The sequence below is a fragment of the Girardinichthys multiradiatus genome, chromosome X (genome assembly GCF_021462225.1).
Source record: "Girardinichthys multiradiatus isolate DD_20200921_A chromosome X, DD_fGirMul_XY1, whole genome shotgun sequence".
Taxonomy (NCBI): Eukaryota; Metazoa; Chordata; class Actinopteri; order Cyprinodontiformes; family Goodeidae; genus Girardinichthys; species Girardinichthys multiradiatus.
The window spans coordinates 33902203-33963150 of NC_061817.1; the positions used below are offsets into that span (position 1 = coordinate 33902203).

Genomic DNA, 60948 nt, shown 5'->3' on the forward strand with positions numbered 1-60948 from the left:
ATCTCACAAAATTAGCATATTTCATCCGACCAATAAAAGAAAAGTGTTTTTAATACAAAAAACGTCAACCTTCAAATAATCATGTACAGTTATGCACTCAATACTTGGTCGGGAATCCTTTTGCAGAAATGACTGCTTCAATGCGGCGTGGCATGGAGGCAATCAGCCTGTGGCACTGCTGAGGTCTTATGGAGGCCCAGGATGCTTCGATAGCGGCCTTTAGCTCATCCAGAGTGTTGGGTCTTGAGTCTCTCAACGTTCTCTTCACAATATCCCACAGATTCTCTATGGGGTTCAGGTCAGGAGAGTTGGCAGGCCAATTGAGCACAGTGATACCATGGTCAGTAAACCATTTACCAGTGGTTTTGGCACTGTGAGCAGGTGCCAGGTCGTGCTGAAAAATGAAATCTTCATCTCCATAAAGCTTTTCAGCAGATGGAAGCATGAAGTGCTCCAAAATCTCCTGATAGCTAGCTGCATTGACCCTGCCCTTGATAAAACACAGTGGACCAACACCAGCAGCTGACACGGCACCCCAGACCATCACTGACTGTGGGTACTTGACACTGGACTTCAGGCATTTTGGCATTTCCTTCTCCCCAGTCTTCCTCCAGACTCTGGCACCTTGATTTCCGAATGACATGCAGAATTTGCTTTCATCCGAAAAAAGTACTTTGGACCACTGAGCAACAGTCCAGTGCTGCTTCTCTGTAGCCCAGGTCTGGGGAATGCGGCACCTGTAGCCCATTTCCTGCACACGCCTGTGCACGGTGGCTCTGGATGTTTCTACTCCAGACTCAGTCCACTGCTTCTGCAGGTCCCCCAAGGTCTGGAATCGGCCCTTCTCCACAATCTTCCTCAGGGTCCGGTCACCTCTTCTCGTTGTGCAGCGTTTTCTGCCACACTTTTTCCTTCCCACAGACTTCCCACTGAGGTGCCTTGATACAGCACTCTGGGAACAGCCTATTCGTTCAGACATTTCTTTCTGTGTCTTATCCTCTTGCTTGAGGGTGTCAATAGTGGCCTTCTGGACAGCAGTCAGGTTGGCAGTCTTACCCATGATTGGGGTTTTGAGTGATGAACCAGGCTGGGAGTTTTAAAGGCCTCAGGAATCTTTTGCAGGTGTTTAGAGTTAACTCGTTGATTCAGATGATTAGGTTCATAGCTCGTTTAGAGACCCTTTTAATGATATGCTAATTTTGTGAGATAGGAATTTTGGGTTTTCATGAGCTGTATGCCACAATCATCCGTATTAAGACAATAAAAGACCTGAAATATTTCAGTTAGTGTGCAATGAATCTAAAATATATGAATGTTAAATTTTCATCATGACATTATGGAAAATAATGAACTTTATCACAATATGCTAATATTTTGAGAAGGACCTGTACAACCGTACCGGTATTGGCCCGTTGTGCTAAAAGACACCGGCCCAGATCCATTGTTCTGATCCGGTCGAGAACTTAAGCTGGATGTACCGGCAAGAATTTGAAACTACTTTCACCCCTGGGTACAAGTGTGGCAGTTTGGCTCACAAGTAGACAATCAACTTTTACTAGCCAGAAAAAAAGGTTAACAATCAGTGTTTTGCTACTGTGAGCATAAAATGAAGAAATGACAGCTGATATCAGTGATATTGAATAAATGCATAAAAAGCTTGCTACATTTTTCGTCCTCTGAGGGTTTCTGCTTGTTAAAAAGTCGCTCCACCCCCCGTGACTCAAGTTTAGGAAACTTCTGTCTGAACTTTTACTTCATCAGGTGCATATTTAAGTAGATTTAATTTGTAAAATAATTTACTTTTGACCAGTTTTTAACATTCCTGTTTTCCTTTCAGAATTCAGAATGTAAATGCATTTCATGTGCAGAAGCTGATAAGCTCCTGCAATCTTAAACAGTTCTTCAGTTTCGCCTCCATAGAAGAATGAGAAGCCCCTTCTCATCCTGAAAACATTTTGCTGAAAACTGAATCTTTGAATTTTATCTTCAACTAGTTGGCAAAAGGCAGGAAAAACGAGGTAATGGGGTTAGAAACATAAATCAGAGCTCCAGAAACTCAATTATTGGTAAAGTAATAAAGATCGACATTAATTGTAAGCTTCAGCTGTTTGCTTAATTGCAGATCTACGGGCAACATGGGCTCTCATTTACATATGTAAATCCGGAACAGGCCAACAAAGCTCTTCTTGGCAATGCTTCCGTTTGACTGCAGGCGAAAAAGAGGCTGTGGGGTGGGGAGAAATGTGAAATAAACAAACACATGTACACTGATGCTGGAAAAAAATGGCAAGGATCATTTCAAAAGATTGTCAAAAGCCTGACTTAAATAACTAGCATGGCAGGCAGGTAAATATAAGAACATGTTGCTCTCTCCTGTAGGTTAAACCTCTGAGCGCTCCGACAGATTGTCTGACAGTTGCAAGTGTCCTCAGGGCAACTTCCCTGCTAAGTTCAAGGACTCTCAGACTCATGCTGATGTGCTCAGATGTGCACAGATGCTACGGTGCCTGAGATTGTGATCTATGAGCATTACTGCTACTCTGTGTTACTAATTCATATAGACAGCTGGGGACAGTCGGAGCAGGTCCACAGTGCTTTAACAGCTTCCAGACAACATGCCACCAGCTCATGTAACACAGGAAAGACAGTGTGTGGATGAAAAAGAACACAGGGCCAGGCAATAAATCAGGAGAAGAAGAAAGTGCTTGTCCCTGTCTGTAAATGAAAGATGAGGAAATTCATTCATACTGTCAACTTTTTCATTTTATGTCACAACTGCAAGCTTCAATGTATTTTATTTGGTTTTATGTGCCAGACCATCACATAGAAGTGTCATAATCAGCACCCGTTTGTGTTTTGTTAATTTCACCCACCTGTTTTCCATGTGGTTCTTTTCCCCTCAGTTGTATTTCAGTTCATGTTTTCTGTCCCTTCATTATCTGTTGCTGTCTCCCTGTTTCCTGCATTTCCTTCGTGTCTGTAAGTTCAGCATTCCTTTCATTAAAATATACCCATCTACCATGCGTGTGCCGATGTCCTGTTGCCGCTTTCGTCCTTCAACTCCATAAAGAGAGAGCATTAGTGAACCAAAAGCATCATGAAGACCACGAAACACAGCAGACAGGAATGAAACAGTGATTGGTTTAAAGCTGAGTTACGTTATAAAACAATATGCCAAGCCTTGAACATCTCACAGGGCTCTGTTTAATCCATCATCTAAAATTGGAAAGACTATGGAGCAACTACAGTGAACTGGTTGTTGGAGACCACTGTGTTGAACCTTTCAGCATGACAACCTTAAAGCTACAGACAGAGGTATGATAAAATGTTTCACGTTGAAGCATATTCACTTGTTAGAATGGCCTAGTCAAAGTCCAGACTTTAATCAGGAATTCGTGCAGGACTTAAAAATTCATGTTTAAAGGTGCTTCCCATCCATTTTCTCTGAGCTTAAGCTATTTAGCAAAGAAAAATGGGTAAAACATTTTGCCCTCTATTTGAGCAAAGCTAATTGCAATGAAAGGTGTTATATATACACTGCTCAAAAAAATAAAGGGAACACTCAAATAACACATCCTAGATCTGAATTAATGAAATATTCTCATTGAATACTTTGTTCTGTACAAAGTTGAATGTGCTGACAACAAAATCACACAAAAATCATCAATGGAAATCAAATTTATTAACCAATGGAGGCCTGGATTTGGAGTCACACACAAAATTAAAGTGGAAAAACACACTACAAGCTGATCCAACTTTGATGTAATGTCCTTAAAACAAGTCAAAATGAGGCTCAGTATTGTGTGTGACCTCCATGTGCCTGTATGACCTCCCTACAACGCCTGGACATGCTCCTGATGAGATGGAGGATGGTCTCCTGAGGGATCTCCTCCCAGACCTGGACTAAAGCATCCACCAACTCCTGGACAGTCTATGGTGCAATGTGACGTTGGTGGATGGAGCGAGACATGATGTCCCAGATGTGCTCAATCAGATTCAGGTCTGGGGAACCGGCGGGCCAGTCCATAGCTTCAATGTCTTCATCTTGCAGGAACTGCTGACACACTGCAGCCACATGAGGTCTAGCATTGTCCTGCATTAGGAGGAACCCAGGGTCAACCGCACCAGCATATGGTCTCATAAGGGGTCTGAGGATCTCATCTCGGTACCTAATGGCAGTCAGCCTACCTCTGGCGAGCACATGGAGGGCCATGCGGCCCTCAGAAGAAATGCCCGCCACTCCATTACTGACCCACTGCCAAACCAGTCATGCTGAAGGATGTTGCAGGCAGTAGATCGCTCTCCACGGTGTCTCCTCCACGTCTCCTGGTGTACTGGCCTGTCTCCTGGTAGCGCCTCCAGGCTCTGGACACTACGCTGACAGACACAGCAAACCTTCTTGCCACAGCTTGCATTGATGTGCCATCTTAGATGAGCTGCACTACCTGAGCCACTTGTGTGGGTTGTAGAGTCCGTCTCATGTTACCACGAGTGTGAAAGCACCACCAACATTCAAAAGTGACCAAAGCATCATCCAGAAAGCAGAGGTACTGAGAAGTGGTCTGTGGTCCCCATCTGCAGAACCACTCCTTTATTGAGTGAGTCTTGCTAATCACCAAAGATTTCCCGCTGTTGTCTATTCTATTTGGACAACAACATGTGAAATTGATTGTCAATCAGCGTTGCTTCTTAAGTGGACAGTTTGATTTCACAGACGTTTGATTTACTGGGAGTTATATTGTGTTGTTTAAGTGTTCCCTTTATTTTTTGAGCAGTGTACTTTTGAAAAGTACTATAGACAGACTTTTCAAACAGTGGGAGCAGACCAACACTGAAACATCCAGAAAAAAGAACAATCAACGTTCAAACTCGCCCATTTGACAGATTTATAAAAGCTGTGCTTAAATAAAAAATTTGGCACGACTTTGTGACAGAAATAAAGCCTCATATTTCTAGTCTCCATCACCGGTTATGAATAGCAATTTCTGCCTGATTAAATCAATCAGCGACAGAAATGATATCACATAAGGGCGATTCAACCAATTCCCAGTTCATGAATATACATTAACACTTGCAATCATCGAGAGTCTGCTTAGGGAAAAAACATTTGCGTACAGGAATTATTTGAAATCTACTGTACAGACTGACTGAAATATAATTAAAGATGATCTTCTATTGTGCCCACAGCATCTGACTAATGAGCGAGCTTAAAGATAGTTCACGAAGGTGGGCAGCATAACATGTTCTTGTATTTTAATTGCAGTTACGTGCGTTTAAATAAACCCAGTTAGAGCTGGTAAACATGTTGGTCTGAACCCATATTTAGACCAAACACTGACACCACTGAGTGCCTTCCTCTTTGTGGTCTGTGAAATAAACATCACTTGAAGTCTCAGACTGGAGGAATGAAAGGCAGTTACTGATACACAATTAATGTGACTTGGCAGCAAAGGAGGCTGGTGTCTCTGGTCAATCTCTCCAATTCTCACTCTTTGCCTCTTTTACCAGCATAAACACACACTTATGTGCAGCCACACAGACACACACAAAAGGCAGGAGAAATATCAATAAAATGCATTGCCTTGTTGCCACTTATTCCCTTCTGCTCTCCTTCTGTTGACAGATTCCTTCTCTCTTCTCCTGCTGATCTTCAGGCTGTCCTAATTCATAGATCCTCCTAAGAAACCATCAAAGTGCTACCTTTAATATCATACATCTTTTTGCAGCTTTACCTGTTCATTGTATCACCCACACTGATTAAATTTCGGTGTGAGGAGGTTTTATTTTAGAGGAGAGTGTTGTTTAAGTTATTTTCCAGAAATATCCCCCAAAAAAGGCTCAGAGTTCATGTTTGTTTTGCCTACACTTTTAAAGCTGTTTTGATCAACATTTCTTTAAGCTTATGTAGCTTTTTTCTCATGTTCTGTTGTATTATGTTTGTCAAGCCATCTAACCCTGACCTGTGAATCATTCAGGCACAAATAGACTCCTAAACTCAAAGGATGAGCCAGAGTCACAACAGAAAACTGAGCATGCCATTTCTAAATTGGATCTTTAGTTACTTTGTTACCAGCAGCCTGTCACAAAGAATAGAAACAATTTGTTTCTATTCTGTACAGCACCAACGAGGGGGGATTCTAGCCATTAGCTAAAGAAAAGAACATGGTACACAATCACCTAAAGGATGATGCATCTCTGAGGTCCTCAGAGAGACGTGAGTCTTAGATACTGTTAATCTGCTGTAGATACAGTCCTGTGAAAAATGTGATTTCCGCTCTCAAACAAATGTTTATATCGGACAAAGATTAACACGGCAGATATAAAGATCTAGTTTTTAAACAATGATTTCATTTTTTAAGGAAAGAAAGGTGTCCAGATCAATTCGGCCCACACCCCCACAATGTTAAGTCATTAGGCAAAGTTAAGTGTGCCTAATCTAATTTTGTGGAATGCTGCGTTTGGTTTTGCTAGCCACCCCAGGGCTGATTGTTGTCTGACCGTTAAATTCAAGAAATACCTTAAATAGAAACTGTCTGACCTCATGAAGTAGACTTAAGGATTCAAAAAAGGCAACAAATCATAACTCGATCTTCTAAAACAAAAGAGAAACAAACTTGATATCTATCAGTCTGAAAGGGGTTAAAAGGCCATTTGTAAGGCTTTAGAAGCCCAATGAATCATTAAACTCAAATGGAGAAAACATGCAACACTTGTGAACCTTCCCAAGAGTGGCTGATCTGCCGAAATTACTCGTCCAAGTGGTCACAAAATAACTGAAAAAAATCTAGGCGGGTGAAGGCTTCACTTGCCTCAATTAAGGTCATTGTGTTTATTGTTCAACAATAAGAAAGAGACCGTGTCCTCCCTGAATGTCATCCAGGGGCACTGCTGACCAAAAAGAACACAATGGCCCATATCACAACATCCAAAACACATCCAGATTATAAAGGCTTTGGGAAAAAGATGTTCTGTGGACTGTTACATCTATATGAATCATAAGAACAGTCAAACACGGTGGCGATACTGTGATGCTATAGGGCTGTTTTGGTGCTTCAGTACTTGCCAAGCATAATAGAACCAGGCTCTCTAGCAGAAAATCCTGAACGAGAATCTCCGACCATCTGTTTGAGACCTTCAGAGTCTCATCTAAATCCAATTGAGCTGCAGAGGTATAAGCTTAAACAGGACATATTTACCCAAGTTATCTTTGCCTGATGATTTGTAACATTTAAGTGTGGCAAAAAGCAAAAACGTATGAGGGGGTGAATACGTTTTAATAGAACTGTAGTTTTTTTTCACCATGGCTTTTTAACTTTTGTCCCCTACTTGTCCAGTTAACACATTTTCTAAACCCAAACTGCAGTCAAGTATGCAGTCTTTGGTGAGGTGTGAGGTCTGTAGGTTAAATTCATTAAACAATCAGCCAAAAACAATCTTTGAAAATCCCTCCAAAAGCATGGAGAACGTTTAACCGAGGCAAATTTAAAAGGTAACATGAAAGTTTGGCTCTTTGAAATAAAAGTATAAATTGGGAGTAATTTCAAACATTTCCACATTTTTAATATTCAGCAGATCTGCAACTACTGAGATTTTGACCTCTTGTCTTGAAGTCAGACCAAATGCAAAAATTAAAGAACCAATGTTTTCCCCAAATCATTTAGGAAGCAGTTATTCAGCTTCTGTTTATATACACAGATCTGTGAAAATGCAGCTAAAAAAAAACAAAAACTTTTTGTCAGGAATAAAACAGACAATAAAACAGCATCATTCTAAACATTTCAGTTGGTAAATCAGTACTTTAGTCTTTCATGTGTTAAAATAAAGTGCATTTCCACTTTGTTGCTGCAGTGAGAAAATTGTAAAATAGATCTAATTCAGCACCACAGACAGCACCAATTTGTAACATACCACTGAAGCATTTGAATAGAAGCGCAACCAGTTTCAGTTTTCCCACTTTTAAGCTCAAAGTTAGGGCTTCAGCGTACATGTTCAGCCCATATAGACAAGTGTGGAAACCTTGATAGGCCACAAAAACACATTCCCTCTCTAAATCAATAATCCAATATGTTCAGTCAGAGATAACAGATGATCAGAAGATAGCTACCACACAGTGCCAGGAGGCGTCTCCATCACGCCTGGCTCACACATTTCAAGCAAAAGGAGAGGGTGCGCCAAAAACAAAAAAAAAAGGTTTTCTCCAGGGACTGCCAATCTCCTCCAGTAATGGTAATACAGGAGACAAATGAAGGCAATAACTAGCAATGGGATTAGATCTCTTATAAAAATGTGAAAGGGGGGAGAATCGGGACATCTGTCTCCTCTACTACGGTGAAAATGAGGCAGAGCAGAGCAGAGAACTGCACTGACAGCACATGTGAGACTAATTTTTATAGCTCAAATTCTTTCCCGTTTTATTTAAGTTTTAGCATATAGTTTTGTTAAATGTGTATTAAGAAAGTCTAAAAAGTAGGAGCCTGAATTTTTTTTATTTGTAGCCAGAGATTTAGGTAATTTTTATTACATTTTTTATTTTAATTGAAAGCATTTCAATGTTCAAAGGGCTGCACGGTGGCACTGTTGGTAGCACTGTTGCCTTGCAGCAAGAAGGTCCTGGGTTTGCCTCTCGGCTGGGGGTCTTTCTGCATGTAGTTTGCAAATTCTCCCTGGGCATGTATTGGTTCTATCTGGGTACTGCGGCTTCCTCCAACACTCCAAAAACATGACTGCTAGGTTAGTTGGTGTCTCTAAATTAGCCTTAGGTGTGAATGGGTATGCGCATGGTTGTATGTCTCTGTGTGGACCTGTGATGGACTGGTGACCTGTCCAGGGTGTACCCCAACTCTTGCCCCAGACCGCTGGAGATAGGCACCAGTCCCCCGTGACCCTGTATGGAAGAAGTAGGTATACAAAATGGATGCACGAGTCAATGTTAACACAATGCCAAAACGGAACGACATCAGCAATACCCTTAGAGACACAATTGTTGCTACCAGTTTGCTGCTCAAACTGGTAGAGCTTACATGGTCTTTTCCAAACAATTTGAGATCCATTATTCTACAGACAGAATATTAATTTATATGTGGAAAAAATATAAGCCTTATGCAAAACTTCCAGGCTGTGGTTGTCCTAATTCACCCTGAAGTGAGACAAAAACAATTGCAAAAAACCTGAGAGCTGCATCTCAGCCTCGACTACTTAGCTACTACTTAGCAAAGTTGCAAGTAGAGATGTTTAGCCAAAATACGCAGGGAAATGTTTGGAGAAAACTAAATAGCATATCAACCAAGCCTGTCAAACTGTCAAGCATGGTGGTGGAGGGGTGATGATTTGGGCTTGTTTCAGGGCTTGGGTTGACTATGAACTCCTCTGTATACCAAAGTATTCTAAAGTCAAAATTGATGGCAGTGTGTCCCCAGTGATTCTTACCACAGCTGCAGATCTACAACAAAAAGGCTGAAAAAGAAAATAATCAAGGTACTGAAATGGCCTAGTCAAAGTCCAGACCTCAACCTGTTTGAGATAAAGAAGTGCAATCTGAATATAGCTAGCTTAAGAGAACTTTCTTTACAATGACTGATAAAACTACTACTGAGAGTTACTGCAGGTGGTAGTTTGAGCTGTTCAATCCTGGGGTGTACTTAGTTTTTGCAAACACAACTGCGCCATGGTTTTAACTTTGTTTACTAAAAACAACTTATTACAATATGTTGCATGGTGTTTTTTGCACTTAAGGGTAGAATTAAATCATTTTAGAACCTGGTAAAGACCAGATCATGTTTACGGTACCATAAAAGATAAGATCCTAAAATAAAAAAAACAATTTATTTTCCCAATGTCTGTTTATATTTGTGACTTGCATAATTTGACTTTCCATGTTTTTTAAGATTTAAACCAAAGTCAATGGCAAGTTGATATGGGTTTCAGAGATTTGCATATTTAGAACATGCTGAAACATCAGAATATGTCTCCAGAAGATCCTACTCCATGAGTGTTATTTCTGAAATACTCTTGGGTTTTGAAGCTTTCGTCTCTAATACTCAGACCATTTTCACCTAATGCAATTTGTTCTCCTTGTATGGAGAAATCCAATGCTCTAGAACATCTGTGATGGAAAAATGTGCTCACAGATGTGTGTTTTCACACCTTGAAATACATATTTCCACCTCATTTAACTTCCTCAGACTTCAGAATGTTGAAGCCAGTCACTGTTATTTATTGCTGTGGGGATCATTATCCAAGATATTTTTTAAAACATGGAATGAGATGTATTGGAGGCGGTACATATCCTATTTGTTGCATAGTTTTGCTCATAACACACACCCAATTGTCCTTTCGCTGTTTCTGAAAAATATAAATTTACATCAAATATATGCACTCTAACCTGCAATGAGAAGCCAAACGTAGACTCTATCTCTGAGGACCGAATATTGATATGGACTTTCTGGTCTTTGTGAGTGGGCTTGCAGTCATCAGGTAAGAAAAGAAAACATTAATCCAGACAAATGTGTTTCATAAAAAAAAGACATTAAGGCTTTGTCAAAAACAATTGAGGTCTTCAAGCAGGATCCAACTGCACATCTATTAAGGCTAATCATTCTGAATAGATGGACACCAGAGTCCCCAAAGAGTTGAGATTAACCCCAGCAGGAAGCAGACACAAACAATTTGCAGCAATGGAGCTAATATCAAGGCACAAACAAATCATAGGGAATATCATTACTGTGTGGGCAGTGGGGTTTTTGAATAATGAATTCTGTCCTTTATAGACAAGCATGTTAAACTCAGACTCGGGATAAACCATATTGCAAGGTAGAAGATATTTTGCTTTATAAACGAATAAAAACTTGTTGCATATCGATTAGGTTAATTGCACTGATAACTGTTGCTGCTGTGTTACAAAAGCATTAAGCATAGTTGCTCTTCTGCACATAGATCCTTACTGGCAGTTTATTTGTGCCAATCTATCTGCAAGTAAATGGTTTATATCTATTGTGAGGCATAAAGCCCGGCCAGTTGTTATGACTGTGACTGAACTGTAGATCCATATGCTGCAGGATGCCTTTATTGCATGTCTGCACTTTAAAAGAAAGTTGAATCTCCCACAAATCAGATTAAATGGAACAGCAGGGGCATAATCATGTTATGGGATGCACAAAAAAGCTCCTCAGTAGGCTAATGTGCTTGTCATTGCTGTTCACTAGACTTCAGCTGGGAGCCAGTAGGCCTAATTGGCTGCACAGTGCCTAATCAGACTTGTTGGATTCTCTTGTTCAACATTTTATCCCCGATGTTGTATCAGTTTTCAACTAAATTGCCTGGTTCATCAGAAATGCTGAATAATTAGGGAGTCAGCTTTACCATTGTGCCGCTTTATTTCACCATTGTAGAGTTCACAAGATTGGGTCTTGTTTCTTTTAGAGGCATAAAGAATAAAAAACAGTATGGTTTGAACATTTATATTATATTGTAGATATGTTTATACTGTTTAATTTGTATTGTATTGCACTGACTACGCCAAAACAAATTCCTTGTATGTCCAAAAACGTACTTGGCAATAAAGCTTTTCTGATTCTGATTCTGATTTAAGGTTAGACATCAGTGGGAAAATCAGGACGGTCATTTTTACAATGATCATTGTGAAATTTAGGACACAAATGGATGCAGATTCATCTCCCTTGAACCTTTTCATATTTTTTCACGTTACAACCACAAACTCCACAGTACAGAATTTTATTGGGATTTTATGAGATAGACCAGCCAACATGGAGGTGAGACTAAAATTAAATTATTTGAACTTTTTTATGCAACAAACTTACATTTGGCAGAAACATACTGCAGTCATCCTGAAACATATCCTGTATATAGTATTGTGCTGTGGGTACACGTTTTTTCAGGAGGTAAAGGGGAAACTGGTCAGATGGACAAAGATTTTAATCTCTAAATGTGTCCAAAACAACTTGTGGCTTGTAATTACAGTGTGCAATAATACATATAATTTTCCTTCCACTGGATAAGTACCACTTGCACCACTTTATGTTGTTCTATTACATAAAAACCCATTAAAAAAGGTTGTGGAAGTAATGCGAAAAAGTTCTAGAGATGTAAATGACACAAAACGCAGACTTTGTCCTTAGAGCTAGAAAGATATAGAATATTTGCATGCAATAATTAAAGTAATCCCCACACAAGTTTCAAAAAACTACAATTATATATTTTTTAAATAAGGACTTTACACATGATTAAATAAAATGCAGATGAAATCAACCCCAAAAGCATTTAAAAAAATTATAAAATAATGTATTTTTGAGGTTTTACATTAATGAGAAAAAAACAGTCTTCTCCTTCTATTTTCAAACCATACACTTTTCTTTTATAACCACCTGCTTTGTTAATGCTGTTATTGATTTGGTATTGATCTGTGCAGCTGTATAGGAGCAGAGCAGAACTCAGTGTAAAATCTTTCATCAGTGCTAAAGTGCAGAAACGTTTAAAAACTTTTTTCTATTGAACTGCTCCATTAGATCATAAAGTTGAGAAGCGGCTGACGGAAGGACTTTGAGGAGAGAAATGGGAAGCTTTGAGTTGGCCGAGCCCACCAGGATGATGAGGAGACAGGGAAGTTGCCTCGGCTGCCGACAGATGCTGGTTGCAGCACCAGCTGGTGGGGGTTGGGCCCACCTGTCTCAGACTCTCCCCACGGCCACCCCCACCCCCACCCGTCTCCCTCGCCTCTGCTGCGGTGAAAGCGACAGATGGAGTCCAAAGGCTTGGCTCTGGTTACTCCAGGTTTCTTCTTCAGGATGCCCGTCTCTCTCCCACCGCGGTCTGAAGGCACCATGCCAGGGGAGCATATAGACCAGGCCTGGCCCCAGCCCTGTTATCACTGTTGGGGTCAACTGCTTACAGACAGGGGGTCGCCTTGCTGTCTCACCATCCCACTAACACTGCTGCCTCCATGTGGATCAAAACCGCAACTACATGCTTGCTTTGCATCTGAAGGCGTTTCTGTCCTCAAACGGAAACTTCTCAAGGTTACCAGCTTTGAAATGATCAAGACGGCAGGCTTCATGTAAGCAACTAATTTTTCACAGAGACTTACAGGAGGAGGCTGAGGGAGCACTGCCAAATATATGTTGTACACACTCACACAATGCTGCGTGTTCTCCAAGGAGTGCTTTAGCTGATGCTCGCGTGACAGAATGAGCAGGAGAGGATCGTAATTGAAGGTGCACGGGTCAAAAGGTCATGTCAAAACAACAGAGTGCCAAACTCCATCATGTAGTCAACTAGTGACCTTTTATGTCACTAGTTTAGTAATAAATCAGTGCGTGAAGTTCAAAAAGAACGCACATGGAGAGCTCATTAGGGATTCTTTGAAGGAGCAAGCATCCAAACGACTTGTTCCACTTTGGACTTCTCATTAACCTCCTGCATGTTTGATTGTTAGACACACACATACACACAGTTTGAGTTCAGAGGAAGTCGTCCAGATGGAATAAGAAAATTCAACCCGTATGGTATTTTTCTTCACTTTAATAAATTCTTCTCTCCCTTGACTTTAAAGAAAACCAGCGTTGATATTTTCGGGGGGATGTTAACATCAGAGAAAACTTATAACTAATGCCCTTGCTTCAAAATCTGCATAACTGAGACTTTTTTCCTCTGAGCTTCTGAGTTTCTTTTAGTCCCAACTAAACAGTTGGACCACATCTATAGTTTATCTACTGTTAAGGTGATGGAAATTGATTCCTTTCTGCTCTAAATTACAGAATTTGAGATTTTAACTCAGCTTTATGTCATCTGCAAATCTAAAACAGTTACAGATGATCAAAAATGAATAAACATCAGAAGAGAGGTGAATAAGGGTTACAGGAAGTTAAAGACTCAGGCATGTCCTCCACTGGCTTTCAGGTTTCTGTTAAGTCTTGTATTATGCCAATACTTTGATTTAATTGTTAATATCAGGAGATTTTTCCACCAAGTGGAAAGTGAAATTAGTTTTTTTACTGGCCCACAGTGAAAATGTCATGGCTGTAGGATGTGTTAAAACTGTCAGATAAAAGGTTTGGTAATAGCAACAAAAGAAGCTTCTCAATTATTGCAGAATATGAAATGAATCCAAAGAGACCAATTTTTTGCCAAATATGTGAGCCATTATCATTCATGACTCAAGCGCTGTGGGAATCACCAGATCTCTACTTGAAGGGGAAAAAAGGGACAGGCACGTAGGGATACAAACGGATAACAGCCAAGCTCAAACCGGAATGTTTCCCTGTTGGGATTATCGTTCCAGTGCATCAGTAAAGTCTGCCAAGATAAAGACTCTCTGCCACAAACCTGAGTGGAAACGAATGCAAATTAAATCTCATTTCATCATTATATTCAAAGGAAAACAAAAAGCAAACTATTGCCAACAGCCTTTTCCGACAGTATGTGTAAATAAAACTTGATCCAGATCCAGATAGGGTGACATGATCATACAGTAAACAAAGAAGAAGAATTGGATCCACAAGAAATGATTGTGCATAATCCACACATAGTCAAAATTATATATATAAACTCAAATATATACTGTACATGCACCCACTGATATTTGGCTATATTTAGCAACGTAGCAAGTTAAAAAGAAGCTATGTGCTTTTTGTTGCCAACAACAAGCTTCTGGCAATATTCTGGCTCGACGGGACAAAGATTCAGCTGCTTGCTCACAATGGCAAAGAGTTTGAGAGAGTCAAGGTGAGTCTTTCATACATAAGAAAACTGTACCAACTGTAAAGCAAGGTGGTGGCAGAATCACTCTAAGGGTCTGTTTCTCTGCCAATGGTAGTAATGCACAAAGTGGGTGGAATAATTCAGAAAAAGAATAACCTCCAAATTAGTTTCACCTCAAATGAACAACTAGACTGTTGAAACATGACTGGGTGTTCAAACATGAAAATATTTTCAAGCACACATTGCGATTGGTTTAGTAATGGATGAAGCAGCCTAATATCATACTGTAGAAAATTTGTGGACCAAACCGATTTTATTTAAAAGCCAATGTTTTTGAAGAAAAAGAAGAGAAGAAAACATAAAGAGGTGGTAAAGTACAGTCCAAAGATACTTCATTCAAATTTATATCAGACTGTTTCCCAAAATATCAATATCCCATTTTGTAAACTATATTTTTCAATTTCTTTCTGAAAGGCTTATGAGATGTATTGATTAAATTGTAGAGTCTTTTCTATCTTTCAAGTCCAGGGCTTTATCCAAAATCCATTTAGATTTGATATGCCAGGAAACTATAAAGAAAATATACAGAAACAGACATCTTTTCCCTCCTCATTTTCTTGGCTGTTTTTCAGTGATTTGGCAATAGACCAGAGTCGGTTTCACTACTGGCAGCATAAGGCAATTCCTGGACCCTACAAAAGGTTGCACAGGCAGTCCAACTCCACCAGGATGGCTCATCAACACGTGCCATTGCCCGAATGTTTGTTGTCTCTCCCAGCATAGTCTCAAGAGCGTGGAGGATGTTCCAGGAGACAGGCAGGTACTCTAGAAGAGCTGGAGAGGGCTACCAGAGGTCCTCACCCCATCAGCAGGACCAGTATCTGCTCATTTGTGCAAGGAGGAACAGGATGAGTACTGCTAGAGCCCTACAAAGTGACCTCTAGCTGGCCACTGACCTGAATGTCTCTGACCAAACCATTAGAAACCAACTTCATGAGTGTCGCCCTGAGGGCCCAACATCCTCTAGTAGGCCCTGTGCTTACTGCCCGGCACCGTGTAGTTCGGCTGACATTTGACGGAGAACACCAGAATTAGCGGGTTCAACACCGACGGCCTGTTTTTCTTACAAATGAGACCATGTTCACTGTGAGCACATGTGACATACGTGAAAAGGTCTGAAGAAGCTTCTGTTATGCTGTACAGTATGATTGGTTTGGTGGTGGGTCAGTGTTGGTCTGGGAGGCTTATCCATGGAGGGATGAACAGACCTGTACAGGATAAACAACTGCACCCTGACAGCCATTAGATATCGGAATGACATGCTTAGACCCATTTTTAGATCCTTCACTGGTGCAGTCCTGGGTTGCTCCTGGTGCATGATAATGCCCGGCCTCTTGTGGCAAGTGTATGCAGTCAGTTCCTGAAGGATGAAGGAGTTGAGACTGTCCTCCATGCTCCCCTGACCTGAATCCAATTAAACATCTCTGGGACCTCATGCTTAGGTCCATCCAACTCCACCAGGTTACAGCTCACATTGTCCAGGAGTTCAGTGATGCCCTGGTCAGGATCTGGGAGGAGATACCACAAGACAACATCTGTCATCTCATAATGCCCCAACATTGTCAGGCATGCATATAAGCACGTGGGGGCCAAACAAACTACTGTATAGCATTTTGATTTGCTGCAATGACATTTCAGTCAATAGGACCAGCCTGCTGCATCAGTTTTTCAGTTTAAATTTCTCGGTGACTTCACGTTTAGCCCTCTGTGGGCTGGTAATTTTCATTTTCATCAAATGATGAGGCATCCTTTTGTTCCCAACACATTCCCCATTCCTTATCAGTATAGATTGTGGTTAACTTTGTTTTTTTCTTCTTCAGTGGGTGTCGGACCCAAAAGCAGGCAGAATCATTGAGAGATTGACTTAATAAAAATAAAACGATGAATATAAGAGCTAAAACTGAGAATAGCACAGAAAGAAACCAAAAACCACCAGGGAAAAAAAACATAGGTGAGGCACATAAAGAGTATAGGCCCAGAAATAAACAGACCTGGCAACAGGTAAAAGCCCAGGTGAGGAATCCAGAAGCATTCCAGGAGAATCTGACAAAGACCTGAGGACACCAAAAGGTGTATGTGTTGGAGGAATACTGAAATTAGGAGCAGGAGAAGCTGATTACCTGATGCCCCAAAGCTGTTGAGGAACACAAATATAAGGTCAACTTAGGAAAATGTAGGAAAATTACTAAACACAGGCCGATACAGACAAAGATTGGAGTAAAACGGAAACAAATAATAAATAGAGCATGACCAAACAAAAGAGTGACGATAAATACAAGATCAAACTAAAAAAGTAACTCACAAGCTAAGCTGGTGTTAAAGCGGACCAGGTAAACACTGCAGAAGAATAAATATTATAAAAATAAAACAGGAACTACAACTAAACACAAGAAAAACACTACAGAAACAGACTAAACCACACATGGGTATGACTTTAAATCTTATAATTATGTCATAAAACCTGATAATACTTTTCTTTTTATCAATAGGCTTCCAAGTATAGTTATAGTTATAAGTGCTGTCTGCTGTAGGTAGGACACTTACTACTGGTAACAACTCCACAGAGCCCCACTTCGAGAAACCCAAACTACTTCTTGTAATTTCTCTCTACAGTTGCTCAGTATGAACCTAAAAAGTAAATGGTTATGGTTTTGGTCCTGATCAGCCTCCCTGCTCAGTCACCAGACATGTTTCTATGATTTTCAGCCTTCTGTGGCTGTTTGGGCAGTTTGGGTGGTGTATCTCTGCAGAAGCTGCTGGATGGGTTTAGTTGGTGGTGTGTAAATGCTATTAGAATGTGGTTTCTGGTGTCAGCGTGGCTGTAATCAGCTGTTGGCAGATGAATGCGCCGGCGGTCTCCCCCCGTGGAGGCACCCTGGGTCGAAAGCCGGTTTGAAGTTTAATGATGCCAGCTGCCAGCTCCACCAGGCTTTGAGCGCTAATGAGCTGGCACTAGCGGTGGACGGGGGCCACGGCGGCAGCACCTGGAAATGTAGCACACGTTTCAGAAGGGCGGGGCTCCGCCGGGGATGTTGAGGGGCCTGCCGGAGACCCAGGACGGCACTGAGAGGCCCGCATCTCTTTGAAGAGCGCCCCAATTTCCATATTTCATTACACACTGCTGACTGACAAGGCCTTGCCAGATGTTCTATTTTCAGCTATTTAAATTTTGACCTGCTTTCCTACCATGGATGCAGAAAGAAAAAACAGCAGTTTTCATCAAGATGCCAGGGATGATGGGAAGTTGATGTGATGTGTCTGCTATTTTTTCTGTCTCTTTGAAAAACGCTGGTAGAACAGTCACATTAATCACACTTTAACTTGCACGTCTTTACTTTCTACAGACATTTGCTGACAGTCTGTCCTCTGGGGTTCTCTATCTTATTCAAGGGCGAGCCGCATTGTCTGTTTCAGGGATCAAACCTAAAATCCTTGTATTTATGAGACAATGAGTCTCCAACCATCCAGCCAGTCCAGTGCCGAATTGGCCCCAAAGTGAATGATGCATGCTCTGGAAAGCCATATAAACCACGTTCACGCCGCCTCTCCGTCCCTGAGACATCAGAGATGATTAATTCCTGTGGTATTCCTGCTGAAATGGCTCTTAAATTGCAGCATCCATGCTCAATCCCTCATGCAAAAATACATCGACAACCCTGACCTTTTTGTGCATCTGTTGCCGATCCACTTTGTCATCCTCTGCAAGCAGGCTCGAGGATCAATAAGATCCGGTTGGTACAAAACTTCTACATCAAACTCCTTATTCATTGTCTGTGCATGAAGGTGGGCTTGGAAAACTCTTGATTCAGGAGAAAAAAAATAGGAAGAAGCCAAAGCTAGAGTTTATTTTCCTTCCACTTTGTAACAGGGCCCATTTCATCAAATTGCTTAATTTTATATTTTTTATTAAAAATGTTTTTTGAGGGATGTCACTTAAATCAACCACAAAAATAAAGTGAATTAAATCAAATCAAAAGGGTATATGTGTTGTTATGATTGGAGGCAACATATCCATCTGTTGTAAGACTTTTATTGGCTAATTTATTGTCTGAGGTCTGCAGACAAGCTAAAACTAACTGTATGGGTGTGTTTTTTTTTAGACTGGAACAACAGCTGTAGCACCTCCTGTATTTACAACAGGTCCTGCCCAGCACCTGTGTGATACCATTTGCAAATCTCAAGAACGCCTCCACCAGATGTTGTCTAGTATTGATGAACCAGACACTAAACTGAGAATGACAAGCTTTCCTGAAACTGTCACATCAAGAAAAATTACTCTGTTTTTCTTTAAGTTTGTATAACGACTTTAACTAGGTTGAGTACAGTGCAGCAATCTGTTATTATTTGCAATTTATTTTCCCGCGCTTTGTGTGGAATATTTATTCGTTAGCAATTGATGGCCAACTTCAAACATAAAAACAGCATTCTCATATTCTTGCTCTCAACAAACTAACTGCATACAAAGAAAAGTGTGCAACTAACAGCCATGGGACTGTATTAAACCAAATGCACAGAGATTCTGAAAACATCACATTTCTTGACAGAGATTTGAAGGTGTTATTAGATGTTGTCATGACTGGTGCAATGCAGGACCTTTTTCCTAGAGGGCACAGAGAAGCAGAAGAAGTTCTAAACCAAGGAAACTTTTTAAAATATTAAAACTGGTCTCCAATAAGATTCCGATATTAAAAGCAGGCGCTACTAGCTTCCTCTTGATGTCACACTGATGAGCTCCAACATTCAGTGAACTGATGACATGTGCATCATTATTACTGGGAAATCAAGAAGGAATTACAACATTTTATTGTAGCAGATGAGTACAAAAGCCAATCCAAAGCTGAGACTAAAGCTGTATGTCTCAGTGTCATTCATGGTGGGCTGATAAGTGACAGAGATGTCTACTGAAGAAATTTCAAGGAAGATGTCTTGGAAGTCTTGGAGCCACAAGAGCTTAAATCCATCCGTTTGCGTAAGGGCTAGTTTCAATACCGCCTCTGTAACGTCAGGAAACAGGTGTAGCATGCATGAACCTCTGAAGCAAACTACAAGCTTCATTCCTACTAGCTGTTATAATGCACTGTAATGCTTATAGGCTGAACCTGATTTTGTGAACTGCTGCTCAAGTGTCGGATAAACACTTGAGCAGCCTTTTTATGTCACCTTTTTTGAAACTGTGCGTTAGCTCCTTAACTTCACGTCTGGAGCCTGCAGACTGTAAGCCGATGGAGCTGGAGAGAGCCACTGATGCACGGTGGAGTTCCAAACCAGGGTCTATAAGTAAAATGCTACAAATAAATGGTAAAATGGCAAGTGGCCTGAACTTGTATAGCACTTGAGCAAGTCCCCAGAGACCTCAAAGAGGTTTACACTAAAATCAGTCATTCACCCATACACACACACAGTGGTAAGCTACATTGTACCCTGGGTAGACAGAAGTGAGGCTGCCATACACAGACGCAACCAGACCCTCTGAGCACCATCTTCATTGTGACTTGGGTGAAATGTCTTGGTCAAGGATACAACGACTGAGACAGACAGAGTGGGGTTAAACTGGCAACCCACCGGTTACAGGACAAACTCCTACCACCTGAGCCACAGCCGCCCCAAATACGTGACGAAATTCTTAAAGGTCTGTCAGAATTTAGTGAGGAAAGTGGGCAGAGCTGCAAAATCAGACAAAAAAGTTGTTTTTTTCTTGTGACATTTGGCAAATGATTTAAACACGTGTAACTTTGCGACTAAAAAGCCTCAAAGTACTTTCTTATGTGTGCCAGACTGCATGAAGAGAATATCTGGCCAAGCAATTTACTCACTGTCATACATTTTATGTGTTAATGTTACAAAATCATAATACTTAGTGTTATTTAATAATTTCTGAAAGGATTCCAGATCAAGTATTGGATGAAAGTCCAGAATCTCAACACTTTGTGTTTTTTTTGTTGTCTCTATCCACCAATTATCACCATCTGGCACACTTCACTTTATTTTCAGTTCTTATTTTACAGAGGGGTACCAAAGAGCTTGATTCAACATTTGGGTCAGGGGTCTGCGGGAGCAGGTTAGAGATGCAAGCTGATTTGACTCCACAGTTGCAACCAGATAGATCCCTCGGAGATTTCACTGCAATGAAGCTTTTTGAACTCTTAACCCCTCAGCTGCCGGTCAAAAATTGATGATTTGGAAAACTCCTCTGACAGTAATGATTGGTCTGAGTACATGGCTGTGGAGCTAATAAAGCAATTATTACTTCTGTGGAAAGAAAAAACATCTACGCAAGCCAACTAGAAGACAGTAACTTGATCTCACAAAGATCATTTTAAAAAATCCAAGCTGTAATTTGAGGTAATTAATTTTGTGGGTGGAATATGAAAAGTTAAGAAATAATTACTTTTAACTAAATCACCAGTTCCAAGTTTATCATCATCCCTAACAATTCCAATAAAATAAATGTACCAAAGCATGTTTTATTCTACTGTGTCTGGGAACTTTATTATTACTAATCGATGTCTTCTTGTTTCCTTAGGGTATAAATACAACATAACACATAGGCACCTTTCTGTAACCACTGACCACTAGGCTTGACAAGGACCCAAGTTTAAATTTCATACCACACAGGGAGCAGCATTGTAATCACCAAAGCTCACTGTCAGGAAACTGCAAAAAAACAAAGACATCTTGGAGTTACAGTCTTCATAAAAAACTATTTATCTACATGCCATGATGTTTTGGGAGTGGTGCGAGGGGAAATTCTTCTCTGTTCCACCATCACAAACATTAGCATGTGGAGTTGGCTAAACATTACTGTAAAATTAACGGGAAGCGTGCTTAGTCTGATGAAATAGGGTTGAGCTTCTTGGCAAGAAACACTTTACAAGTAGGTTTGCAGAAGCAAAGTTTAAAAAGATGACTGAGTGAAAAAGCACGTAATACCTACTGTTAGGTACAGTGAAGGTTTTCTCAACATGAGAACATGCTGCTTTAATGAAAAATGTAATTTATCTACACAAAACATGCATTTAAGTGTAGAGGGAACTGTACTTGCAAAACCCGTGCTTTAATATGTATTTGTCTATTTGTTTGTAAAAAAAACACTTAGCACAAGTGAACTGTAAATAGTTTCATAAATATTCCAGTCATCTAAACAGTTACCTGGTTTCAGGGCTAAAAATAAAAGTCAACACATTGATGAATGAAAGGTAGGAAATTAAAATATGCTACATATGTACACAAGCAAGCACTGTTAAAAGCATGATCAGAAACCTTCAGTGTTATGGATTTATTCATTATTAAAAAGAAATGCATTTACAAAATTGGTGCAAAAATGTGTAAACATTTAAACTGCTAATTACTTTTCTGTCGGTGGACAGTTATTTCTATTCGTACTTAAAACTCGTCTCAATTTTAGGTTACTTGCATTTACAGTCCACAGAACATGGAGTTTTTCTTCATTGTGTTGCCTTATGAGATAAATCAAGATGTTTTAACCAGTACAACAATGGCAACTTTCTTCCCTGCTCACCAAACTGAGCTTATTGTAATATCTGGCATGCAGGCAGTGAATTCTCAGTCAAAAATGTTTCAAAATTAAATTAAAATATTCTGTGTCAGAATTTCTTCTCACAAAATAAAAAAAAAAGAATACTAAAATATCAGGTGTGTGTAACGCTCCAGGTAGTGAGAGGGCAGTTAAGATTCAGACGTGGGCCTCTATTCAAATATGAAGTTCTCCTTGACATTTTCTGCACAGCACTGGCTGCTCATCCTTGTCGCATCTCTCTAAGCAGTAACTGGAAATGCACGACCCAGTGACATTTACAAACTTATCTGCCTCAAGGCGAGAATGTTCTATAATCAAAACACCTCCGAAAGTCCCACCAAAAAGTCGGAGGTCTCTGGCAGCGGGCATCGTGTACACACGCAGATTTGCAGGTAGAACCGTCAAGTTTTTACCTTAAAATGCATATTAGCTGAATTTTTCTGAACACTTAACAGCAGGGGAGGGAGCAGAACAAGTCCTACATTGAACAGCTTTTTATTGTTTTAAAATCAGTATGTAGAGCAATAGCTGCCACCAGAGGGAGCCATCTGTTTAAACAAGGTTAGACATACCCAGGGGTCCTGGAAAGCAGCCAGAAATGCTGCGACATTTAGTAGAACAGTAACTGGGTTGGGTCAAGGCAAAGGTGAGCTTCGGTGAAGCAAAATGAATAAAGCAAATGTAAACAAAACGTAGGGTGGTGGAAAGGTGATATAGCAATGCAAATGCATATATGAAATAGTTAAACAATGTGCTCAAAAAATAAAAAACAAAAACCAGATGAAATGCTCTGTATGAAGGAGAAAATACTCCTTTACTTTATTGAAAAAGAGAAATCAGTTTGAAGAAGCCAGGGATGCAATGAACTGAAACATGAGTTGTGCGGATAAGGCTTCTGCATTTTGCAGATCCCTGGATGCAGGAAATTCAAGAAAAGACCAACTGTGCGGCTTCGCTGATGGTTGTGCTTTTATTCAAACAGGTGTGAACTTTAGAAGTCTGGACGATCCTTCTTCAGTTTGCTGTAATCCGTGTTTACTGCAAAGAACTGAGAACAAACACTAATTTTAGCTCAATCACCTTTTTCACAAAAAAGCAATCACGCAGTACTTGTTTATGCTTAGTTTAAATACAACTTCTAGTTTTAGAGAAATACTATTTTTGATCAGGCTTTAGTTTAAGTTTATAGGATTTGGTCAGCATTAACTAGATTATGTACTTTAATTAATCCTGCTGAAAGAGTTATCCTTAGATTTGCAGCACCTCTGGCACATATCCATTGTCTAAACCTTGAATAAAACCATTGACACGCTGTTATTTTAAAGTGTCAGCAGTGTTATGTTGTGGAAAACCCTTATATTTAGTGTGCTTTTATTTACATGACAGACACAGACCTTGTACTGGTAGTTTGGACTCAGTTTGTTCCAAGGCTCTGGGTTGTTCTTGCGATCCCAACTGAGGAACACAACAGGAATTAGTTTACAGAGAAGGCTACAGTAGGTCACAGACATGCATTTTTTTTTTTTTTTTTTTTTTACTGTGTCACATCAACAGTGCTTACGAAACATCAGGGTTTCTCAGACCCAGACGGGCCAGGTACAGCAGGGACATGGTTGCCCCTCCACCAATGAAGAAGAAAAGGGGGATCAGCTGTTAGAGAAACAGAAATCTTAGCCGGCTGAAAAGATTAAATATGAAAGAACAGAAACCATATCTCTAATTCCAGTGACACCATGTGATACCACAACAGTAACCTACACAAACAGGAAGGCCATCACTGCTTTGACAACACAGGCCGGAACCTCTGGAATCAAACTTGTTTGGCCTGATTACTCTTAGAATGTATTATAATGTCTTTTGTTAAGGCTGCTTTCCATAAGCCAAAAAATGTACTAAATTACAGTTCCCCATAAACAACAGCACTTAGTTTAAGAGGGTTAAACAACTATAAAACAAACATAAAACAGGACCCACATTAAATAATAGGTGATGAACAGGCCTCAGCAGAACTTGACAAATTGAGGTAGGTAAATTATTTCTAGCGTGCAAGCGCAAGAACATATTAGACGTTACAGGAGTGGAATTGGGAACGACTAATTTACAACATTTTCAAATTTTCAACCAATGGCTCTTCAAGAATCACCTAAAGATATAAGCTACTATTTATCTCTGTCGAACTGTTATTTTGGTAATTACTATAAATTATTCTAAAGACACTATAAAGTGTACCTAAAGACTTAGTTTGATTCATAGTTCAGAACTGAGTGGCCTAAATATAACAAATCAAAAATCTTCCTCTGGAAATGTACTGATAGTTGACTTAAAAAGAATACACAATGAAATAAAAAAAATAAAGCAACCACACCAACTGGGATGTTTTCAGACAGCCTTCAGTAATTTTGTTCGACATTAAAAACACAATACAGCATGGCCTCTTGGACAAAAAGGATGACTAACTAGGAAGGGCTCAAGCTAACTAGGTAGCTGTCAGGAAGGAGCGACTGTTTCAGTACATTGTTGCAGTTTTCATTTTGGCTAACCATTAACTACTCTTTAACATGGTGTCGTCTCGTCTCTTAAAGATCAAAAACTGAAATTCTTGATATTAATGTTTTCTTAACATTTACATGAGCAACTTTAAGAATTTCGAACTACATGGTTTTGGAGTCACAAAACAAGCTTTTACCCGTCATCAAGCACGCTAAGCTAAGTTGGCCACAAAAATTCAAAAAAACATCCCGTTTTATTACAAATCCCCAAAACAATCCAATAGTATCGATAAGATTTCAGTACGTACAGCAGGATGGCTTCTGAGTTGCTTGCGAATTGTGAGAAGCATCTTGACGTCTGAAAAGTCCGCTTTATCTCGGAAAAGCAACGGCTTATGTGAAGAAATGCTAAAACTGTCCTTGCTTTAATCGTTCGTCAGGGCGGAAGAAGGGCAATGAGACATCAGAAGGATGCTTTGAATATTTCCTGACAAATCCTAACCTTAAAAATAACAATATATTTTATGTATATTGCCTTCAGTGTTTATCTAACTTTATAGAATAAATTCCAAATAAGTTCACATTATTTTATTAACACGATTCAGAGCTTTTGTTGAAGCGGATTTTTATACAGGCAAAATTGTGGCCAACCGCCTGTTTTCAACCCAAAACGAAGACACCCTTTATTGATGATGCTTTTCTGCTTACACCGAATAAAAACACTACATTTAAGATTAGAACATTACATCAGACGTATGAAAACATTGTTAATACAGAATGTGGGCTTAATGAAAAGTATGTTTAAAATCTGCCTAAAAGTTATTTTTAAAAGGAACTTCATCAGAACACATATTCCAATTTATTGAATATGACTGTACATAATATTATAACATTATGTACATACATAACTATAAACGAATTATTTATTATGAAACAGCTAGTTTAAATAAAACACATAGTTTTGGTTAATTTAGTCCACTTTCTGTGTTTTATTACTAAATCAAGGTGCAGCTGTAATTCAGAAGAAAGATCATAACTGATTAAAAACCCACATAATTTAGCAGGTTCAATCAAATTTAGACTTTAAATAAGTCTTATTCATAATTTCTTCTCAACATAAGAATGTTGACAATTCTATACCACTGCCACTATTTATAATGAATTTGATTAACCTGAAATAAAGCTCAACTGTCGTTTTTCAACCTTTTTTTCACCTTTCCATCGTTTGGGTTGAGTGAGGCACTTTGTTGTAGCATTGGTTGTTTTAAAGTGCGTTATAAATAAAGTAGTAGTAGAAGTAGTGGGTTACAAAGGATCACAGGAGTCTTGTTTTATAAAGTATCAGTCTGGAGAAGAGTACAAAAAGTTCCACAACTATATTTATATACCATGGCACAATGTAGACAGTCATCAATTATTGAAGTAAATGTGGGCCAATAGTGACAATATTTAAACTGTATGTTTCTGGAAAATCATTTAAAATACACAAACTGGTTATGGAGGCTGCTTAAAGGCCAGGAGTGAGTAAATTGTGTTCTACATGAGATTTAAAAAAAATCATGTTTTCTACATATGTCTAGGCTAAGGAATAAGGTTGTGAAGCAGAAGCATTTTCTTCCTAAGAAAACTTCTGGGCCAGGTCTCCCAAAACGCTGTAGGAGAATGTGTTATGGGTAGGTTTTAGGCCACAATTACAAAAAGGTACAAAAGCAACACTGAGCATCAACAAAAAATAACCATTCCCAGAGTGAAACGTGGTGGCAGTGCTATATTCAAGAGTTAGCTCTTTTTCTTCAGATGGAACTGAGGTTTTATGAGGGTGGTTGCAATTAAAAAACTAAATTCAACAGAGAATCTGAGAGCTCATCTAAAGAGGGTTGTGAACAACAAATATCCTCACATCTGATAGAGTTGGAGTATTTTTGCAAAGTAGAGTTGCCAAATATTACCAAGTCATAATGTGAGATTCTGACAGAGTTATTGCTTAAATTAAATGAACAGTTGCTTTACCAAAGTTTTAGTTTAAGGTCTGCACATTTACCTAATCAGACTATCGCTCCTTAGTTTATTTGGTTTTTAGTAAGTTGGATTGTGCAGGGTATATGTTGCATTAAATGTGGAAATAAGGTTTTGAAAGGATTTATCATTGTCTAATTTTTTATGTCACAATAACCTGTCATTTTAAGAGAGATGTACAGACTTTTGAGAGCCACTTTTATCCATTTTGGATTAAAAAAAAAAAGCCATACATTTTCCATCTCAAAATAAAACATTTAAATGTACAATAAATGTTTGTATATTGATTTTGCATCATCTTCTGTATACTCCAAACATAATGAAACCACAGGTAAACAAATTACCTGTAATTTAAGGCTAAATGATGAGTTTTACTCCTTCTACAAACTGAACCAGGAATATCTGTTGCTTTCTACTTATGTTGTGTTTATCTGGGAAGTTGGATCTCAGAATTGCTAATTGATGCACTTAGTGCCCAACTACTTTAGCAATAATGCAATGCATATTCTTCATGTTTCTCTGCATGTTGAACTTCATTAAAAATTAAAAGGCTGTATAGTATTATGTGAAAGAATGAATAGGCTAAACCTGCAAAGATAGCTAGTTAGACTGCAGCCGTCTTGAAGTTCTGGACTGTATACAAAGCAGCCATCTTGGCATATAAAGTTGGGCAGGGACGTGCACAGATAGACGCGAGGTGGTGCTAGAGCACCTGCCCTTCTATCCTATGGACAAAAAAGTGCCCTCCTGAAATCTTTTTTTTTTATATATATAGTGTATAGTGTGGAGCCCAAGGTAAAATTTCTGAATTTAAAGGCCTATACCAGTGTCCCACGTTTTTGAAATTTTGAGCAACAACTAACCCCCCCCTCACCAACACACATACGTGTCCCACCTCGTGTGTCTCTCAACGGGGACGGTAGCAGACAGGTGGACACGCACTCTTAGATTAAATTAGAAGAAATAAATAAATTCAAATCTATATAGATGTAGGTATTGCATTTGCAATAATGGTCCCTGATGACTTCTGTTTTACTCATGTTTTTTTTTTATTGCAAATACGGCCAAATGAGCTGGTTAACATTACAATTCATACACTACTAAAAATACCTTTAATAAAGTTCAGTAAATGTGGGGCATGTAGGCTGTTATATTTTCTACTTCTGTGTGTGTAAGAATGATGATGTGATCAGAGTATTTTAATTTCTAAATAGCAGACATCTTATCAGTTCTCAGGACTTGTAATCTCATTAATTTTTATTCTCTAGGAATCATTTCTGTCATATCACAGTGGCTACATGCAAAAGTATAGTTGATTATTCTTATGATCATATTCTCTGATGTTGGTTTCATTTTGACTATAAAGATTTTACAACTGATTTACACTGTAGAATGGTCACTGGTTACTCACATTTCTGAAGATAACTCATTTAGTGTGACCTACCTGGTAAATTTGGCAGTGTAACCTGCTTTGCTACAACATAAGGTTATTTGGTGCAGAAGACATTTTGTGATAAAAGTACAGAATGATATAGTCAAGACAAACACGTTGTGCTCAGTGTGTAAAAAGAAAAAAAAATGAAGGATAACATAAGTTTCAAATTTGACTCAGGAAGTTCAGGTTGTGAATCAGTAATCTAACTTTAAATCAGTCTATGATCATTTTGTTGCCTTATTAAATCTTAAGAAATTTGTAAAATGCATTCTTGTTCTGAGTTTGTTTTTTTTTTTCCCTGGGTGGTCATTTCCCTAGATCCCACAGGACAGCTTGTTTTGTGGCTGCTTAGTAATACATATAAATTATGTTCATGCGGTGCCTGTAATAAATCTCACACTATAAGGGCAGCTGACAGCTCCATGTGCCGCACAAGGTGCCCTTTTTTTCCACTTGAGCACCTGCCCCCCAAAATGTCTGTGCACGCCACTGAAGTTTGGAATGGGTATAAAGAAAAAATAAAAACCTCCAACATTTTCTTGGAAATCTGAGTTAAAAGGATCCATTTAATAGTTCAAGATTGAAACTCCATTTTTGAGCAGAAAGTTAATACAAACTCAAACTGCATCCATGAATCAGGCAATGCCAATGGATAAGAATGGTTTCTTTTGTTTTTGTTAATGCCATAACAGAACAATTTAAATCTTGTTGCATTAGTTTTAAAATGTCAGTAGGTGATGTCATACTAGGACAAAATCGCCATTTATTGTGATACCTGTTATAAAATGTTTGAGAACATCTGCTGTAAAGCATGGCTTGTAATGGACAAGTTGAGCATAAAACAAGGCCTGGCGAATGCTTGAGACTACAGTAAATTCACACAGCTGACATCTTCACAATGCTGTCATTTCGTTCAGTACTTCTTCCAAAGAAACTTTGGCCCACCCTTCTTTCCAATATGGCTTCAGTTCATTTAGTTCTGTATTCCTCTCTTCAGCCCCACCCGTCAGGGAAATTAATACATTGGTTTTGAGAAGATTAATGATTAACCCAATGACAAATAGGTGCAGTTCTTGAGGCTGAAAAACTAGTCCAAATCATCTGCCCTCTACTATCATTTTTTAAGTTGGCATAAGTCATTTGTGCTAATATGAAGTTTTGACAAAAATTCAATCCGGAAGACTCCTTCCTACCTCAGCCGGTCCAATGGCTCCTCCATGCGTCTCCACCCATCTAATCAGCATCAAGTCCACACCTTCTCTTCAGCCAATCATCTCCAAGGCTTCGCTTTAAAGATCCTCATCGGCAAGATTATCTCGCTCTTCCGCTGAGCTTTGACCCCCCCCCCCCATCTCCTTCTTCTGGACTCACAACTCACAGGCCTCCACCACCAGTCGAATCCCGGGGGGAAGAAATCTCTAATTTAATCCTAAAAATTCTAATATAAGCCCTCATCATTCGCAGCGTTCAGGTCTTCCCCCGGGGTCTGAGCGCCAAATAAATATATATAAAAATAAACTCCTAATAGCCTTTCTTTGTGTTTTCCCTTTGTGAGTCTTACAGGATTGAAATGTTTGGTTTTCTGCATTACATTTACATATCTCATTGGTCCAAAGGACATGATTCCAGAAAGTACTGACCGTGGTTGACTGTGGGTATGAGGTATATATAGTGATATGATGAAGTCCTTTTTCACACTGATAATGCATCTTTCAATTGCGTAATGTTAAAACTTTTTAGATCAATGTCCTGACATGACCAACAAACAACTGGGATCTCAATGTTAAGGTTTATGTCACACTAAGATTCTCTCGATAGAGAAAGAAAAACACAGTTCATTAAAACAATTTCCCTTTTATGGTGAGTTATTTTCATCTTGTATAAAACAAAAACTTTAACAGTTATATTTTACACAACATCAAGCTACATACGAGGTTTTTTTTTTTTTGAATATTTGGATGTTTTCCAAGAAGTAAACTTCTTTTGATATATACACATATTCAAGCGTTAATCTGTAAAGCAAAATGTTGCCAATGTATGGTTCAATGCTGGAAATGTATTTCTGAGGCCTAATTGAGTTCAGCATGTATTTAACAAGAGTTAGCTGGTTTCATTTTCTTTGTCCATCTGAGCACATATTTTTTAGACGTTGCAGCTTATCATAATTGATTCTGGGCTGCATCCATCACAGGACATGTCTCTTGAATTTATGAAGAGCTGCAAACTATGACGACTCATTTAAATATCCGACCATATTTAAAACAGCACATACAGTTACTTCTGTATAAGATATCTGAAAATATTACACTGGTTACAGTCCGTTTTCATTTCCTTTTATGCTTTCCTTGCTGCTCTTTTATGCTTCAGGTACTTTAGTGCTTCTTGGGAGATTTGCCAAATTTAGCATCCAATCCAAGACCTAAAAGCAAGACAGGCAAAGATTGTACTGATGAGCAAAGACAACACAGTACTTAAGCACTTGATTAAAACTAAAATGTACTTTTAGTGTATGTGACAAGTCTTCCTACAATGGATCAAATGAAATAACTAAAGCAATTGACTCTTACCGAGGAACACTAGGATGGTGCCACTCCACTGCATATAAGTCATGACGTTTCCAAATAAAATAACGGAACCAAGGATGGTGAAGAACTTCCTTGTGGTGGTGACGATGGAGCAGGTCAGAGGCCCAAAGTACACCACAGTCATGAAGATAAAAGTCTGCAGCAAGCGACATGGAGGGATATTTTTAAGCATTAGACTGTTTTATTCTTTAAAACATCTTGAATAAAATATTCCCAGCAGTCCTCCCTCCCCACAGTCAACCCACCTGGCCTAAAGCACTCGTCAGTCCAAACAGAAGAATATTGTAGAATATGCTGGGGTGACGTTCTGCAAAACTCAGGAAACTCCACACTTCTCCTGTCCACAAGACGACTGAGGGTAGAGGCGAACACGACATCAATGCCATTTAAGAACCAATTGTCATTGAATACATGGTCACAGTTTCATCTAAAAATATTCTCAGGAAAATCATTCTGGCTGCCCTAAGGTAACAGCACCCCCAAGTGGCTTGATACCATAAAGACGGGGAGATGCGTGCTTGTGAGCGGGTGTGATGAGTCTGTGCATTTTGGGGGCTGTATAATTATTTATTGCACACTAACCAGCATTGACAAAGCATATTTTATAATAAAAGAGTGCATCACACTCATTTTGTGCCTTTGTTTTTATATATGAGAGAGATCCTTCAGTTAATCATATCTAGTAAGCCAAGCTAACAGCTCTTTGGGAAACAGCTTCTTACTGTTTAAAAGTAATTTCTCAGTTAAACTGATTCATCTTCAGGATTTTTGAAAACCTGAGCCAGAAATGGACTCAATAAATGTCTTTGGGACAGGCTGCTAATAAGCAAAGTTGCACTAAACTTCCAGACTTCTCAGTCGATTTTAACCCAATGCTTAAAGTATAAATACAAAAGTTCAATAGGAATGTAATGTGAATATTTCCACAGTTGTCAAGCTTCAGACCTGGAATCTGCAGAAACTGGACGGACGGACACGGTTGGATAGAAATTAAAGTCTGGAAAAAATCTATTTTTATTCATTCCCTATTTAATCCTTAGTTAGTTACATGTGAAAACAACACTAGTTTATTCCTTCAGTTTTTCATGCCTCAAATAGTCAATCATTAAGAGTCTTAACAAACATACTCCTCTGAAAACGATCCAGTACTGGTCTAAAATAAATGAAAGAGAAGCCAAACGTCAAAGGAAAACCTAAAACATTTGGAGAAACATTGCTTTAGACGATCTGATTTGCAAGAAAGAACGTCTCCTTTAAAAGCAAATGCTTTTTTTTTTTAAATTAGGAATATGTATCACTTTATAAATTGCAGCTGCAAGGATTTAAAAGAATGTCACCGTTTTAACCCTTTCATGAAGAATGTCTGCATGCTATAAGGGGGTGATTACTGAGGTAAAAAGTTTAACATTTACAGAATCCAAGTCACTCTTATAATCACTGCTGTTTAGATACTTTTTACTCATTTATTCTCCTAAAAGAAAAAGCTGACTGTTCTGTTCTAACAGCACGTGTTTCCGCAACTTTTGTTCTGGTGACGTTTAAGCCGGTCCTGTAACTGTCTGAGCGTAGTGCAAGTAGCGCTCACCAAACAGAAAGTGCAGCAGGATAAACGCAGGGATGAACTTCCTCTATTGATTATTCTGCTAACAGCTTGAATGCAGGCAGATTTCATCAGCAGCAATATCTACTGCTTTAATTGACAGTGAGAGTCGTGCATTTTTAGCAAAGGTTTTAACATTAAAGGAACATTCTCGAGACATCTGCCATGCGACGGTTTAACCGAGACATACATTTCTCAAATTGGCTTTGACCTTTTGATTCTTATCTTCCAGCTCGTTAGTGCCAGACCTAAAAAAGCCCATCATTACTTAAAGTTTGTTTTATGAGTCTTCTCTCGGAAAATATATTACAGTAATTTCCCTACAGAACCGAGGGCTTTGATGTTCAGGATTTCTTATCTGTAAAGATAACACTCGACCCTATGACTGGACTGAGTTAATTAGTTCTGGCTCCTGAGAAAATTCAGTTCACATTTTATGCTGTAAATGAAGCTAGTTTGGGTTCGGTTTTTGTTTATATAAATTGCCATTTTCTGCAGCATCAAAGCAGAAGCTCATTGAGTAGTTTATGCAGGAATACATATTGATATCTATCAAGAAAACAGCACGATAGAAAAATTAATTGCAAAGATTAGCTGTTCACAGCAAAATGTTATAAAGTGATAGACAGAGTCCGATGGTATGAAACCCAGAATGTTAATAAAAAAATAAAGGTTGACTTTATTTGGATCCTTAAACTTTTATCAGTGGCAAGAACTTATAAATAGGCTCATTAAAAAGTGTTAATAACTTGAAGCTTTTAGAATCAAACTTTCTATATATACACACACATTAAATGAACCAGTGTCAGCGTTTTGTCTGCAGTATGTTGGCAGTGCTGAACAACAAGGTGATTCTGCTCATTAATGTCTGCTCCCTGACAGCAGGAAGGATAATAAAAATCTGTGAAAATGCTCCTGGCACTCAGTGGCGAATATTCAACTTCATGTGCGTTTGGCAGACAGCGCCACTTACTCACCCAGTCCCAGTATCAGGGTGGACCACATGTTGATGTTCAGCATCATGTGGTTGGCACTAGCCTGGAAGCGCCCCCTCATGTGGTCCTGGGCAACACCTGTGAGTCCATCCAATGTCAAAGACACCAACTATGACCGTGCAAGACAAGCATGATGAGTAACATGTAAATGAGTGACAACCACAGACTCAGATAGACGTTGCAATCAGTATGTTTACTCACAAGAAGAATCTCTCCGAAGCCAAAAATGTGGTCATCTGCAACAGCAGAGGCCTTGTTGGGTTTGTAGAGAAACAAAGCTACACCACCAACAATCAGCAGCACACAAAGGTACTTCGCCAGTGAATATCTCTTCCTTAGTATTGTTACACCGAGGATCATCACTTCAAAAAAAAAAGAAGACACAAGAAAGATTGTCACTTTGACCCTAGACACAACCCTCGGCCTTGGACCCTGACAGTAAAACATTTGGCCCAGTGTGAAGTGTGTTTAAATAAAACTGTATGTTGCATTGTGCAGTATATTGTTTTTAAGCAAAGGTTTACAAATGCTCCTAACTCCATGAATCCCAGAAATTTCAGTCTTGATTAATTTCAACCGATCTTTCTCCAGGGTGTAATAAATATACAACGTTGGACTGAAATGGTGTTTAAAAACAAAACGTTTTAATTTATTGTTGGTTTTCACTGATCCGCACTGATTCAAAACTCTACATAATCACATAATTGTGTTAAGCTCCATAAATATCTGGTTAAATGCTCTTTAGCAACTCCTGGCCGACTTTCACCCATCTTCTTTGGAACTGGTAGGGCTCATTTAAATTGGTTAGTTTCTTGGCACAGACCGGGCTTTTAGCCATAGTCAAATTTTCCCTAGGGGTTGAATATGGGGTTAAGTCTGGACATACTAATTTCCTGGGTCCCGACTAGGACAGTTCATCTGCAGGTGCCTGGGAATTCCTAAAAAAAGATTGTCTCAACCTGTGTAAAACTAAAAGTCTCCTTCTCAGATCTTCACTGTGCTGTTTGGATTCCCACATTATTCTAGAGTTTTGGTCAATCCAATAAGTCCTAGTAAACAAATCTTTTTTATGCTTACAAAGACAAACTACTAGTGGCAATTATGATCACAAAGCAGAAGATAATTGTCCTCAGCTTTGTCAAGCTTAAAGTCATTTAGGAACATTCATTGCCAATTATTAGAATCTTGGTTAAATGTATCAACATATTTGACCCTGTGTTGGATTAGAAAAGACACAATAAACTAAATCAATACAGCTGTATGTTAGACAATTAGTCTCTGGAAAAAGAACAGAACAAATACATCTTTAAAACCTACAAATTTTGAAGCTCAAACACAAAGAATACTGCAGGAGTAAGCTTCTGATTGCAACTGTACGTAGCACTATAGAGTCCATCAAAAATGTATTGATTGAGAATTTAAACTTAAAAAGATGTAAATCCTTCTACTTTGATGATGATTAGGTTCCTTTAAGTTTTTAAAACACCATATTATTACATTTAGAGGTTTACACCCTAGGTAATACTTAAAAACCATCCCAAAGTATTTAAAACTTGAGTTTTACAGAACCACTAATTAGCTGCTGATACACCTACTCTGCAGAACACCTACGTGTTTTGCAACCAGTTTTTTCCTGCATATATATGGTACCATCTACGATATAACCACACATATTCAAGCATCCATTACTGCATACAGAAATCACTTACTTTAATAAAACATACATGCAACTGCATACTAATCTTCAAGCTTTAAGTTGCACAGCACACCTTGTCTGTTATGCATTTTATATGTAACAAATTCCAAAATACCTGGGATGGGCTTGCAGGATTTCCCCAACACCTATAACAACAAAAAAACTGCTTTAGGATATCTGAGAACACAGCTAATATACAAATCCAGACCAGTTAAAGTAAGTTCCTAACTCAAGTACATTTTAATGGAGAAAACTCACCTGTGTGGGATAGTTGACATACTGAAGGGCAGAGTTACTGGAAACCATTGCTCCAAGATAGGAGAGGGAACACAGGCCATAGAGCCAGCTCTTGGTGTGATCCACTTTGGAGCTTTCAAAACACTGGATCACTGTTTAAAAACAGATACAAAACATTTTAGAAACAAACTTATTTACATTGTACAAAAACTGAAAAAAAAATAGGCTTGTGATCAAACTTTTAAGATTAAATTATTGACTTTTGTTTTTCACTGAAATGTTTTTGGCGTAAAATCTGCAACTTGACAGAATACTTACACAGCTTTGCAAAAATACCATTGATGATGCACTGGATAAAGACCAAAGTCTGTGCAAAAGTAAACTTCTCCCCACTGTAGTTACCTCGGGTGCTGCAAGAGTCAGACAAACAGGACTGAAGAACAGACTGCCGAATAACAATTAGAAAACTGCAACTGCAGTCGTTGACATGCACGAGCATGAGCTAAGGGAGTATTTTCATTATGAAGCCATTTTTCATTAAAAATACATTTTACCAGCCATCAGGCAGGTTTTAGATTGTAATCATGGCAAAGAATGACATTGTTAGGAAATAGTGATGTTAGCAGTGTCTAAAAACATTGACTACAAACACTGGTAATTATCTGAAACCAGGTATGATCTGCAGTCCTTTCATGGGTAGCATGCCACCTGTGAAAGGCCTTGCTGTGTATAGAACCTGAGGTCCTACTGTTTTCCATATTCTCCCTAGAAAACTACTCCAAGATTTTACAACTTGATGCTTTAATTAACTGTAAGAAAAATATTGAAAAGTTTTCCCTCCAAATCTGTTTAACTACAGAAATACGCTGCCAACAAGCAATCTGTGGTATAAAATCTGGATGGATTAGCAATAATTTCTGCCTGTAAAGTGGTTTGATTGGGTCAATTTTAATTTAATAAGCAATTAATTCCACCTGAACAAAGATTTGTTGAAAAGACAGAAAAGGTGATTATGCTCATGTAAAATGTGGTGGATTCATTTCCACACAAAGACAACTACTGGTGTCTAAATAAAAATATGCTAACACTTTGGACAATACACACGACCAGTTACAGGCACAAAAAGACATTCAATGCAAAAGTATTCATACCTAAGAAATGTTTTCATAAGTTTGAATTAACCGTCCCATGAAAGTATGTCATTCCCTGGGACAGAAACCAGGGAATAAATAAAAATAAAGACTAATTTTCAAAGGTGACCAATACCACAAAAAATGATGAAATGACAGATTTCTGGATTCAGTTTAAATAACATGTAAGAAACTTTAAGAGACACATTAATTACACAACCTGACCACATTTTATGCTATTTGAATCAAGGCAGTAAAAGTTATCCAAAAATAAAATTAAAAATGACCCCAAGGAAGAGTTATTGGGTCCATAGAAGAGAGAGCTTTTTTTTTTTTTTTTTTTTTTTGTCTAATGTATCGAGTATTAAACGTTAGAAACATTTCAAGAGGATAGGGGTTTTCCGAGATTTGAACCTTTTTAAAGTCCAAGGCTTAAACCCCAGAAGGCTAATTAATAACAGTTTCAATCATTAGCAAAATGTAATACACCAGGTACAAATGAGTCATCGAAATACACTCTGTACAAGACAAAACAACAGTGTTAGTTCACCAAACAGACAGCTAACTGTTAGCTACTTACATTGTTTCCTGCAGTATTCCGTAATAAAAATAACACACGAAGACTCCAAGAAAGCAAACGATGAAGCGTATCCGCATATTGTCCCACAACGAGACCGGCTTCCCCGCTCCCTTTCCCGCAGCCATGCTGCTCTCCACTAGCCCGGGCAGGTTCACCGACACCGCTCCACTCTCAACTCCCCTTATACCGGCGTCCCGCTCCACTATAACCGCTGGGAAGACCCGGAAATGCTGCTGTTAGATTTCTATTTAATCCCGCGGATAAAAGTTTTACTGGTATTTCTGCAACCGCACCGTGGCTGTTAGTTACCAAAGCTTTAACAGTCAGTTTTTATAATCAGACTGTCAGCGGCTAACTATCACGACATTTTTGTTGTTTATACCTTGATTAATCTTAGTAATATTCAGTTTATGAAATTAAATAATGTGCAACAGAAAAAGACAGAATACGCAAACCATCAATGCAGTAGCAATTCGTATTTTCATCGAGTAATAATTTATATTTAGATGTAAAACAAATCCAGCTGGGTGAAAAAAATCAAGGACCCCAGAGTGTCATCATGTTAGCCTGAGTGCTTATAGCTTCATAAAATAAATATTAATTATCAGTGAGTGCTTGTGGGGTTTATTTACGTTTGGCCAAACTGATTACTTTATCGTGAAAAAACCTGCAATATTACTAATGATAACAGTATTTAATTGGGTATGTTTTGTATACCGGCAAAACGTAAGGACAGCTAAAATTAAATAGGTGGTCATTCTTGAATTAGTAGTGTCGGGATGTGGATTGATTTGATTGGTCCATGTAAGTATTAAAGGTTCACTATGAGCCAATCATAACACAAACCGCAAATCCACGTGTCGAACAAAGTGGCACAATAATATTAATAAAAGTGAAATAATATTAATAAAAGTTATCGCAGTGGTTAATATAATATTCTTTGAAAACAGACATGTGCTGACAATATGTTCCTTGAAAATAAGGCTTTGATATCAATAAGTTGCCTGTAATTCCACAAATATTGTACAACAGGATATTTACCCTTAATTTTTCTCTTATTCTAAAACAATTAATAATACCACCAGCTCCGTATTTTGATGTATGTTATCTCTTTATTTAACACTGCGTGGAACGATTCAAACCAACTTACACAGTCCAGGAAAGTATGAAAATTAAAATTTGGTTTAAGTCTTAATAAATATGGATAAAAATAAAACAAAAATCTCAGTGTTTCCAATCTATTTCCTACTGGACTTTGTAACAGAGGCACATCTATTAAGAAAAAATAAAATAAAATAAACAAGCAACACTGACTGTCAACTAAAAGATGGAAACAGCTGTGATGATTTCTATTTTTGGGTCATCTACCACATCAAGCCTTTTTGTTACTCAGGCTCCAGCCATCAAAGCCTTCGTTTTTGAGTATGTGAGAACACATAGTCACTAATAATCAGCTTTACAAGTTAGTAATAGGGTCTCAGGTGATAACATTTTCTCTTGATATTCAACAATTATACTCACATATCTTTAACATGGGGATATAGTTTGAAGCCTTAAATTCAGGAGATATTTAGAAAAACCGTTGTTCCCTATTGTCCATCTAGGGTAAATTTAAAAAGTGATTTGCTGAAATACATAAAATATTGTCAGAACATGTGAATCTGAGAAATTATAGAAATAAGAAATGCTAAACCTTAAAATGTAGAGCTGGAAAATAGCTAAATCATATTCCCTTATTTTCCAAAATTTCCAGACAGCAACACTTGAGGAAAATCCTAGAAGGACAGACATAACATTGCAGATGTAATTATGTCAATTTTAGGCAAGTAAATCTATAAAAACATCAAATCCTACCTGTAATATGCATTTCAAACATAACAAACAACATTTCTTTGTCAAATACATAACTGTAAACCCTTAGAAAAATAAGAAAATAAATATTGTCTATCCTAACATCTGTAGAAAAGTAGGGGATAAGTGTTAAAATATTAATTTTTAATCAACACATTTAGCATGGAAATCTACCACGAATATGTTCACATGTTATGGATAGACTGTAAAAGCAATTTACATACGTTGTGAGTGCTTGGCTTGCTGAAACTAAATTCACTTTGATATGAATAATAAAAAACAAAAACCTGGGAGATTGCAGACATATCAAATTAAATCCCTTTTTTGTTTTCTGGAAAAGGGCAATGTACTTCTAAACATGGATTTCTAACACATGATCAAATTAAATCCTGAAGTCTAATCTTTGTCTCTTACGGTGGAATCCCAGAATAAAAGTAGTATCAGTGAGATTTAAAAAACAACAGAAAAAATATCCTTTAGGTAGAAATAATCAATCAACCAACTGAACTTTAGGCCACATTATCCTAAAGCATGGCAGAAATGGTCAACAGACCCACAGCAATGAGATACTTAATTGTCAGTCTGCATAAAAACATTATTAAGTGTTCCAGCAGTGTATTGTTGTGTAGTCCTGAGAGACACTGTTCAGATTTCCAACTACTGCATGCCCAGATTCCTGGTAGGAGACGTCTGACCCGAGCAGCCAGTGACAGGAGACACGGACAGGCCGCTAAAAAGGAGGTCCATGGAGGGCAGCAGGGGTTTCAGAAGGCTGACTGGGCAGAAAGCAGAGCCTCCGTGGGGGGTAAAGTTGACTTTGTTAGGGTCCGGACAGGATGGCTGGAGGGGATGCTCATCTTGATAGGCAGACCTGGAGGTGAAGAGATACAAGGAGAACATAGAATAAAGTCAAGGTTGCTAAAATACTTATACTTTCACCATTCTGCAACAACATGAATCATTATTTTACACAAACAGCTGAACTAAAATTATTTAGGAAAAAAAAAACACAGTCAGTCAGTCATTTTCTACCGCTTATTCCATAGTGGGTCGCGGGGGAGCTGGTGCCTATCTCCAGCAGTCTATGGGCGAGAGGCAGGGTACACCCTGAACAGGTCGCCAGTCCATCGCAGGGCAACACACAAACAACCATGCACACACTCATTCATACACCTAAGGGCAATTTATAGTGACCAATTAACCTAACAGGCATGTCTTTGGAACCGGTGCAAAGAGGATTGGGTGGCGGACGAAGGTGGAGACCTCAACGGCCCGATCCCCGGATGCTTAGGCTGGCTCTAGGGACGTGGAATGTCACCTCGCTGGGGGGGAAGGAGCCTGAGCTTGTGCGGGAGGTCGAGAGATATCGACTAGAAATAGTCGGGCTCGCCTCCACGCACAGCGTGGGCTCTGGAACCCATCTCCTTGAGAGGGGTTGGACTCTCTTCTACTCTGGAGTGGCCCACGGGGAGAGGCGGCGGGCTGGTGTGGGTTTGCTTGTTGCCCCCCAGCTCAGCCGTCTCGTGTTGGGGTTTACCCCAGTGGATGAGAGGGTTGTATCCCTGCGCCTTCGGGTTGGGGAGAGGTCTCTGACTATCATTTCAGCTTACGGGCCGAGTGGTAGTGCAGAGTACCCTGCCTTCTTGGCGTCCCTGTCGGGGGTGCTGGATAGCGCCCCTCCCGGGGACTCCATTATTCTGCTGGGGACTTCAACGCCCACGTGGGGAACGACAGTGACACCTGGAGAGGCGTGATCGGGAGGAATGGCCTCCCCGATCTGAATCCGAGTGGTGTTTTGTTATTGGACTTCTGTGCTAGTCACGGATTGTCCATAACGAACACCATGTTCAAACATAAGGGTGTCCATCAGTGCACTTGGCACCAGGACACCCTAGGCAGGAGGTCGATGATCGACTTTGTTGTCGTATCATCAGACCTTCGGCCGCATGTTTTGGACACTCGGGTGAAGAGAGGGGCTGAGCTGTCCACTGATCATCACCTGGTGGTGAGTTGGATCCGCTGGAGGAGGAGAAAGCCGGACAGACTCGGCAGGCCCAAGCGCACAGTGAGGGTCTGCTGGGAACGCCTGGCGGAGCCCTCGGCCAGGGATGTATTCAACTCCCACCTCCGGGAGAGCTTCGACCAGATCCCGGGGGATGTTGGAGACATAGAGTCCGAGTGGACCATGTTCTCTGCATCTATTGTCGATGCTGCTGCCCATAGCTGCGGCCGTAAGGTCTGCGGTGCCTGTCGTGGCGGCAATCCCAGAACCCGGTGGTGGACACCGGCAGTAAGGGATGCTGTTAAGCTGAAGAAGGAGTCCTATCGGCTGTGGTTGGCTTGTGGGACTCCTGAGGCGGCTGACGGGTACCGTGAGGCCAAGCGTGCTGCGGCCCGGGCTGTGGCAGAGGCAAAAACTCGGGCCTGGGAAGAGTTCGGTGAGGCCATGGAGAAGGACTACCGGTTGGCCTCGAAGCGATTCTGGCAAACCGTCCGGCGCCTCAGGAGGGGGAAGCAGCGCTTTGCCAACACTGTTTATAGTGGGGGCGGGAGACTGCTGACCTCGACTGAGGACATTATCGGGCGGTGGAAGGAGTACTTCGAGGATCTCCTCAATCCTGCCATCACGCATTCCGTGGTGGAAACAGAGGCTGGGGACTCGGGGTTGGACTCTTTCATCACCCAGGCTGAAGTCACCGAGGTGGTTAAAAAGCTCCGCGGTGGCAAGGCTTCGGGGGTGGATGAGATCCGCCCTGAGTACCTCAAGTGTCTGGATGTTGTAGGGCTGTCATGGTTGACACGCCTCTTCAACATTGCGTGGCGGTCGAGGACAGTGCCTCTGGACTGGCAGACTGGGGTGGTGGTCCCCCTTTATAAGAAGGGGGACCGGAGGGTGTGTTCCAACTACAGGGGGATCATACTCCTCAGCCTCCCTGGTAAGGCCTATGCCAGGGTATTGGAGAGGAGAGTCCGACCGATAGTCGAACCTCGGCTTCAGGAGGAACAGTGTGGTTTTCGTCCCAGCCGTGGAACACTGGACCAGCTCTATACCCTCTACAGGCTGCTCGAGCGTTCATGGGAGTTTGCCCAACCGGTTCACATGTGTTTTGTGGACCTGGAGAAGGCATTCGACTGTGTTCCTCGTGATGCCCTGTGGGGGGTGCTCCAGGAGTATGGAATCGGGGGCCCTTTATTAGGGGCCATCCGGTCCCTGTACGAGCGGAGCAGGAGTTTGGTCCGCATTGCCGGCACTAAGTCGGACCTGTTCCCAGTGCATGTTGGACTCCGGCAGGGCTGCCCTTTGTCGCCGGTCCTGTTCATAACTTTTATGGACAGGATTTCTAGACGCAGCCAAGGGCCGGAGGGGGTCTGGTTTGGGGACCAGTGGATTTCGTCTCTTCTTTTTGCGGATGACGTGGTCCTGCTGGCCCCCTCTAGCCAAGACCTACAGCATGCGCTGTGGCGGTTCGCAGCAGAGTGTGAAGCGGCTGGGATGAGGATCAGCTCCTCCAAGTCCGAGGCCATGGTACTCGACCGGAAAAGGGTGGCTTGTCCTCTTCAGGTTGGAGGGGAGTTCCTGCCTCAAGTGGAGGAGTTTAAGTATCTCGGGGTTTTGTTCACGAGTGAGGGAAGAATGGAGCGGGAGATCGACAGACGGATCGGTGCAGCTGCCACAGTAATGGGGGCGCTGTGCCGGTCCATTGTGGTGAAGAGAGAGCTGAGCCGAAAAGCAAAGCTCTCAATTTACTGGTCGGTCTACGTTCCTACCCTCACCTATGGCCATGAACTTTGGGTCATGACCGAAAGAACGAGATCACGGATACAAGCGGCTGAAATGAGCTTCCTCCGTAGGGTGGCCGGGCACTCCCTTAGAGATAGGGTGAGGAGCTCGGCCATCCGGGAGGAGCTCGGAGTAGAGCCGCTGCTCCTCCACATTGAGAGGAGCCAGTTGAGGTGGCTCGGGCATCTATACCGGATGCCTCCTGGACGCCTTCCTCGGGAGGTGTTCCAGGCACGTCCCACCGGGAGGAGGCCCAGGGGACGGCCTAGGACACGCTGGAGGGACTATGTCTCTCGGCTGGCCTGGGAACGCCTTGGGCTCCCCCTGGAGGAGCTGGAGGAGGTGTCTGGAGAGAGGGACGTCTGGGCGTCTCTGCTGAGTCTGCTGCCCCCGCGACCCGGTCCTGGATAAGCGGAAGACGACGAACGAACGAAAAAAAACACCTTACATTGCTTCCCCACATACTCGAACTCGCTCGCAGCCTTCTGGTGGCTCGCGCTGGAAGGAGTACGTTTTGTTGGGACGAGGGGAAGAGGAGCACGGCTGCTGCAGAGGAGGTTCCAGTGCAAATGAAGGAAGCGATGTTGATGGAGAAGGACGCAAGCCCCCACACTCTGCAGGCTCTGCACAGGAACGTACATTATCACTGTATCAACACAGGAACTAATAACTGATATTTCAATGTCATGCTTTGACAAAGTCCAGAGTCCAACCTGGCTCCAACATGGGACACAGTGGCGGGGAAAGGCACGAAAGTGATGCATTCAGGTGGTATGGAGAACTAGAAGCAGACAGGAGTGAAAAATCAAGAGGACATGGAGACTGGGAAGGTGACAGAAGAGAAGGATCCAGGGGTCCTGGAGAGGGTTCACTCTGGGAGCCGCTGCTGCATCTCTGAGCGGGGACGGGAGCCCTGTGGCCATCTGGGATATCCAAAATCTGAAATATTCAAGACGTAATTTAAGGCAACGAAAAGCTAAATGATTTTAACGGTTTCACATTATTATGAATAATATAAACCAGTTTCAAGACAAACAGGTCATTATACAAATATTTCTATGCTTATATTGAATGAGAAATATGACACATCTGTAAGGCATTAATTAACTAAAACGGACTGTGCATGAGATAATGCAAACGAACTCAATCAGAGCTTTGAATAAACTGAATTTCCAGTGATTCTCAAAAGTGTCCATACCCTTATTAAAATGTTAGGCTTTTGTGATGTAACTGTATCCCCTTTTAATCTAACACACTGCGTACAACAGAAATAGTAAAAACATATTTTTTGGGGTAAAAAATAAAGATAAAGGTGCAATAAACTGGGTACCTTAAATTAATATTTTGTTGAAGCACATTTTTAATAAATGTCAGCATTCAGACTTCTTTGGTCAGAGTCTATCAGCATCACAGATCTCGACTTGGAAATACTTGCCCACACTGCCTTGTAAAAATTCTTCAACTCTCTCAGATTGGGAGGATATCTCTTGTCCATGGCCTTCTTCAGATGACACCATAGACTTTTAGTCCGATTTAGTTCTGAACTTCTGATGAAGTCAGAAATCTCTTCATCTTCAGCTTTCTTGTAGACACCCCAAAGTTTTAGGTCAAACCTGAAAGGCATTGTTTCTTTCTATTATCTGTTTTATGTCTAGGTTTTATATAGATATTATTGTACACTGCTTTGGTTAAACTTGTATTTTATAATTGGACTTGGTCTTGGCCTTGACAAAAACCCAAGTTTCATCTGAAAAAAAGTGATCCCAGATCATGATGCTGCCACCTCCATGTTTTCCTGTTCCTGCAGCACCTTAAGTGACCAGTTTTGTCTTCTCATCTTTTCAACCGTTGTGGTGAAATGTCAAGTATTTGTAGTGTCGTTGTTGTCTTATAATTAGTCCAATTATTGATGACTATATCTTCAGCTGAAGGATGCAAATGAGCAAATGTCTGGTAAATCCAACTAGGCTAAGTAACCTTTATGTAAAGCTATTCATTTTTAATATCATTGATGGTAGGTATGTATCAAACAAAACTGAATGCTTAAACTGGACCAAAAGACGCTTGAACAAATTATAAGTTCAAGGTTGTGCACAGTTATGCAACCAGGCTTTTGCAGGTTTTTGTATTACATGCATTTTCAGTTGAATTGTGCAAGGTACATATCACTTTAAAGGTGGATAAAGCTTTGTTATATTTGTCTTGGTCTCGTTTTTTACATCATAAACACCTGGCTGGGATGTGTACACTTTTGAGGTCCACTGTATATGGAAACAGGAAAAAAGTCTTGTTTGCTTTGTTTTTCCTCACTGATCTTGATTTAGGAATTATACAGTCCCTCTTGTAACTTAGTGGCCTAACCTCATGCTGATCATCTGGTTTCTCAGACACAAACACTTCCTCCAGCTCCAAGCTGAGACCCTCAACGCTCCGCCTCAGCCGCGGTGCAAGTCTGTTCAGAGACATCATGGGCACTGTCTACAGAAAAACAGATAAATTACAACCACTGTCAGAGGATTTAGTCAACACAGGAGCCTTTAAGACAGCTAAAACTAAACTGTGTATTTTTCAAGGTGCAACAAACTGCATTAAACCAAAACAAATTTTCTTTGCTAAGTTTGTGGATGAAGAACAGGTTGATCTCTTGAGTTTAGGAACATTTATTTATTTACAGTGCCTGGCAGAAGTTTACATTTACTCATCATGGGGATTTTGGGCTTTTAATCATTTACTTTAGCTTTTGTTTTTATGAGTGAACTAATAATCCAAGGCAACACTGGAGTAACTTTCCAGTTGCACTACTCTTCCATCTCCCCAGTTATATTTGGATAAATGTCACAAGTTGCAAATAAACCACATACTGTCACTGGATCATCACACTGAGGAGCTGAATTTCAGTCTCCTTATCTCTCAACTGATTCTGAAAAGGTTAGCGGCTTTTATTCTGAGTTCCTCATTATTCTCAGTACTCTGCACAGCTACTAAACTAGGCTTCTGAGCCTGCCGCTGGTGGTTTCCTGCCATCATCTTCCAGAGCTTTCAATAAATCTTTTCAATCTTGCCTATTGTGTCCAGCTGAAATTTTGGGTTATCTGAATTATTTGTTACATCAAATAAATGTAAGGGCATGGAATTGCTCAACATGTCTTGGTATATCGAAGTATTAAGTGTTTTTCTTTATGCTTGTACGAAGGGGTCGGGTCCAACTCCTGATAAACAGCCAAACACCAGAATATCCTCTGAAACAACGCAGTCGGGCAGGAGCCAATATCCTGGCAACTACCCAACCCAGACTCATCCATTGGGTTGCCAAACAAAGGGGCACAATCTGTCACTCGAGGAAACATGTCTCCTCTGCTCTAGAGTCCAGCTTTCTGCCACCGGATCTGACTGTACAGCTATGCTGCAGCTGCTGCAGCTGCTCCAGTACGGAAACCCATTCTATTTTCTCTTTGCAAAGTTATTGAGAGATTCTGAAGCCCCACATGATGTTTGGAGGTCTTTTAGCTATTGAGTGCGGAAAATTGCAGATCAACGCAAGCTATGCTCGTCGGCATCCACTGACCCTGCTCTGTGATTTTATGAGTCCTACAACTTTATGGCTAAGTTACCCATGTTTCCATTTGCTATAATTTTATAATACCAGTAATAGTGGAATATTATGCAGCAAAGACATTTCACGATTGAACCTATTGCACAGGTGGCATCCTATCACGATACAATACTGGGATTTACTGAGTTCCTGAGGGTGACCCATTGTTTCACAAATGTTTGTAGAAGCAGTATGCATGGCTAGGACCTGGATTTTATACAGCTGCGGTCATGAAAGTGATTGGGAATACTGAATTCAGTGGTCTGGATGGGTGAATAAAACGTTTTACTGTATAATTTTTACATTCTGAGTTTTTAAAAAATGCACAAAACTCTCAGAGTTGTCCCCCTAATTCTTGTTTTGAAAATCATTGAAGTTGTATGCTGTTTAATCTTTCCACCTAGAACATTAGTCATAAAAATGCTGTATCTAAAGTCCAAAACTGACATTTATACCCATGCTAACTGACTATAACCCTCTAACCCAGACTGTATTTATAGTGTTAAGCCCAAAATGATTCATACCATGGTTGGTTAAATCTAAAACAATTTTCATTCAGTCGAGAAGTTAGTTTGTGATATAAAATGAGACAGGAAACTTGCTGAACGCAATAAAACAATGTTGAATTATTTTTAAAAAAAGTTTTCAAAAATGTTATGGAGAAATCATTATGGGTATTGCAGCAATCAAACAATCTTTTATAATTGCTGACCAGCTTTTTCCATGTTTCCACTGGTTGACAATTTATTTTCGCTTGTGAACTTGTGCCTCCTTGCCATCACCCTAATCTTTATCTCCCTCCATAGATTTGGATGTTGGCTGGGCCACTTCAAAACGTTAATATCAATTCTAGTCAAAAGTAACATGTCAGTAAAAATCAAAAATGTACTTTAAGCCTAAATCCGCAAGGGGTGTGAATATTTTGGTCTTAAATATACCTAAATACATTTAGCAGAAGGCTACCTGAGTCATGCCTGCTGCCTGTCCTGCCGGCAATGTGATGTGGGGGAGATCATATCCTGCATTCCTGGAGCGTTTTTGCAGGTGGTGCCTCAGTTTGGCCACCTGAGGGCAGAAGGGATATAAAAATGATTTAGGAGCCAGTCTGACTTGCTCTGAAAGCGAAAGGTTACAAACGTTGCCCTAGGGTGCTGTTAATATTTCAAGATAATGAGTGAAAAGGCATTTTTTAAAACTTTATTAGTTCAGTACTTGCCTCCTTCAAGTGCTCTGCACTGCCCCAAGATGCTGAGCGCTTGTGCCCACCCACAGTTCTCCTTCCTCGGGTCTCCTCTGTCCAGGAACATGGAGTCTTTAAAAACACACACAGTAAGATGAACAAGGATACCAGTGTTGGCTCTCACACTGCTGTTTGGGGATATGCAGATCAAAGGAGCCTATTTAGGTAAGGTTCCAGTGGTCAGCAGTTTTGACCTTTTGGCAGAACTCTACATTGCTGAGCCAGCAAACGACCATCAGCTCTACCTCTTGAGAGAACGACACAGAAGCTGAGGCCCACAGCTGTCTCACACACCTGTCTCACAACAGCTGTACAAAGGAAGATGACAAGAAACCACTGTGAGCTGCAAAAACAGCCCCACTTCCACAAACACACACACACACACACACACACACACACTAAAAAAAACCCATCCAAACCACATAAACAAATACAAATTCAACACCTCACTGCACTTAGACACATATACTAACCCTATTTTTAACATAGAGAGGGGCAAAAACAAAAACAAGCAAACACTTTGGTGCACTTCTTCTTTTTCAGCCACCATAGACCCTGCTCTAATATATCCATACCGAATTCTTCACATTCACTCTTGATCTTCTGCCAGCTGGATCCTGGTGGATCACCCCAAACTGCTGGTTATGAGCAGACGACTGGACATTCATCCTCATCAGTTGAGTTCCAGGTTGGACTATTCAACAGGATCGAGTACCTAAAGTTTTGGTATCTCATCGATCCATTTGCACAGCTTCCCACACAACTTGACCCACTCTGAAAGCTCCATTCTACTCATTAGCTGGCCTCAGTCAGCTAGAAATGAGGTCACACAGCTTTCGATCCCAGCAGCACAAGAAATAAAACCTCATATCTAGCTATCAGCCTCACAACTCCACAGAAAAGTTACTTCCATTACTTCCATATCTGCCTGCAGGAAAAAAAAAACAGATATCATGTCCCCTTCAGTCTATTTGAATGTCCAGAAGGTTAAATAGGTCAGAATACAGCATGAGTGAGTCATCCAGTGACATTGGCATAAAGTTACATCTACTAAAACCCCCTCCCCCATGCAATCATCCAACTCTAACATCCCACCCTTCCCATAACATGAGCCAAGCATCATGGGACACCGTCCTATAAAAAGACCTAAAATGTATTTGAGAATTTGGCCTTCGTGGCTAATGTTTCTATCTAAAAGGAACATAGCAACAACTTATATCTATAGTTATGGCAAAATGATCATGATAAAAATTGTCTGGTTTTAATTAGGTTCTCAATTTGTTTAAATCTATCCCCCAGAGATCAAAAACACACAACAGATTCCACACTTTCATTAGTTATTAAGCAAAGATAAAGAGAAAATCTAAAAGCTGCAAGTAAATAAAGTACACACCATGGTCCAATAGCTCATAGAATCACATCTACCTTTAATCAGTTTCTCACACTCTTGTGGAAAAATTGTCCTGTTCTTTTCTCCAACCTTGTTTCACTTCATTGAGGTTTGCAGACATTTGTTTCTGCACGGCTCTCTTAAGGCCTCGGACTTTGTGCTGTAGAAACACTTTTAATCTTTTCCTTTTTAGCCATTCTGTTATAGATTCGCTGCTGTTTGTGGGATCATTGTCTTGGTGATGACACAGGTTGGACCAAGCTTCATCTGTCAGGAAAATTACCTCTCTTAAACTCTGGAGTACTTTGGTACGCAAAATGGTTCTTTACTGCCTGACACAATGACTACAAGGTGTTTAGTTCCTTTAACCTCACTCGGTACTATTTTGTGCTTAGTTTTCACCAAACATCTCTACTTTTGTCTGATCTGTCTTAATGGTGTTTCAGATGCCTCCTGATCCATTCAAATACATTCAAATATACCATCTTGTTTATAAGAGAAGAGGCTCTCTTCTAGCATCCTTTCAAAACAATCCATACTAGTTCAGTGCTTTTCCTTATTATCCTGCCTAAGAACATAAACCATTAAACTGCTACCTGAGGCCTGTAGACACTCAGATGGAGTCTCTCTTTGTTGTGAATTTGTTGAGACGTCCAACCATGGAAAGCTTGGTCTTACATGTTTTCCACTTAAGAAAAATCTTTTTCAATGGTGAATGATTGATTTGAACTCTTTTAACTCTTCACAATTGAATGGACAGCAAGAATTACTTCTCAAAGTCATTAGTTGTTTCTTTCTTCCTTGGCATTGTGTTAATACACTCCACACAAGCAAACTGGCAATATGTCTCTTTTTATAGAGCAGAGTGTTGATTTAACTTCAAAATCCTGAGGTACCAACAAGGGGTACTTAATATTCACAGACATAATCTCCATCTAGGTTTCATTTTATTTACCAGACAATGACTGAATGGAATCAGCTGTGTTTTTGTATGCTTAACAATAGCATTAAAATTTTTAGAGCTTATGTGAGTCTATATAGTAAAAGATGGTGTATTGTTTTACAATGTACTGATTCTTCGCTGGTAAATGTTTTGAATGATCATAATCATGATACATCTTAACAGTGATGCATCTAGAGCTTCTGTCATGTAATAACTATATCTGAGGACTGAGTTTAATTATAACACAATAATTAATGGACTGGGGAAATGGGTGGGATTGTCTGGTGCTATACTAAACTAGTTCCGGTCTTATTTAGCACTTGGATTGCCATTTGTATGAATGTTACTAAACAAATAAACTTGCCCTGCTTGTCTTTCTTTTTCCAACGAACCAATGTAAATCTATAAAAATGTCAGACATAGTTACTTATAGATTTAATCGTTTTCAGCAATAGTTAATGCTTATTTTGGTTTAGAAATTATGTAAGAAGTCAAAAAGGAATCAGAAGGACATTAAGCCAAGAAGCCACCATAGAAGTATGGGCCAAGGAATTGCAATGACCAGTGGGTCAGTTGATCCACTTATATATAGGCTGAAATATGAACAACCTTTTAATGGATTATATAAAACTTTATAAAATCAAAGTGCCTAGATGCAGAATCCAGTAAGCATTAGTGATTTTTTTCAGGTTTTCCTTTCACTGAACTCCTAGTTGCTCCAAACGGCAGGCGAAGCCCCTTACACAGCATTTACGGGGCCTTTAGCATCTGTGTGTGTGTGTGTATGTGTGTGTGTGTGTGTGTGTGTGTGTGTGTGTGTGTGTGTGTGTGTGTGTGTGTGTGTGTGTGTGTGTGAATGAATGGGAACCACATGTAGAGTTTTGCAGAATCCATCTAAGGTTACGATGATCTAAGCTGAGTGCAGAACATGTATCATTCATAACAAAGCATCTCTAAATAATCAAAACTGTGTTTTATTTAGAACTGCTACACAGATTTCATTAATAAGAATAATTAGCCAAGTAATTGCGGAAGTAATGAGATTTCTACCAGCTGCACCATGCACCATAAATATCAGCCTGCTAGCATTAGAACTGAGCTCAAACTCCTGAGTCAGAGATGAGCTTAAAGATGTGCTATCTCTTGCTGACTGAAGTGACCTCAGATACTTTCAATAATGATGTGGTTATCTGATACAGAATTGAATCAGCAATTAAAGTGTAAAATTCTGACTTTTTTCTGATTTTTAAACGAAAACAAGTCAAGCTCAGTGATATTTCTGCTTAGTGCATGAAAAAGGATTAAATTGCATGCGAGGGGGCTGTAATACCATCTGACATAATGCAAAGGAAGTTTGGCGAGCGGAGGTGGGTCGGTAGTGGGCTTCAGGGGAGCACTGGGGGGATGGGGTGTCTGTATAATGAGGTCAGGAGGGGTCTTTTTCTCACAATGGAGGCAAAGGGGGTTCATGCAAGCTTTAAACTGTGTCATGAGCAAAGATGAACATGTGTGAAACTCTGCAATGTGAAGTCTGGGCTTTATGAACTAGTTTGGGACAAATACAGTCGAGGGGTGGTGGAGGGAAAGCAAGGGAGAAACAGCAGTTTGAAGAAGAACAAAACAACTATTTCCAGTTGGCTGCTTTCCACCCGCTGTATCAAACTGGAACACACACCCCCCAGACACCTGCAGAGCCTACATCAGATATCTTGTCTTTACATACACAAGACGGAGAGCTGACGAGCACCTGGAGTTAAACCTGTCTGCTTTCTCCTCTGCAACACACAGGTTTTATGGGAAATACGTTCCTGGACCAGCTAACTCTGGTGCAACCCAAGCTGACATTCATCTTGTCCAGTTTTCCTTTAATTACTGTAACTTCTATTGAAGCATAATTACTAATTGGAAGGTTGTAAAATATACTGGCATTTACCTGAGTGGCTTTGTCATTGACACAGGCAACCGGTGTGCCCTCTGCCTCTTTGGGCCAGTGCCCCTGCAGATACGGTCCAACGATTGTATCCAAAGAAAGAGTTCGACGAATTGTGGGTCTTGGTGGGCGGGCAGCGTTTCTGTCAACTTTTGAAAACAGAAAAAATATACATCCAATAAGTGACAAGTGTATGTTTTAGCTTGGTGTTGAGCGTCATATATTTCATTGGAGTTTTATGTGACAGACAAACATAAAGTAGTGCATGAATTTAAAGTGGAAAGAAAATGGCCGCTTTAGTTTCAAAATGTTTTACGAATAAAGTTCTCAAAGATACAGCTTGTATTCAGTCTTTTTTACTTTGATACCAAAAAATAAAAACGGGCACAACGATCTTCATCAGATGTCCACTTATTTGTAAGTAGAGTCCATATGAATGAATTTTAGTATAAATTCAGGTGTTCTGTGAAAGCCTCATCAGCTTGTTGGAGAGCATTAGTAAACAAAGAGCATCATGAAGTTCAAGGAACACAGCAGACAGGTCTGGGAGAGAGTTGTGGAGAAGTGTTAAGCAAGGTTAGGTTATAAAACAAAATCCCAAGAAGCTTTGAACATATCACAGAGTGGGTTCTCAACGGGTACTCCGGCTTCCTCCCACAGTCCAAAGACATGCCTGTTAGGTTAATTGGTCTCTCTAAATTGCTCTTAGGTGTGTGACTGAGTGTGTGCTTGGTTGTTTGTGTGTTGCCCTGCAATGGACTGGCAACCTGCCCAGGGTGTACCCCGCCTCCCGCCCATAGACTGCTGGAGATAGGCACCAGCTCCCCGCGATCCACTATGCATGAAGCGGTATAATTAAATGTTTCTGTTGTTCAACTGCAAACCTACCAAGACTTGGGTCCACCTAAACTGACAGATTGAAAAAGCAGAGTAATAATGAGAGAAGCAGCTTAGAATCAGAATCAGAATCAGCTTTATTGCCAAGTTCATAAATACAAACAAGGAATTTGACTCCGGTACACTTTGCTCTCTGGGTTTTGTTTTTTGCATTAATGAGTATACATATATACAATATACAAATATACACATACAGTACAGACCAAAGGTTTGGACACACCTTCTCATTCATAAGAGAAGGTGTGTCTTCTTTATTTTCATGACTATGAATATTGTAGCTTCACACTGAAGGCATCAAAACTATGAATTAACACATGTGGAATTATATACTGAACAAAAAAGTGTGAAGCAACTGAAAATATGTCTTATATTCTAGGTTCTTCAAAGTAGCCACCTTTTGCTTTGATTACTGCTACAAACACTCTTGGCATTCTGTTGATGAGCTTCAAGAGGTAGTCACCTGAAATGGTTTTCACTTCACAGGTGTGCCCTGTCAGGTTTAATAAGTGAGATTTCAAGCCTTATAAATGGGGTTGGGACCATCAGTTGTGTTGTGCAGGAGGTGGATACAGTACACAGCTGATAGTCCTACTGAATAGACTGTTAGAATTTGTATTATGGCAAGAAAAAAGCAGCTATGTAAAGAAAAACGAGTGGCCATCATTACTTTAAGAAATGAAGGTCACTCAGTCCGAACAATTGGGAAAACTTTGAAAGTGTCCCCAAGTGCAGTCGCAAAAACCATCAAATGCTACAAAGAAACTGGCTCACATGAGGACCGCCCCAGGAAAGGAAGACCAAGAGTCACCTCTGCTGCGGACGATAAGTTCATCCAAGTCACCAGCCTCAGAAATCGCAGGTTAACAGCAGCTCAGATTAGAGAACAGGTCAATGCCACAGAGTTCTAGCAGCAGACACATCTCTAGAACAACTGTTAAGAGGAGACTGTGTGAATCAGGCCTTCATGGTAAAATAGCTGCTAGGAAACCACTGCTGAGGACAGGCAACAAGCAGAAGAGACTTGTTTGGGCTAAAGAACACAAGGAATAGACATTAGACCAGTGGAAATCTGTGCTTTGGTATGATGAGTCCAAGTTTGAGATCTTTGGTTCCAACCACCGTGTCTTTTTGCGGCACAGAAGAGGTGAACGGATGGACTCCACATGCCTGGTTCTCACCGTGAAACATGGAGGAGGAGGTGTGATAGTGTGGGGGTGCTTTGCTGGTGACACTGTTGGGGATTTATTCAAAATTGAAGGCATACTGAACCAGCATGGCTACCACAGCATCTTGCAGCAGCATGCTATTCCATCCGGTTTGTGTTTAGTTGGATCATCATTTATTTTTCAACAGGACAATGACCCCAAACACACCTCCAGGCTGTGTAAGGGCTATTTGACCAAGAAGGAGAGTGATGGGGTGCTGCGTCAGATGACCTGGCCTCCACAGTCACCGGACCTGAACCCAATTGAGATGGTTTGGGGTGAGCTGGACCGCAGAGTGAAGGCAAAAGGGCCAACAAGTGCTAAGCAACTCTGGGAACTCCTTCAAGACTGTTGGAAAACCATTTCAGGTGACTACCTCTTGAAGCTCATCAACAGAATGCCAAGAGTGTGCGGAGCAGTAATCAAAGCAAAAGGTGGATACTTTGAAAAACCCAGAATATAAGACATATTTTCAGTTGTTTCACACTTTTTTGTTCAGTATATAATTCCACATGTGTTAATTCATAGTTTTGATGCCTTCAGTGTGAAGCTACAATATTTATAGTCATGAAAATAAAGACAACTCTTTGAATGAGAAGGTGTGTCCAAACTTTTGGTCTGTACTTTATATAAATAAAAAGCTGCATTTGCAACATCTGTATGCTGTTGTTTGGTACTCTATTAAATGTTCATCAGAGAAACAGCCTGGGGGAAGAAACTGTCTCTGTGGCGGCTGGTTTTAGTGAACAGTGCTCTGTAGCGGCGACCTGAAACTCTGAACAGTTTATGTGCAGGGTGTGTGGGGTCTGCAGAGATTTTAGCAGCTCTTTTCTTGACCCTAGACCTGTATAAGTCCTGGATGGAGGGAAGGTCAGCTCTGATTATTCTCTCTGCATTCCTGATTATTCGTTGCAGTCTGGACCTGTCCTGTTTGGTGGATGAGCCAAACCACACTGAGATGGATGAAGACAGGACAGACTGAATGATGGCAGTGTAGAAGATGACCAACAGCTCCTGTGGAAGGTTGAACTTCTTGAGTTGCCTCAGGAAGTACAGTCTCTGCTGGGCCTTCTTTCGAACAGTGTCTATGTGTGAAGACCATCTCAGGTCCTCAGAGATGGTGGTTCCTAAGAACCTGAAGTGGTCCACAGCCAATACAGTGTTGTTGAGGATGGTGAGGGGGTGTATATGGGTGGTGTTCTCCAAAAGTTCCATACCATTTCTACAGTCTTGAGTGGATTGAGTTCCCGGATAGTTCTGACTACACCAGTGTATCAGTCGATCCACCTCCTGTCTGTATGCAGACTCATCACCGTCCTGGATCAGACCAATGACAATGGTGTCATCTGCAAACTTCAGGAGTTTCACGGACGAGTCCGGTGAGGTGCAGTCATTTGTGTACAGGGAGAAGAGGAGTGGGGATAGAACACACCCCTGGGGGGCACCAGTACTTATTGATCTGGTTCAGGAGAAGATGCTCCCCAGTCACACCTGCTGCTGTCGGTCAGAAACACCTACACCCACACTATGAAACATGGTGGTGGCAGCACCAAGCTGAGGGGATGCTTTACTCCAACAGGTACAGGAAAACTCCTCAGAGTTGATGGAAAGAAAAATGGAGCTAAAAGCAGGGTAATTCTGGAAAAAAAAACAGTTAGAGGCTGCAACAGGCTTGAGACTGGGGTGGATGTTCCAGCAAGACAACAGCCCAAAACATACAGGCAGAGGAATGATGGAAAGGTTTAGTTTATCCGTTTGTTGGAATGGCCCAATCAAAGTCCAGACCTAATTTCAATTTAGAATATGAGGCAAGACCTGAAAATTGTTGTTTAAAGATGCTCTCCATCCAATTTACTGAGCTTAAGCTATTTTATAAAGAATGGAAAAACATATAGTTTCTAGAACGTTAGTGGAGATAGAGTTGTGATTGAAGAAAAGGTGGTTCTAGAAAAAAACAGACTGAAAACCCTGTGTCTTTATCTTAGTTTGTGATTGTAACACAACTAAATGTTAAACATTTGAAAAGATGACAATCATTTTGCAAGGGTCCTTATATTTAAATAACTCCCTTTAAAGGACAGCAGTGACCTCCTGACTGTTTGACCACATTTGGCTTGTGGTAACCCTGCATGTAACAAACACAGTGCTGTGCAGACGTGCAGAGTCATACCTCATTGCATTTTACTTTTACTTTTAGCAGCCATACTGTTTTTTGTTCAAAAGTTTATAAGGCTTTCATAAGGTCTTTGAACTCTGGGTGAATTTGTAAGTCCCCTATTCTGACCTTCAGGGGAAAACAAACAACAAAAGTGCAGTAAAATGTTTACTGCAATTTTATTTATAGTTCTTACAAATGATTTCCAGATACTATCTGTACTAAAGACGTGTCTGCCTATTTGAATGTCAACTTTAATCATTTTTAGGCAGATTTCTGCACAGAAATTTTAAAAAGCAATGAAGGTTCAAGGAAAACTATTGAAATTCATTCAGAAATCCTATTGTTAAAGATCACATTATAAGTTAAGCAAAACGTCTTAATTCCTGGAGGTAGAAGATAAAGAACTAATGCAACTAACATCTTAGAGGAACTGATCAGTGTCAGTGCTTGAAAGGGGGCATATCATGCAAAATTTACTTTTTTAGCACTTAAATACATTTTGTTGTGTACTTGGAGTCTGTAGGAGTGCAGAAAAGTTGAATTTAGTCTCCAGGTGCTGCGTAGATATCTTTATACTGTGTTTGGGTCATAATTTTCACTTTTCTCTATTCTCTACTGTGTTTTTTTGAACTGTTACGTCACAGTATTTGCTGCAGAACAGCTAAACAAGGTCATGGACTTCCGGGTCCCAATTCAGTGTATCCGCCATTTTTATTTCCCGCTGCGATTTTGTATCCCAAGCTCAAGTATGCCGAAGCTTCAAGTGGGTAAGTCTAAATGTTCGGTTGTTGGGTGTATTAACCCACATCGTCCCCCAACATCAGAACCACTTCGAAGTGCCTGGTTAAATTTTATTTTTCATGGAAATGTACCCACATTCAAGGACCAGTGGCTTCAGCAACCTCAAAAAGTATTTACTGAAAGACTTCACCTGATTAAGGGGTCAGTTCTTTCTGTCTATGGAAACGATGGACACATCAAAGTGATAAGCTGAAAATAAAGCTAAAATGACAACAAACTTTATTTTAGACATGAATTTATTGTGTTTTGATGTGCCGTCTTGGCCATTGTTTTGATAGCAGTAGCATCATGCCTTCTGCTTATGTTAGCACTGTGTGCTGCTTTTAGCTCCTTGAGGACATAACTGTACAGTTTTGAATGTTATTACATAAACAGTTTAGCATTGTTTTTGCCCCTTTTCTCAGTTTCTGCTGTTCTAGATAATTGTGTCGCTGGTATCAAACTACAAAAATGGCCGAAAGGGTTGGACTGGTACGCTCTTTGACCTAGAGAAGTGTGGGATGTAAAGTGCCTCAATAGCATTTAAAGAGACCGCACCAAAACAAGTTGCTCTCAGACGCACCTCAGAACAGGTAAAAGAGGAGCCTGTGGAGCTACAAGAACAAGGAGTTCAGACCAAAGCATTGCAGTTCCACTTTATATAGACCACAGCTAAATGATTTAAGTGTGAAAAGGAAGGATTTAAAAGCATTATATGGGGCACTGCGCTGGTGGCGTAGGGTTTAAGCACGCAACCACATATAGGAGCTACAGTCCTCGATGTGGCCATCCCAGGTTCAAGTCCTGGACCTGGCAACCTTTGCCAAATGACTCGGCCCTTCTTTCCTGTTTGCCTACTGTCAAAAAATTTAAAATAAAGGTGTCTAGTGCCAAAAAAACATCTTTAAAAAACTAAATAAAAGCATGCTATGTCCCCTTTAAGACTTGCACTGGTGCAATACTGTGCGAGCATGTGCATGTTGGCAGCTTTTTGTGCCCCCTGGCAGGTGTGGATCATGCCTATGACCTGGAGCAAAGCTACATAAGGCCAGGAATTCTCACCACAAGATGCTAGTTTATTTATCACCGACCTGTAAGCACATCCACAGTACGCTGTCTTTGGCCGGGGTCGCAGGGCAGACAGAAAGTATAAATAACATGCAGATGTGACTTTCATGGACCTAGTTAACATAACAAGCACTCTGAGAGAAACAAAGAGGCCTTAAAAAGTCCTGCTGCTGTGTTAGCGTCATGCATAAACTCTACAGAAATCCAGCAGGTCATAGTGCGAAGGGGAAAGCGGAGTGTCAAAATAATATTATGAGTGGAAAGTTATGTTTCAGGGTTAGCAACCTCCTTTTGTTGACATAGCTTTCTCAGAACGTGTTGCATTTTTTGTTTTAAGACCACAGGGCTGGAGTTAGTCAAACTGAACTTCTCCTGTTAAGATCATGACAAAGATCTACCTTCTTGCTTTTCCTTCAACACTGTTAGCCAGACTTTTCCAAACTCAGTTTAGATACCTCTTGTCACTCATAGAACATGTCATAGTCAGCTTTTTGATTTGTTTTAATAGTTTGTGGAAATTGTTATTAAAAAGAATATAAAATCTGCCTTCCCAAAAAAAGCTTCTAAATGTACGTGTCGCTGATGACATCACATAGGGCATAAGACAAACGATCAGCGCCCTTTTAAACATGTCCATTTGCAGTTTTTCTTGTTGAATTTCTTCTGTGTTTATTTGTATGTTTTTATTCTATTTCCCCTTTTAAAGGTGTTTACTGTGTGGTGGCAGCAAAATGCTTGAATGGAACATGAAGACACAGCACGGATTTCAATTAAATTTGGCAATCATGAGCACGGGATGTGAAGATGACCAGGACAGACTGGATTGGTCGGATTTCATTAGCAAAAATCTTCAATAATCAACCAAGTTGTTTTAAACATCATATGAGCTGGTGGAATTGTTCCATTAAGATGACCTTCAAGTCCCAACAAAGTTTCATACAGAACTGCAGCATCACCTGCTTCTTTCATTGAAAATAGGAGAGATTTTAAATTGGCCAACTCCTTTCAGTCAGTCAGTCAGTTTCTACCGCTTATTCCATAGTGGGTCGCAGGGGAGCTGGTGCCTATCTCCAGCAGTCTATGGGCGAGAGGCGGGGTCCACCCTGGACAGCAGGGCACAACTCCTATCAGTTAGGCCCAATATTAATGCACCTACAGTACCTAACCCTTCGCCATCATTCCAGTCAGCACCAGAAGGAAAGAAGTTGATAAAGCTAAAGCAGTAGTTCACACAGCATGACCATATGTCTGAAAACAATCACTGTCATAGTCATGGTTAGCTGCGGCCCTTCACAGTAGCATCCATCATTGGAGTCTCACACGGTTCAACCCCTTGCAACTCAAATGTTTCCAAATCCACACTGAAAGTTCTCAAAACGCACTTGTCTGACATAATGGTTACTAATGCCAGCTGATCTGCTCAATTATTCTGCTTCTGATGTCATCAACCAAATACGTAAAAGGCAGAATAAATGTTTTCAAATTTCTAATGTGCTTTTTAAAACGTTTCGTAGTCAGTCGTTTTCTATACCGCTCCGTCCATAGTGGCTTGCGTGGAAAGCTGGTGCTTCTCCAGCAGTGTATGGGCAGGAGACGGGGTACACCCTGGATGGGTTGCCAGTCCATTGCAGGGGAACAAAACCATGCAGACACACTCATTCACACGCCTAAGGGCAATTTACAGAGACCAATTAACCTAACAGGCATGTCTTTGGAAGCCAGAGTACCTGATGAGAACCTACGCATGCACAGTGAGAACATGCAAACTCCATGCAGAAAGACCCCCGGCCAGGAATCGAACCCAAGACCTTCTTGCTATAAGGCAACAGTGCTACCAACTGCACCACCATGTAGCCCCAAGTTTCATAGTTTAAGGTGTGTTTTTCTTGTCAGATGAAAAACATGCACTGCTGGATAGAGCCTTTAATACCTGGTGTTCAAATAAACTGCAGTTTTCCTGCATTTATCAGTTTTACAACAACCCTGTTACATATATATAAAAAAGATATTGATCATAAAGGCCTATTAGATTTAGAAAGTACCCTTTTATCTAGATTTAATAATGTTACCAATTGTCAGTCATTGCTGTTTAACTTGACAGCACGTTGTTTCATAAAGAGTGGAAATATTTCCTTATTACCAAAAAAGTAAAGCTTTGTCCTGCATTTTCTAAGCAAAATAACACTTATAAGGTGAGTGAAAACAAACTTTGGTGTCTCTGCAGTGCATAGGGGTGATCCCCTACTGTTGCTTGTGCATTTACCAGCTTTGTGCTCCCTGCAGAGGAGAACGGAGCCTCTCTGGAGCTGGAACGGGACGGTGGCTCGGAGGGGCTGCAGGCTGGGGTTGCTGCATCCCCGGGGCGCTCCTCCACTCCTGCCCGTCATCCCCCCCCCACGCATCCACGCACTCACACACTTCTCTCCCACAACCGAGCCGCGCTTAAGAAAACACACACTCAGCTTGTGTCAAGTTGTGTCCCCGTCGTTCACAGCTGCTTCTTTTTCTAACTGTAATCAGTTCCTCCAAGACGCTGAATGCATAAACTGCAGAAGCTTTCTTTTGTGATAGTAACAGTCATTTTTCTCGCCTTGCTGTTTCGTCTAAGCGGAGAAAATCAGAAAGACAAGCGTAGTGAAGTCTACAGTCTAGATCCGTGTATAATACATCAGAAGTGATGCGATCGCCTTACATTTGGTAGTTTGATTCCCGTCTCGGCAGAATGACAACAGCTCAACCTGTGTAAGAAACTCGTGTGGCATTTTATTTGTAAGACAGGCTGATCTGGTTGGTCGCTGCAGAATATTACTGAACGCCTATTGGACGTCACATCCATCTATCTTCTTAAAGGAGAGTTTAGCCCCTCCACCCCCCATCACCTCCAAAAAATTCCCACCCACTTTGTTAAGATTTTTGTTCTGCTTTGCAGGGCATGGCCCATCCATCCCCTCCTCCATTTAAACACAGACCTTAGATCCGTTCACAGTGGGTATGTGTGCTCTCCCAATGCATGGCTCAGGGCCTCAGGGGCTCCTTATATG

At 40.4% G+C, this 60948-nt stretch overlaps 3 protein-coding genes across 3 annotated transcripts; all 3 read right to left on the reverse strand.

Annotated features, from left to right (window-relative positions):
* Nucleotides 1–23095: 23095 nt before the first annotated feature.
* On the reverse strand, nt 23096–25264 carry LOC124863526 (cytochrome c oxidase subunit NDUFA4-like). Its single transcript, XM_047357934.1, has 4 exons — nt 25107–25264; nt 23871–23959; nt 23704–23764; nt 23096–23357 (listed from the first exon to the last, which is right to left on the reverse strand). Exons 1-4 carry the CDS (start codon nt 25146–25148, stop codon nt 23301–23303), a joined length of 249 nt encoding a protein of 82 aa, XP_047213890.1. The 5' UTR covers nt 25149–25264; the 3' UTR covers nt 23096–23300.
* Nucleotides 25265–30087: 4823 nt separating this feature from the next.
* Nucleotides 30088–37583, reverse strand: LOC124862439 (solute carrier family 35 member B1-like). Its single transcript, XM_047356340.1, has 9 exons — nt 37073–37583; nt 35681–35772; nt 35384–35514; nt 35241–35271; nt 33631–33791; nt 33412–33538; nt 31080–31186; nt 30817–30970; nt 30088–30668 (listed from the first exon to the last, which is right to left on the reverse strand). Exons 1-9 carry the CDS (start codon nt 37195–37197, stop codon nt 30622–30624), a joined length of 975 nt encoding a protein of 324 aa, XP_047212296.1. The 5' UTR covers nt 37198–37583; the 3' UTR covers nt 30088–30621.
* Nucleotides 37584–39468: 1885 nt separating this feature from the next.
* Nucleotides 39469–60655, reverse strand: LOC124862520 (protein FAM117A-like). Its single transcript, XM_047356488.1, has 8 exons — nt 60171–60655; nt 51803–51948; nt 47513–47608; nt 47260–47361; nt 45066–45182; nt 43418–43643; nt 43153–43327; nt 39469–39794 (listed from the first exon to the last, which is right to left on the reverse strand). The coding sequence occupies exons 1-8, from the start codon at nt 60307–60309 to the stop codon at nt 39581–39583; spliced, it is 1215 nt and encodes a 404-aa protein (XP_047212444.1). The 5' UTR covers nt 60310–60655; the 3' UTR covers nt 39469–39580.
* Between the last annotated feature and the right edge of the window lie 293 nt (nt 60656–60948).

Excerpts from the sequence above, each read along its gene's own strand:
- LOC124863526 (XM_047357934.1), bottom strand. The coding sequence starts at position 25,148 with ATGCTTCTCACAATTCGCAAGCAACTCAGAAGCCATCCTGCT. Across the intron at positions 23,765-23,870 it reads CTGAGAAACCCTGATGTTTC|TTGGGATCGCAAGAACAACC; the intron begins GTAAGCACTGTT and ends TGTGTTCCTCAG. Across the intron at positions 23,358-23,703 it reads GTCCAAACTACCAGTACAAG|TTCTTTGCAGTAAACACGGA; the intron begins GTCTGTGTCTGT and ends GTTTGTTCTCAG.
- LOC124862439 (XM_047356340.1), bottom strand. The coding sequence starts at position 37,197 with ATGGCTGCGGGAAAGGGAGCGGGGAAGCCGGTCTCGTTGTGGGACAAT. Across the intron at positions 35,773-37,072 it reads GGAATACTGCAGGAAACAAT|CACCCGAGGTAACTACAGTG; the intron begins GTAAGTAGCTAA and ends TGACTCTTGCAG. Across the intron at positions 30,971-31,079 it reads TGACGAGTGCTTTAGGCCAG|ACTTTTATCTTCATGACTGT; the intron begins GTGGGTTGACTG and ends CGCTTGCTGCAG.
- LOC124862520 (XM_047356488.1), bottom strand. The coding sequence starts at position 60,309 with ATGCGTGGGGGGGGGATGACGGGCAGGAGTGGAGGAGCGCCCCGGGGA. Across the intron at positions 43,328-43,417 it reads GTGTCCCATGTTGGAGCCAG|AGCCTGCAGAGTGTGGGGGC; the intron begins GTTGGACTCTGG and ends GTTCCTGTGCAG. Across the intron at positions 39,795-43,152 it reads CGAGTATGTGGGGAAGCAAT|GTCTGCCTATCAAGATGAGC; the intron begins GTAAGGTGTTTT and ends CTTCACCTCCAG.